This window comes from Humulus lupulus, chromosome 4 (assembly GCF_963169125.1).
Source record: "Humulus lupulus chromosome 4, drHumLupu1.1, whole genome shotgun sequence".
Lineage (NCBI taxonomy): Eukaryota > Viridiplantae > Streptophyta > Magnoliopsida > Rosales > Cannabaceae > Humulus > Humulus lupulus.
Window position 1 is genome coordinate 144,004,338 of NC_084796.1, and position 72,089 is coordinate 144,076,426.

Here is a 72,089-nt window from a genome sequence, read left to right on the forward strand (position 1 = left end):
TGTTTTTCTCTGGAAAAATACTTCTTTTGGTGGGCTTAGGCTCGGAGTCGGAGTCTGGTTCCTTGCTGCCCTTCGGGTGGCATGGTGCCAATCCCTCGGTAAGCTCGGTGGGAGCCTCTCCAAGCAGTTTTCGGGGAGGGTCTCCCCGACGCCTTTGATACCACTAGGGTATGACAAGGGTGCTGACTGCTTAGAGTGTTTTCTTCTTTCTTTCTTTTGTCCAGTGACGAACATCTCAAAGGAACAACTCCTTGCTGTGGGGGAGGCTGATTCTGCCCAGGAGAAGGGTTCCCCTGTCGCTGGTGCAAAGGGGAAAGGAAAGGCGAAAGTGGTCGCGGCTAGTCCACCGACTTCCAATAGTTCCATCTGGGAGATGGACCAAAAGCCGAACCTTTTCAGGAATTATGGCATGCTGGAGCTGTATTCCTCCGAGGCAGGCCTGAAGAACATCCCAGGTCTGATGTGGCATCGTCTGTCGGTGCTGGGCGAGTCGGCTAGCCAGAGTCACGAGGGATTCGGTGCCTGGAGCTGGGCACACATAGTGTGTGGGGCGCACTTGCCCCTAAGGAGTTACTTTGCCAATTTCTGTGTGAAGGCGGGGATTGCCCCCTTCCAGTTGATTCCTCCCAGCTACAAGCTCCTAGCAGGGTGGTTCATCTTTTGCAAGTCCCGGAAACTGGAAGCTCCTACCCCGGAGGAGGTGCTGTACTTCTACGGGTTGAAGTCTCAGCCTATGAGGGGTCATTCAGACAAGGTGGGGTTTTACAGGCTGGAAAGGCACCCGGACGTGATGTGCCCCACCTGTCATACCGCGAGGGTTCCAGACCTCCGGGAATACTGGTTCCTGACGACTGGCTTTCCGCTGAAGAGGGTGCCAGCCCTATCTTTGGACTTCAAAATCCCTGGTAAGTGTTCCTTCCTCTCCTTTTCAACTTTGTTTCTTTGCGTTTGATTTGCCTTTTGGTAGGATCTCTAACGCTCGTATTTGAATTTTGCAGAAGTCGTTCCGCGGACACCTCGCTGCGAGGAGATGATAAGGAGGTCCAAGTTCTACGAAGGGCTTTCTGAGGAAGAGTTGAAAGTGGAGGGACTTGTGACCTCCGAATCGTTGAGGGAGTATGGGCTACTCGCCTCTTTCCAAAACAGTGAGCCAGTGAGTGGCAGGGGGCAAAGTCAGGTGTCAGCTGACATCCGGGAGCAGATTGCCCTGGAGCTGTCCAAGGTGATCACCCAAGCAGCCCGGGACGAAAATACTTTATCTCCTAGTTGGGCGGAGAGGTTCTCCGACCCCCAGCCGGAGGAAGAGGAGATCGAGGCTCGCCACGCCGCGGCTTACCCTAACGAAGGGGCTCCGGGGGCTAGTACCTCCGGGAGAGGTAAGACTAGTTTTCGATTGATCCACACCCCCAGCCTGTCTGAGGTTTCCCGGACCTCTCAGATGGGGTTTGATCCCTGTTTCCTTAGGCTAGATCCGCGTAGGATACCCTTCGACAGATATTGCGATAGGGTAGATGAGCTCCTCGGGTGTCTGAGTGACGGTAGTCTGCCAGAAGGTGTCATCATGGTTGACCCTTTTTCCCTCAGCATGTCATTCCCGAACTTCAAGGAGTACGGGAGCTTCCTGGAGCAGGAAGCGGTGTTTTGTTTTGCTCGGGGAAGGCCATCCACGTTTCTCGTGCATGGTCGTCCCTTTCAAACTTTTCTTTCTCTTGTTTCTTGTTCCCTGCTGGCGGGCTTGCTTGTGCTTTTATGTTGTTGATTGTCTTGTCTTCCGCTTATCTTCTTTCTCATTGCTTGTCGGTTCGTTAACCTTACTTTGTACGTTTCTTGCAGAGTATCCAGAAGCCAAGATGTTGGGGAGGGTTGCTTTGCTCATTAAGAAGGCTGCCACCAGCCAAGACCCGTCCACGGGGAAAGGACGGAAGACCAAGGCTGGTAGGGGAGGTAAAGCTGCCTCCCCCAAGAAGACAAGTGGCGAGGTGCAAGCGTCTCCGAGGGTAGAGAAGTCTTCTGCTGACGGGCCTTCCGAGACTATGATGGTCTCGAGTAGCAGCAGCGACGGGGAAGGGCTTGTGTTCCCCGTGAAGACAACTGGGGTGAGCAAGCGTCCCGGAGAAGATGCTGAGGGCGCTAAGAAGAAACGCCTTAGACACTCTTCTCCTGGTCGAAGGCAACAACAACAGCAACGACAGCAACCACAACTACAACAACAGCAGCAACAAGAACAACAGAGACAATCACCAACGTCACAGCAGCAGCAACAACAACATCCAAACCAGCAGCAGCAACAAGGGCAATTACTTCTGCTGCCGCAGCAGCAAAAGCAACAGACCGGGGCCTTAATACCCCGTCTGCCTCCTCCCCTAGCCCAAAGGGGGTCCACCCTTCTGGGGTCTCCTTCTTCTCAGACAACCAATCTTCCTCTGCCTGGCCTGAAGTTCCACTTCCCGCGGAAGCTAACCAGTTTCCCCGCTGCCCTCCTGGAGGGTGTAAGACGGGCCGATAGTTTTTTGAAGAGGCGGTTAGAGGCGGAGAAGGCTGTTACTCAGGGAAGGGCAGATAACTTGTCTGCCGTGAAGAGAGCTGAGCTGGCCGAGGGGGTGAGATCCCTTCACCCGGCCGGAGCGGTTTTGGATGGTCCAGCCTTGGAGAAGAGGCTGGTGCCTAGGCTCGGACGTGCATTGGCGCCGTTCGGAGCTGAGATGATGGAGGACATGGCCCTGAGCTTGTGCGAGCTCAATTCTGAGAAATGGGCCATCAGTAGCAGTAAGGATCCGCTGTTGCTGACACACGCTGTGAAGCAGCAACTGTCCGGGGTAAGCCGTCAGTTGTTGTTTTTCGGGATCATCTGTCTTTTGGTCCGGCTTTAGCTCATTCTGTTGTCTTTCCTTGCAGGCCTCTATGATCGCGGAACACTCGTTCCGGGAGGTTGGTGCAGTTCTGGTTCAACTGGAGGAGAGCCAGCTGGCTCGCCAGGCCTTGGAGGCGGAGAAGCAGAAACTGACCCAACAGGCCTTGGAGGCTTCGGAGAAGATTGATCAGGCCCGGCGCACGGCTGAGGAAGAGGCGGACAAGAAATATCTTGCCAAATATCAAGAGTACCGGGCCAAGGCAGAGAATGAGTTTAGACAGCGGTCGGATGGGATGAAGGCCGAAAACTCCAAGCTCCGGGAAGAGCTGTCCCAAGCCAGGGTGGAGAAGGATACCCTGGAAGCTCGCTTGCAATCAAAAAATGATCTCCTCCTTAAGCAGCAAGAGGAATATTCCACTCTTCAGAGTAAGCTGCACGAGGAGGAGCAACAACATAAGAGGAGCAGGGATCTCGTGTCTATGCTGCAGTTGGGGCTCACCGAGAAGGATAAAGAGATCGGGGCCTTGCAATTCACTGCCAGGGGGCATGTGATCGAGAAGCAATCCGTGCTGAGCCAAAATAGGGAGCAGCGCAAGGAGATTGATTCTCTTAAGGGGGAGCATGATGCCTCCAAGGCCGAAATGGAAAAATTGAGGGCTCAACTAACTGTCGCGGAGGCACAGTTGGCAACCTCCAAGGCGGAGCGCTTGAAGGAGAAGGAGGATGCTGAGGTGATACTGAACAGGACGATTAATATATCGCATGTGGTCCTCATGCATCAACTCTGGAAAGTGAACCCGGAGGTATTAGGCTATCTGGGAGATGATGCCGAAGCCATGAGGGAGAAGCTACTCGTGTGGGATCAGGGCCCAGAGGTGTACGTCCAAACTTACAACATTGACGAACGTGCTGAAGCTCCTGAGGCGGGAGATCCCGGAGAGGCGGGGACCTCTGAACCTTCTCATGACCAAGTTCCTCCTTCCAATGAGCCGACTCCGCCAGCCTTAGTTGAAGCCGATGCCCCCGAAGCCGCGGTCGTTGAAGCTGCAGCTACCCCCAATGCTTGAAGGGGTTTTATCTTTAATTATTTTTCATTTTGAGTTTTTCATTGCGGACATATTTGCCATAATTATAGCATTCTCCTTTCTTTTCTGCCGAGTTCTTTATTTATCTTTGCGCTTAGGGTAGACTTTTATACGGTAGAAACTGTTGTAGGGGCGTATGAGGTTTTGGTTCTAACGGCCAAAACCTATGCACTTCCCACTTGAAGCTCTAACGGATGATGTCTTTTCCCACGTAGTTTCTAGGTTACGAAGGTTTCCTGGTTCCAACGGCCAGGCTCCTTTCACCGTATTTTAGCTTTCCTAAGGCAAATAGCTAATCCCGGGACTTGTAGTTATACTGTTTGCTGGGATTGCTAAGGTGAGCCGTTCCATGGTTTGGAACGGAAGTTCTTTTGGTGAGCGTCGCTAGACTTAAGGTTAGATCTTTGCGAAGCAAAACTAACGGTTGTTGCGAACCTCATGGTGGCTGACTTCAGGGACCTGGCATGGAGCCCTGCGAGGCAAGGCTCGCTGCTGTCGGGGAAATCGCCACGCCCACCAGGTGTGATCCCGGAGCAGGGGCTTTGCGAAGCAAGGCCTGCTGTGAGTGGGGGATCGACCATGTCTGCTCCTGGAGCTGAAACTTGCAATGGTCGAGGAGCTCGCCATGCATTATTTTGTGAGATCCGAAGCTGGAGCCTACGAAGAAAGGCTTACAACGGTCGCGGATCTTGGCATCTTTCGCCTTGCGGGACCCGGAGCTGGAGCTTGCGAAGCAGAGCTCTACAGTGATCACGGATCTTGCCATTTTTCGCCTTGCGGGACCCAGAGCTGGAGCTGGCGAAGCAAAGCTCTACAGTGATCACGGATCTTGCCATTTTTCGCCTTGCGGGACCCGGAGCTGGAGCTTGCGAAGCAAAGCTCCACAGTGATCACGGATCTTGCCATTTTTTGCCTTGCGGGACCCGGAGCTGGAGCTTGCGAAGCAAAGCTCTACAGCGATCGCGGATTATTCTGCAAAGGACTTGTCAGGGAGTTGGGGGTGTTTTGGCGTAGCTCTATGAACGTGCCTCAACCCCCAGTCCTGTCCATCGCTGGGCTACACAGGAGATAATTTTCATGATACATACTGGCAGGCATTTCCATGGCAATTTTCACATAAGCACATAATGCACATATGACACGTAATGCAAGCATGTTCATGGCAACAAATAAACCTAAGCTTAACAATTTAAACATTTCAAACAATTTAAAAATTTCAAACACAATGCTAGCACATAAGTGGTGTTCTGGGTACGTTTTGTTCAAGGGGCGTATGGCTATGCCTTAGCCATGTATACCCCCCCAAGTGAGCGTGGGGTCCGGACGTCTCCGGACCGCGTGGTCACTTGTTTAAACGCAGCTTTGAACATAGGGATAAAAAGTGCAGTAAAAGCGGAGTGAATCTCTCCGTGTTTCATTAAATTAGCCTGCTAGGCGTGAGTTTTACAACAGGGAGGATTATTTCCACATTTTTCACTTTTGCTAATTTCACCAAGGACTTCCGACTGGATGGTCCGGGGCCTACTGGTAGTAACGGCGGAGGTGCTCCGCGTTCCAGGCGCGCGGGACTTTAGATCCGTCGAGTCTCTTTAAGTGATATGTCCCATGGCCCACTTTTTCTTGGACTTCGTAGGGGCCTTCCCAGTTGGGTCCGAGGACTCCCACTCCCGGATCCTGCGTAGCAGGAAATACTCTCCGTAGGAGAAGATCCCCAACTTCGAATGTACGGCTCTTGACTCTCGTGTTAAAGTGTCGGGCTATCTTGCCTTGGTACATTTTTAGTTGGACCTGCGACTGCTCCCGGAGCTCTTCGATCATGTCCAAGGACTCCTGGAGAAGGGCATGGTTCCGGGTAGGGTCGTAGGTATCTTGCCTGTGAGAGGGGATCATAGTTTCTACTGGGATGACTGCCTCGCAACCGAAGGTCATGGAATAAGGCGTGTGCCCCGTCGAAGTTCTCTCTGTTGTGCGATAGGCCCAAAGTACTCGCGGAAGTTCTTCCGGCCAGTGAGCCTTGCAGGCTTGGAGTTTTTTCTTCAACGTGGTCTTTAATATTTTGTTTACAGCTTCCACTTGCCCATTAGCCTGGGGTCTGGCGACTGCGGAAAAGCTTTTGATAATTCCATGCGAAGCACAGAAGTTCGTGAAGTGTTCACTGTCAAATTGCTTTCCGTTGTCGGACACAATTTTTCGTGGAAGCCCAAAACGACACACTATATTCCTGATGACAAAGTCCAGTGCTTTTTTAGATGTGACCGTGTTCATAGGTTCAGCTTCAGCCCATTTGGTGAAGTAGTCTACCGCGACTATGGCATACTTCACTCCACCCTTTCCAGTTGGGAGGGAACCTACTAGGTCAATGCCCCAAACGGCGAACGGCCAGGGGCTGGTCATTAGGGTAATTTCTGTAGGCGGCGCTCGCGGAACCTTGGCGTACCTCTGGCACTGCTCACATTTCCTGACATAATCCACACAATCCTTCTTCATGGTGGGCCAGAAGTATCCTTGTCGAAGGATCTTTTTGGAGAGGCTCAGCCCGGAGGTATGATCGCCACAGAAGCCTCCGTGAACCTCATGGATGATGGTGCTGACTTCGGTTCCGGCAACACACCTAAGGAAGGGTATGGACAACCCCCTGCGGTAAAGCTTTCCATCCATAACCACGTATCGGGGAGCTTGATATTGGAGCTTCCTTGCGTCAGCTTTATCAGTGGGGAGCTCTCCGGTGGTGAGAAATCTGAGGATGGGTCCTATCCAGGAGTGGGAATGGTCGATGATGGCGTTTATCCTTCGTGTCTCAGTACTGGGGGCTTCTAAGTGCCCGATGGGGACTAAGCCATACTGTTCAATCTCCGGGTCCGTTGCAAGCTTGGCCAGCGTGTCCGCGAGTGAGTTCTGGTCCTGGGGGACCTGGCGGATTTGGTAGCCTTTGAAATGCTGCAGTAGGTCGCGGGAGAGAGACACGTAGGCAGCCATCCTTTCGCCTTTCGTCTGGTATTCCCCGGATATTTGGTTTACCACAAGTAGGGAGTCGCTGTATACTTCGATTTTTTGGGCTCCGACTTCTCTGGCCAGTCGTAATCCAGCTAACATGGCTTCGTGTTCTGCCTCGTTGTTGGATGCTGGGAACGCAAAACGGATGGCGCTCTGGAGCTGATGCCTTTGGGGAGATATTAGGATGACCCCTGCTCCAGCTCCTTTTTCATTTGAGGCTCCATCTACATAGACCTTCCATGTGGGAAGTTCCGGGACAGGATCTTCCGGGAGGTCATTCATTCCCGAGCATTCCACAATAAAGTCTGCGAGAGCTTGACCTTTTATGGAAACACGTGGTTGGTAGTGGACGTCGAACTGGCTCAGTTCCATGGCCCACTTAAGCAATCTGCCAGAAGACTCGGGCTTCTGCAAGACCTGTCGGAGAGGGTGATTGGTGAGTACTTTGATGGTGTGCTCCTGGAAATATGGCCTCAGCTTCCGTGAAGCAATTAGCAAGCAGAGGGAGAGTTTCTCGATCATTGAATATCTGGACTCGGCGTCCAATAACCTCTTGCTTACGTAATACACAGGGAGCTGGATACGGCCATCTTCTCGGACGAGAGCGGCACTCACTGCGTGCTCAGTCCCAGCTAAGTATAAGAACAACGCCTCTCCTTCGACAGGTTTGGACAGAATGGGAGCTCGGGTTAAATGTTCTTTGAGGTGTTGGAAGGCTGCTTCGCATTCGGGGGTCCACTCGAACTTCTTGTTTCCTCCCAACACATTGAAGAAGGGGATACACTTGTCAGTGGCCTTGGATACGAAGCGGCTGAGAGCAGCTATCCTTCCGGTAACGCTCTGGACATCCTTATGTTTCCGGGGGGAAGGCATGTCTATGAACGCCTTTATTTTCTCAGGGTTGGCTTCCACTCCGCGGGAGCTGACAATGAAACCGAGGAACTTCCCAGACGAGACCCCGAAAGTACATTTCTTTGGATTCAGTTTCATCCCGTACTTTCGGATCACGGCGAAAGCTTCCTCAAGGTCGTCACTGTGGTCCCCGGAGGTCTTGGACTTTACCAACATGTCGTCCACGTACACCTCCATGTTCCTCCCCAGTTGGTCCTTGAACATTCTGTTTACTAGACGCTGGTACGTCGCCCCAGCATTCTTCAAACCGAAAGGCATGACCACGTAACAGTAGACACCCTTGTCCGTGAGGAAGCTGGTGTGTTCCTGGTCCGCGACATGCATCTTGATCTGGTTGTATCCGGAGTACGCATCCATGAAGGATAAGAGTTCGTACCTGGAAGTAGCGTCTACCATCTGATCGATTCGCGGAAGAGGGAAACAATCTTTCGGGTAGGCCTTGTTTAGGTCCGTGAAGTCAATGCACATTCTCCAGGACCCATCGGGTTTCGGGACCAAAACTGGGTTGGCCAACCACACGGGATAGTGCGACTCCTGGAGAAAGCCTATGGACATCAACTTGTCCACTTCAGCTTTGACGGCCTCGGCCCTCACTGGGTCTAACGGCCTCCTCTTTTGGCGAATTGGAGTTGCAGATGGGTCTATGTTGAGTGCGTGGCACGCAACATTGGGATTAATCCCCGTCATATCAGCATGGCACCATGCCAGGATATCCTGATTATCCTTCACAGTGGCCACGATCTTATCTCGAATGGCCGACGGCAGGTTTTTCCCCACCTGAATGACTTTGGTGGGTTCTCCCGGGTTGAGGATCACCTCTTCGACTTCCTCCATCGGCTCTATTTCTTTCTCGATTCCCACTCTTGGGTCGAGTTCGTCAAAGTATGCCTCCTGAGCACCCCCAGTTTCTGGTAATTCTTCCGCCAAAGGAATGGCAGCAATCGTCTCCTGGACCGTGTAGACGGATCGGACGGAGACGTTATAACAGCTCCGTGCACTTCGTTGGTCTCCTCGGAGGGTGCCAATACGCCCATCGTCGCATGGAAACTTCAAACATAAGTGGCGTATCGAGGTTATGGCCCCACAATCGATTAGGACCGGTCGGCCTAAGATGGCATTATACGCCGTGGGGCAGTCGACCACCACGAATGTGCTATGCTTGAAGGCGCAAGCGTCGCTTTCTCCTCTGAGGGTGACTGGAAGTTGAATTTTGCCTAATGGCATGAGTGCGTCCCCATTGAACCCTTGAAGCTGGATGGGGCATGGGGCCAGGTCATTCTCGGTTAATCCGATCGCGTGGAAGGCCGCTTTGAAGAGGATGTTTACGGAGCTTCCGTTATCGACCAAGATCCGTGAGACCTTCTTATTGGCAATCTGGGCTTCCACCACGAGGGGATCGTTGTGGGGGAAGTGCACATGTCGAGCATCGTCCTCCGTGAAGGTGATGGGAAGATCCATCATTCGGGGACGTTGAGCAGGTGATTGAACCAAGGCGCACATCTCCCCGGTGTGTTCTAACTCCCTCAAGTACCTCTTCTGGGAGTTGCGGGTGCTTCCGGCAAGGTGCGGTCCTCCGGAAATTGTGGCTACGTGTCCGTCAACGGGTGGCGGAGCAAGGCCGGGCGGATATGGGTTGCCAGGCCCTGGAGCCAACAAGGCAATGGGTGCCGGAGCGGCTGGAGCAGGAAGCGCTGGGAACTGAGACCTGGGAGCTTGGGGGTGACCGGCTCCAGGAGCGCTAGCGGTCCCCCTCTGTCCCGGGGAATATGCAGCTCCGTGAACTACCCCCTGTCCAGGATAGATAATGGGTATCCTCACCCACTGACCGAGGTGTCCCGCTCTTGCCAGGGACTCGATCTCATCCTTCAGCTGAAGGCACTCGTTCGTGGTGTGCCCCACGTCTCCGTGGAACTCACACCTTTTACTGGAGTCTCACGGACGCCTTCCTCCGTGAGACACTTTCGGGGGCTTCCTGTAGTTGACCATATTACAGGTCGCCCGATAGACATTCTCTCGCGAGTCTATCAAACTGGTATATTCCGTGAACTTGGGCTCATAGTCCTTCCGGGGCTTCTTTGAATGGTCTCCCCTGTTGGAGTTTCTTCCGCTTCGTTTGCTCTGCGATTGGCTCAAATTTCGTTCTGGGGCTTCCGCTTGCGGCTGCGGCATGCCAGGAGCGATACTACATCCGGTTTGTACAGCTCCGTACCTAGAGAAATGGGTTTGACTCGGCGTCCGAGCAGACGCGGAAGGCCCATACACACTTGGAGTGAATTGGGCTCCTGGAAGCGTGAGGGCTGGTGCGGGAGCTTGCGAAGCAAAGCTCAGCGCAGTCACGGAAGGCGTTGGAGCCGGGGGAACTCCAAAGGCCTACTGGTAGGCATCCTCAAGGTTGATGATTCCCTGAGCGTTTGACATGAATTCGTACAGCGTTTCTGCCCGTCTCCTTTGCATTTCCCCCCATAGCAGGGAGCCGACAGTAAGGCCCGATTGAAGGGCGATCAGCTTCATGTCATCGCTGACCTTGGTCTTTGCAGCAGCTTCCATCATTCTCTGAATGAAAGCTTTGAGGCTCTCATTGGGCTGCTGTTTGATGTTGGTTAAGGAACCAACCTCCATGTCGTGGTCGCGGGCAGCAATGAACTGCCTCCTAAACGCGGACTGAGCTCCTTCCAACTGTGGATTGACCCGGGAGCTAATCTTTTCCACCAGTCCTCCGCGGACTTGGTAAGGGTGAGTGAGAAGCACATGCATTTGGCGTCCTCACTGACACATGCCACTTGCATCATTTTGTTGTATTTAGCTAGGTGGGTACGCGGGTCTGTCCTCCCATCATATAATTCTATGTGAGGCATTTTGAAGTTATCCGGGAGGGACGTTTCCGCGATCCTCCGAATACATGGTTCCGGGTCTTCCTCCTCAGAGTCTGACAGGGCCCCACTTTGCTTCCGGACCAGCTTGGTCAAGGCAGCAATCTGTTCCTCGAGCCTCTTCGTATCACTCTCCGGGAGGTCACGTCCCCGGAGCTTGTCATTAATATGATTTCGGAGGACATCTCCGCGAGGCCGGGCCTTTTCTCCTTTGTCCTTTTCATACTTGGCCTCCAACCTTCTTCTTAGGTCCATCGTGGACCAACTATCTTCGGAGTGCGAGTTCGCAGCCCGACCGTCCTGGTTGACGGAATCACTGGGGCGGTTGTTCCTTCCCCTAGGCCTGGGTGCCTTAGCACCGGGCCCTTTAGGCACGGAGTGCCCCCTTGGGGCTGAAGGACGTCTGGGCTTAGGAGCGCCAGAGACCTTCTGCGCGCGGGGGGGGGGGGGGGGGGGGCAGTCGGCCTGGTGATTCACGCCTTTAGGAGGTGCAGGGGCGTCAGCGCGTACAGGCTCTCCAACTTTTTCTTTGCCCTTGTTAAGGGCGGCTTTGGATGGTCCAGCAGCGGCTGGATCCGGCATAGCGGCATCAGCACCACCTAAAACAGAGGCGTCCTCATCCGAGTCGCCTAGGTCTCCGAACTTGCTTTGGAGGCGCTCCATCATGCGCTGCATTTTTTCGGAGAGGCGCTCCTGCTCAGCAAGCTTGGCTTTGGTGACCTCCAGTTCTTCGGCTACTTGGACCAGTTTTGGGTCCTTCTCATAGTAGCAGCCGTCCTTGTAATAACCGTCTTGGACATACTCTTCATTGTCTTCTAAGTATGTCGTATCTTCAGTACTGACCCGATCCTGGCGGGATGTCGGGCCTTCACCTTGGTAGTCCAAGGGTTCGTTTTGTACCGCATCTTCCATCACGGTATCGGGGTTGACCGTAGCACTTTTGTCAACAGCGGATTTTCTCGTAGTCACCATCTCTTTAGCACGAAGTGAATACAAAAAACGTACACAGAAAAAGAGCTGACTAACAACTTCCTACAGCTCTCAATGAAAGCACCAAAATATTTACCGAGTTTTTCGGAAACGAATACAAACAGAATAATAAAAAGATAAGAACTGTAGAAATGCTGAAATGTAACTAAACAAACAGTGTTTTTACGTGGTTCAGGCGTTAACAAGCCCTAGTCCACGAGTCGATGTTATTATACTTGGAAAAGGTTACAGTAAGATGGCTGGTGCACAAGAACTTCACACACTCACAGTGTTTCTCTCGGGTTCTCTTGAAGAAGATGAAGCTAGAGAGATTTTAGTAGAGTTTTTGCTATGTGATCTGTTGGCCGTCCCTCTTCTTGTAAAATGAAGGGGTCTTTATAGCTAGGGTTTTGGATTAGGGTTTTTCTCTACGTACATTAGTCTTAATTACTCCAGCCATAAATAGGGAATACAATTACTGTAGTAGCATGGCTACAAAACTCTATGTGGGTATATTTACATGAAAGTATGGGGAACACACAAAGTCAGCCGTCTTTTCCAAGTTGTCAGCGGAACAGTAGGCGAAAAGGTACCCTTAGGCGTGCTGGGATGTGTACGGCTTTGACCTGTTGGGCGTGTCAGGCGGGATCCTGTGTCAGGTGGATATCATTCCAAATATGCCTCCTCCATGACTCGACAGCTTGGCGTTGTTCCGTGCGAGGCACGGAACCGTTTCCGCGAAGAACACTCGAAGAGCTTCTCCTGGAAGGAGCTTCCCCGAAGGATACTCCTTCGGGAGTCCGAGAGGGTTGACGGGTTTCCGTGTCGTGTTTGCTTGGAAGAGTAATCCGGACACTAAACAGGAGAGGCGAAGCCTTTCTGTCCATCCGCGAGCTCTGGTCACCTACCGTGAAAGACATCGATAATTCTGCTTCCCCGAGGACATCAATCTAAACGCTATCCGGAAATCTGGATAACATTTACCCCCCAAGGTCACGGAGCTTTGAGAGATCCGGGAGCTTGTACAGTCCTCCGGGTATTTCGGTCTCTTAGATTAGGCGAGGGGCCACCTTCTGTGTTCCCGGAAGGGTTCCTTTATCCCGCCTGAGTGTTAGTATGAAAAAGAAAGGGAATTTCTTCTGTTTGAACTCAAGTACTCAAGTGCGGCAAGGACCACGTGTCATGCTGGGAATGGTTCTGCGACCAAGACGTGTGCGTGAGGCGACTGGTTGAGTATGCGTGCGTCAGTCATCTGAGTAATGATTTGACGGTTTTTAATGGTACTCCGGGCCCGAGGTGGCGTAATGATGGGAAATAAATACTTTATTCCCATCCGAGGAGTCATAAATAGGATCGTCGCTTCATCTCCAGCCGTTGGATCTGATGTACACGGAATGGGAAGATCGGGACCGTCCATTTGAGGAATTCGAAACGACTTCTTCCCTGCTATAAAAACGAGGGAAAGGACCTTTCTTCCTCTTTACGCTTTCAAATTCTCTATCTTTAGGATTTTCAGATTTCCAAACCTTCGAACTCTCAGGCTTCCCAGCTTCCGTTCCTCCGAACTTGCCATTTCTTTTGGTAAGTATCTGGAAACTTTTCTTTTGATTTGGCAGTGGGTTTATTCGCCGAAGTTCCTGGTTTGAATCGCCGTTCGTCTTTGCAGCTTTTACTTCTCGCGATCGTGCTGTGCAGTGATCCAGTTACTCCTTCAACCTCCAACTACCCGAATATCAGTAAGTATTTCTACTTTGCTCTTTCCTCCCAAACCTTAGGTTGTTGATAGTTGTTAGAGTAGAGGTTTCTGCCATTATCGCTTATGTGCATGCGTGAATAGGGCTTTGGTAGGCATGTGATTGATGTGAGTCGATAAGTAGCCTTTTTTGCATGCTTTGGCGATTTGCGTTTGGAAAGTCGTTCCTTGTTTTGTTGTTTTAGGGCATAAGCATGAACGCCTTTAGGGTGTTTTTCTCTGGAAAAATACTTCTTTTGGTGGGCTTAGGCTCGGAGTCGGAGTCTGGTTCCTTGCTGCCCTTCGGGTGGCATGGTGCCAATCCCTCGGTAAGCTCGGTGGGAGCCTCTCCAAGCAGTTTTCGGGGAGGGTCTCCCCGACGCCTTTGATACCACTAGGGTATGACAAGGGTGCTGACTGCTTAGAGTGTTTTCTTCTTTCTTTCTTTTGTCCAGTGACGAACATCTCAAAGGAACAACTCCTTGCTGTGGGGGAGGCTGATTCTGCCCAGGAGAAGGGTTCCCCTGTCGCTGGTGCAAAGGGGAAAGGAAAGGCGAAAGTGGTCGCGGCTAGTCCACCGACTTCCAATAGTTCCATCTGGGAGATGGACCAAAAGCCGAACCTTTTCAGGAATTATGGCATGCTGGAGCTGTATTCCTCCGAGGCAGGCTTGAAGAACATCCCAGGTCTGATGTGGCATCGTCTGTCGGTGCTGGGCGAGTCGGCTAGCCAGAGTCACGAGGGCTTCGGTGTATGAATTTATAAGTTTTCTAACATTCTCATTTTCTTTATTAGTTGAACCCGAACCTCACTGAGGAATGGAAGGAGTATCACTGGACAAAAAAGAATAAGAGTTTTGTCAACGAGGATGCTGAACGAGATTATGTAAGTTTAACTTTATTATCAATTCAAATAATTATATTTTTCTTCTGTCTTATAATATTTTTTAAAAACAGGTTAAGTTAAAGTCAACTCTTGAAGCTGAGACTCAACAGACAATTGAATCAGGTACCGATGATTCTTCCTCGGTCGATCAAATGAAGATACTAAGTCAAGTTCTTGGTGAAAGGCGAGGCCACCAGCGAGGAGTTGGCCGCACATTAAAGGGAAAATCGTTGACCCGTCCATCTCAAAGATCTCAATCTCAGGCACCACCTCAACAACCGACTGAGGAAATGCGTGAATTGGTTGACATTGTGAAGGTCATGAATGAACAACTTCAGTATGTGTGTCAGCAGCTTCCGCCTGAAAAACGTCCAACAACAAACGTGGATATACAGAATACATATCAACGGTTTTTTGAGAAGTATGTCGGCTCATCTTCTGAAACTCAGACACAGCACACGTCTCAAGCTTCAGCTTCTCGGCCTTCACCAGGCCATCCCGACACGTCTGCACCAAATTTGCCATCTCAACCTTCGGCTAATCCATATATGTATCAATGGTCGATGCCTCCGTACCCTCAGGCTTATCATTCTCATATGGGTGGACCTTCTTCCCAACCCCCGCCTCCTCATATGAGTGGATCGTTGTCTCAACCACTGCCATATCCTTATCCTTATCCATACATATATGGACCTGGAGGATCGTCATTACCTCCACAGTATCCATGGTCGATGCCTCCGCACACACCACAAGCACCGCAGCCACCGCCGCCACAACCTCAAGCGCCAGAAGAAGGGGACAATACAAATGACGTTGATGGTTGAGATGTATTAAATAATAACTTTCAATTAATATATTATTGCATGAATATTTAATTTGGATAATATTGTATTAGTTGTGTAATTTGAACAAATTATTAATTTTATGCATATTTAAATTTAATATTATTTTTTTTGCATATTTATTTTGATATTATAAATTAAAAAATATTATTTGAATTTTTTAATTTAATAATTTTTTTTATTATATCAAATTATTAGGGGCGACATCTGCCGCGGCTAATAATATATCAGTCGCCGCTAATAATATTCAAGTCACCGCTAATAATATCCAATTTTGCTGCTAATATTAAATTATTAGAGACGACTTTTTATTATCAGAGGCGAAATATGATCTGGAAATTACGATTATTAGGGGCAACTATCGATTTATTAGCCGCGAAAATGTCGCCGCTAATATTAATTATTAGGGACGACATTAAAGCCGCCGCTAATAACCTGCATTAGCGTCGAAATATTAGCGGCGACACGTCAGCGGCGACTTTGGGTAGTCACCCCTAAAGGCCATTTTTGTTGTAGTGAGGTAGACCAATAGTTTGGCTCATCAGTTAGCTAAAAAACATTGGGGCTAGATAGTGAGCTAGTATGAAATAGTTGTGTTCCATCTCTGCACTATATAACTTCCTGTACTTAACCGTTTTCAACAAAAACACTTAACTTCCTCTCTCTATATATATACTAGGTATAAGCAACGTACAATGCACGTTTGCTTAGTTTCAAAGTTGTAAACATTGTCTATAATTTTAATAAAAATTGATTCACTTTTAAAATATATATATATATAATAGAATAAATTATAGTTCTATAGTATATATAAATAGTTATATCAATAATTTCTACATATATGACATCTAAACACAACATTAATATAAATATATATTTACATGACTACATGATATATATATATAAAATACAATAATATTTAAAAGAAAATTAATAATAGAAATAAAATAAGAATAGAAAAAGTCATAGTGTAGACAGTAGTATATACTATACATGCGTCAATTATTTTTAGTCTCTAATGTATCTCACAATATCTTTTGGTAGATTTGATAAAGAAAAAGAACTCCAATCACTTGATAAAAAATAAATTATCACACAAATTTATAAGATAAAAAAATCATATATATGTCTTTATTATTTTTAAATAAATATGATTTAATTATTTAATTTATCATAAAATATCTTTAAAATATCGTATTTTAATTAATTAATTAATTAATTTTTGTTTAATTTTATGTTTGTTCTAGTTTTTGAATTTGACAGTGGCAACAAAAGATTATATATTATATGTTTAATATAATATTAAGTTTAAGTTTAATTAAATTTTATTTAAGTTATAAAATATAAGGTTTTATTATTTTTAAATAATTATCATTGTAAAATATCTAAAAAATATCTTATTTTAATTTGTTTAATTATTTATTTATTTAATTTTATTTAAGTTTAAGTCATGTTTACAATCTACCGTTCAATATAAGAATATTTTGTTAAAGTGTAACGCCCCGATTTCCCGAGACGTCACTTATGAAAGTCCATTTAAATCAATAAATTAAATAACCATTTAAAATACTATTTTATTGAAATAAACAAGGCATGAGATCTCACTATTTCTTCAAAATAAAACATTTTCAAGTCTTAAAACTTAATCCAACAAAAGAAAGAAAAAACATAGTCCAAAAGTGATAAAATTCCATAAGTCTTTAAAACATTAAAACGTTGTGAACCCTCCACTAACATATAACATCCACGCCTCGAGCCCGCTTCACTCACTGCGTTGGTTTGCCTTTACCTGCACACAGAGTACCCGTGAGCTAACGCCCAGTAAGAAATGCTATGTAGGACATAATCCCCCTCTAACCAGATAATACAACATAGCTTAATCAAAACCTTAAGCAATAACAATTCATATAATACTGTTATCCAGATTTCCGGATAGCGTTTAGATTGATGTCCTCGGGGAAGCAGAATTGTCGATGTCTTTCACGGTAGGTGACCAGAGCTCGCGGATGGACAGAAAGACTTCGCCTCTCCCGTTTAGTGTCCGGATTACTCTTCCAAGCAAACACAACACGGAAACTCGTCAACTCTCCCGGACTCCCAAAGGGGTATCCTTCGGGGAAGCCCCTTCCAGGAGAAGCTCTTCGAGTGGTCTCCGCGGAAACAGTTCCGTGCCTCGCACGGAACAAAACCAAACGGTCGAGTCCTGGAGGAGGCATATTTGGAATGATATCCGCCCGACACAGGATCCCGCCTGACACGCCCGTCAGGTCAAAGCCGCACACATCCCAGCACGCCTAAGGGTACCTTTTCGCCTACTGTTCCGCTGACAACTTGGAGAAGACGGCTGACTTTGTGTGTTCCCCATACTTTCACGTAAATATACCCGCATAGAGTCTTGTAGCCATGCTACTACAGTAATTGTATCCCCTATTTATGGCTGGTGTAATTAAGACTCATGTACGTAGAGAAAAACCCTAATCTGAAACCCTAGCTATAAAGACCCCTTCATTTTACAAGAAGGGGGACGACCAACAAATCACATAGCAAGAACTCTGCTAAAATCTCTCTAGCTTCTTCTTCTTCAAGAGAACCCGAGAGAAACATTGTGAGTGTGTGAAGTTCTTGTACACCAGCCATCTTACTGTAATCCTTTCCAAGTATAATAACATCGACTCGTGGACTAGGGCTCGTTAACGCCTGAACCACGTAAAAACACTATTTGTTTGGTTATATTTTAGTATTTCTACAGTTCTTATCTTTTTATTATTCTGTTTGTATTCGTTTCCGAAAAACTCGGTAAACATTTTGGTGCTTTCATTGAGAGCTGTAGGAAGTTGTTAGTCAGCTCTTTTTCTGTGTGCGTTTTTTGTATTCACTTCGTGCTAAAGAGATGGTGACTACGAGAAAATCCGCTGTTGACAAAAATGCTACGGTCAACCCCGATATTGCGATGGAAGATGTGGTGCAAAGCGAACCCTTGGACTACCAAGGTGAAGACCCGACATCCCGCCATGATCGGGTCAGTACCGAAGATACGACATACTTAGAAGACGAAGAAGAGTATGTCCAAGACGGTTATTACAAGGACGGCTGCTACTATGAGAAGGACCCAGAACTGGTCCAAGTAGCCGAAGAACTGGAGGTCACCAAAGCCAAGCTTGCTGAGCAGGAGCGCCTCTCCGAAAAAATGCAGCGCATGATGGAGCGCCTCCAAAGCAAGTTCGGAGACCTAGGCGACTCGGACGAGGACGCCTCTATTTTAGGTGGTGCTGATGCCGCTATGCCGGATCCAGCCACTGCTGGACCATCCAAAGCCGCCCCTAGCAAGGGCAAAGAAAAAGTTGGAGAGCCTGTACGCGTTGACGCCCCTGCACCTCCTAAAGGCGTGAATCACCAGGCTGACTGCCCCCCCCCCCCCCGCACGCAGAAGGTCTCTGGCGCTCCTAAGCCCAGACGTCCTTCAGCCCCAAGGGGGCACTCCGTGCCTAAAGGGCCCGGTGCTAAGGCACCCAGGCCTAGGGGAAGGAACAACCGCCCCAGTGATTCCGTCAACCAGGACGGTCGGGCTGCGAACTCGCACTCCGAAGATAGCTGTTCCACGGTGGACCTAAGAAGAAGGTTGGAGGCCAAGTATGAAAAGGCCAAAGGAGAAAAGGCCCGGCCTCGCGGAGATGACCTCCGAAATCATATTAATGACAAGCTCCGGGGACGTGACCTCCCGGAGAGTGATACGAAGAGGCTCGAGGAACAGATTGCTGCCTTGACCAAGCTGGTCCGGAAGCAAAGTGGGGCCCTGTCAGACTCTGAGGAGGAAGACCCGGAACCATGTATTCGGAGGATCGCGGAAACGTCCCTCCCGGATAACTTCAAAATGCCTCACATAGAATTATATGATGGGAGGACAGACCCGCGTACCCACCTAGCTAAATACAACAAAATGATGCAAGTGGCGCGTGTCAGTGAGGACGCCAAATGCATGTGCTTCTCACTCACCCTTACCAAGTCCGCGGAGGACTGGTGGAAAAGATTAGCTCCCGGATCAATCCACAGTTGGAAGGAGCTACAGTCCGCATTCAGGAGGCAGTTTATTGCTGCCCGCGACCACGACATGGAGGTTGGTTCCTTAACCAACATCAAGCAGCAACCCACTGAGAACCTCAAAGCTTTCATTCAGAGAATGATGGAAGCTGCTGCAAAAACCAAGGTCAGCGATGACATGAAGCTGGTCGCCCTTCAATCGGGCCTTACTGTCGGCTCCCTGCTATGGGGGGAAATGCAAAGGAGACGGGCAGAAACGCTGTCCGAATTCATGTCAAAAGCTCAGGGAATCATCAACCTTGAGGATGCCTACCAGTAGGCCTTTGGAGTTCCCCCGGCTCCAACGCCTTCCGTGACTGCGCCGAGCTTTGCTTCGCAAGCTCCCGCACCAGCCCTCACGCTTCCAGGAGCCCGATTCACTCCAAGTGTGTATGGACCTTCCGCGTCTGCTCAGACGCCGAGTCAAACCCATTTCTCTGGGTACGGAGCAGTACAAACTGGATGTAGTATCGCTCCTGGCATGCCGCAGCCGCAAGCGGAAGCCCCAGAACGAAATTTGAGCCAATCGCAGAGCAAACGAAGCGGGAGAAACTCCAACCGGGGAGACCATTCAAAGAAGCCCCGGAAGGACTATGAGCCCAAGTTCACGGAATATACCAGTTTGATAGACTCGCGAGAGAATGTCTATCGGGCGACCTGCAATATGGTCAACTACAGGAAGCCCCCGAAAGTGTCTCACGGAGGAAGGCGTCCGCGAGACTCCAATAAAAGGTGTGAGTTCCACGGAGACGTGGGGCACACCACGAACGAGTGCCTTCAGCTGAAGGATGAGATCGAGTCCCTGGCAAGAGCGGGACACCTCGGTCAGTGGGTGAGGATACCCATTATCTATCCCGGACAGGGGGTGGTTCACGGAACTGCATATTCCCCGGGACAGAGGGGGACCGCTAGCGCTCCTGGAGCCGGTCACCCCCAAGCTCCCGAGTCTCAGTTCCCAGCGCTTCCTGCTCCAGCCGCTCCGGCACCCATTGCCTTGTTGGCTCCAGGGCCTGGCAACCCATATCCGCCCGGCCTTGCTCCGCCGCCTGTTGACGGACACGTAGCCACCATTTCCGGAGGACCGCACCTTGCCGGAAGCACCCGCAACTCCCAGAAGAGGTACTTGAGGGAGTTAGAACACACCGGGGAGATGTGCGCCTTGGTTCAATCACCTGCTCAACGTCCCCGAATGATGGATCTTCCCATCACCTTCACGGAGGACGATGCTCGACATGTGCACTTCCCCCACAACGATCCCCTCGTGGTGGAAGCCCAGATTGCCAATAAGAAGGTCTCACGGATCTTGGTCGATAACGGAAGCTTAGTAAACATCCTCTTCAAAGCGGCCTTCCACGCGATCGGATTGACCGAGACACACCTGGCCCCATGCCCCATCCAGCTTCAAGGGTTCAATGGGGACGCACTCATGCCATTAGGCAAAATTCAACTTCCAGTCACCCTCAGAGGAGAAAGCGACGCTTGTGCCTTCAAGCATAGCACATTCGTGGTGGTCGACTGCCCCACGGTGTATAATGCCATCTTAGGCCGACCGGTCCTAATCGATTGTGGGGCCATAACCTCGATACGCCACTTATGTTTGAAGTTTCCATGCGACGATGGGCGTATTGGCACCCTCCGAGGAGACCAACGAAGTGCACGGAGCTGTTATAACGTCTCCGTCCGATCCGTCTACACGGTCCAAGAGACGTTTGCTGCCATTCCTTTGGCGGAAGAATTACCAGAAACTGGGGGTGCTCAGGAGGCATACTTTGACGAACTCGACCTAAGAGTGGGAGTCGAGAAAGCAATAGAGCCGATGGAGGAAGTCGAAGAGGTGATCCTCAACCCGGGAGAACCCACCAAAGTCATTCAGGTGGGGAAAAACCTGCCGTCGGCCATTCGAGATAAGATCGTGGCCACTATGAAGGATAATCAGGATATCCTAGCATGGTGCCACGCTGATATGACGGGGATTAATCCCAATGTTGCGTGCCACGCACTCAACATAGACCCATCTGCAACTCCAATTCGCCAAAAGAGGAGGCCGTTGGACCCAGTGAGGGCCGAAGCCGTCAAAGCTGAAGTGGAAAAGTTGATGTCCATAGGCTTTCTCCAGGAGTCGCACTATCCTGTGTGGTTGGCCAACCCAGTTCTGGTCCCGAAACCCGATGGGTCCTGGAGAATGTGCATTGACTTCACGGACCTAAACAAGGCCTGCCCGAAAGATTGTTTCCCTCTTCCGCGAATCGATTAGATGGTAGACGCTACTTCCGGGTACGAACTCTTATCCTTCATGGATGCGTACTCCGGATACAACCAGATCAAGATGCATGTCGCGGACCAGGAACACACCAGCTTCCTCACGGACAAGGGTGTCTACTGTTACGTGGTCATGCCTTTCGGTTTGAAGAATGCTGGGGCGACATACCAGCGTCTAGTAAACAGAATGTTCAAGGACCAACTGGGGAGGAACATGGAGGTGTACGTGGACGACATGTTGGTAAAGTCCAAGACCTCCGGGGACCACAGTGACGACCTTGAGGAAGCTTTCGCCGTGATCCGAAAGTACGGGATGAAACTGAATCCAAAGAAATGTACTTTCGGGGTCTCGTCTGGGAAGTTCCTCGGTTTCATTGTCAGCTCCCGCGGAGTGGAAGCCAACCCTGAGAAAATAAAGGCGTTCATAGAGATGCCTTCCCCCCGGAAACATAAGGATGTCCAGAGCGTTACCGGAAGGATAGCTGCTCTCAGCCGCTTCGTATCCAAGGCCACTGACAAGTGTATCCCCTTCTTCAATGTGTTGGGAGGAAACAAGAAGTTCGAGTGGACCCCCGAATGCGAAGCAGCCTTCCAACACCTCAAAGAACATTTAACCCGAGCTCCCATTCTGTCCAAACCTGTCGAAGAGAGGTGTTGTTCTTATACTTAGCTGTAACTGAGCACGCAGTGAGTGCCGCTCTCGTCCGGGAAGATGGCCGTATCCAGCTCCCTGTGTATTACATAAGCAAGAGGTTATTGGATGCCGAGTCCAGATATTCAATGATCGAGAAACTCTCCCTCTGCTTGCTAATTGCTTCACGGAAGCTGAGGCCATATTTCCAGGAGCACACCATCAAAGTACTCACCAATCACCCTCTCCGACAGGTCTTGCAGAAGCCCGAGTCTTCTGGCAGATTGCTTAAGTGGGCCATGGAACTGAGCCAGTTCGATGTCCACTACCAACCACGTGTTTCCATAAAAGGTCAAGCTCTCGCGGACTTTATTGTGGAATGCTCGGGAATGAATGACCTCCCGGAAGATCCTGTCCCGGAACTTCCCACATGGAAGGTCTATGTAGACGGAGCCTCAAATGAAAAAGGAGCTGGAGCGGGGGTCATCCTAATATCTCCCCAAGAGCATCAGCTCCAGAGCGCCATCCGTTTCGCGTTCCCAGCATCCAACAACGAGGCAGAACACGAAGCCATGTTGGCTGGATTACGACTGGCCAGAGAAGTCGGAGCCCAAAAAATCGAAGTATACAGCGACTCCCTACTTGTGGTAAACCAAATATCCGGGGAATACCAGACGAAAGGCGAAAGGATGGCTGCCTACGTGTCTCTCTCCCGCGACCTACTGCAGCATTTCGAAGGCTACCAAATCCGCCAGGTCCCCCGGGACCAGAACTCACTCGCGGACACGCTGGCCAAGCTTGCAACGGACCCGGAGATTGAACAGTATGGCTTAGTCCCCATCGGGCACTTAGAAGCCCCCAGTACTGAGACACGAAGGATAAACGCCATCATCGACCATTCCCACTCCTGGATAGGACCCATCCTCAGATTTCTCACCACCGGAGAGCTCCCCACTGATAAAGCTGACGCAAGGGAGCTCCAATATCAAGCTCCCCGATACGTGGTTATGGATGGAAAGCTTTACCGCAGGGGGTTGTCCATACCCTTCCTTAGGTGTGTTGCCGGAACCGAAGTCAGCACCATCATCCATGAGGTTCACGGAGGCTTCTGTGGCGATCATACCTCCGGGCTGAGCCTCTCCAAAAAGATCCTTCGACAAGGATACTTCTGGCCCACCATGAAGAAGGATTGTGTGGATTATGTCAGGAAATGTGAGCAGTGCCAGAGGTACGCCAAGGTTCCGCGAGCGCCGCCTACAGAAATTACCCTAATGACCAGCCCCTGGCCGTTCGCCGTTTGGGGCATTGACCTAGTAGGTTCCCTCCCAACTGGAAAGGGTGGAGTGAAGTATGCCATAGTCGCGGTAGACTACTTCACCAAATGGGCTGAAGCTGAACCTATGAACACGGTCACATCTAAAAAAGCACTGGACTTTGTCATCAGGAATATAGTGTGTCGTTTTGGGCTTCCACGAAAAATTGTGTCCGACAACGGAAAGCAATTTGACAATGAACACTTCACGAACTTCTGTGCTTCGCATGGAATTATCAAAAGCTTTTCCGCAGTCGCCAGACCCCAGGCTAATGGGCAAGTGGAAGCTGTAAACAAAATATTAAAGACCACGTTGAAGAAAAAACTCCAAGCCTGCAAGGCTCACTGGCCGGAAGAACTTCCGCGAGTACTTTGGGCCTATCGCACAACAGAGAGAACTTCGACGGGGCACACGCCTTATTCCATGACCTTCGGTTGCGAGGCCGTCATCCCAGTAGAAACTATGATCCCCTCTCACAGGCATGATACCTACGACCCTACCCGGAACCATGCCCTTCTCCAGGAGTCCTTGGACATGATCGAAGAGCTCCGGGAGCAGTCGCAGGTCCAACTAAAAATGTACCAAGGCAAAATAGCCCGACACTTTAACACGAGAGTCAAGAGCCGTACATTCGAAGTTGGGGATCTTGTCCTACGGAGAGTATTTCCTGCTACGCAGGATCCGGGAGTAGGAGTCCTCGGACCCAACTGGGAAGGCCCCTATGAAGTCAAAGAAAAAGTGGGCCATGGGACGTATCACTTAAAGAGACTCGACGGATCTAAAGTCCCGCGCGCCAGGAACGCGGAGCACCTCCGCCGTTACTACCAGTAGGCCCCGGACCATCCAGTCGGAAGTCCTTGGTGAAATTAGCAAAAGTGAAAAATGTGGAAATAATCCTCCCTGTTGTAAAACTCACGCCTAGCAGGCTAATTTAATGAAACACGGAGAGATTCACTCCGCTTTTACTGCACTTTTTATCCCTGTGTTCAAAGCTGCGTTTAAACAAGTGACCACGCGGTCCGGAGACGTCCGGACCCCACGCTCATTTGGGGGGGGTATACATGGCTAAGGCATAGCCATACGCCCCTTGAACAAAACGTACCCAGAACACCACTTATGTGCTAGCATTGTGTTTGAAATTTTTAAATTGTTTGAAATATTTAAATTGTTAAGCTTAGGTTTATTTGTTGCCATAAACATGCTTGCATTACGTGTCATATGTGCATTATGTGCTTATGTGAAAATTGCCATGGAAACGCCTGCCAGTATGTATCATGAAAATTATCTCCTGTGTAGCCCAGCGATGGACAGGACTGGGGGTTGAGGCACGTTCATAGAGCTACGCCAAAACACCCCCAACTCCCTGACAAGTCCTTTGCAGAATACTCCGCGATCGCTGTAGAGCTTTGCTTCGCAAACTCCAGCTCCGGGTCCCGCAAGGCGAAAGATGGCAAGATCCGCGATCGCTGTAGAGCTTTGCTTCGCAAGCTCCAGCTCCGGGTCCCGCAAGGCGAAAGATGGCAAGATCCGTGATCACTGTAGAGCTCTGCTTCGCAAGCTCCAGCTCCGGGTCCCGCAAGGCGAAAGATGACAGGATCCGCGACCGTTGTAAGCCTTGCTTCGCGGGCTCCAGCTCCGGATCTCACAAAATAATGCATGGCGAGCTCCTCGACCATTGCAAGTTTCAGCTCCAGGAGCAGACATGGTCGATCCCCCACTCACAGCAGGCCTTGCTTCGCAAAGCCCCTGCTCCGGGATCACACCTGGTGGGCGTGGCGATTTCCCCAACAGCAACGAGCCTTGCCTCGCAGGGCTCCATGCCAGGTCCCTGAAGTCAGCCACCATGAGGTTCGCAACAACAGTTAGTTTTGCTTCGCAAAGATCTAACCTTAAGTCTAGCGACGCTCACCAAAAGAACTCCCGTTCCAAACCATGGAACGGCTCACCTTAGCAATCCCAGCGAACAGTATAACTACAAGTCCCGGGATTGGCTATTTGCCTTAGGAAAGCTAAAATACGGTGAAAGGAGCCTGGCCGTTGGAACCAGGAAACCTTCGTAACCTAGAAACTACGTGGGAAAAGACATCATCCGTTAGAGCTTCAAGTGGGAAGTGCATAGGTTTTGGCCGTTGGAACCAAAACCTCATACGCCCCTACAACAGTTTCTACTGTATAAAAGTCTACCCTAAGCGCAAAGATAAATAAAGAACTCGGCAGAAAAGAAAGGAGAATGCTATAATTATGGCAAATATGTCCGCAATGAAAAACTCAAAATGAAAAATAATTAAAGATAAAACCCCTTCAAGCATTGGGGGTAACTGCAGCTTCCACGACCGCGGCTTCGGGGGCATCGGCTTCAACTGAGGCTGGCGGAGTCGGCTCATTGGAAGGCGGAACTTTGTCATGAGAAGGTTCAGAGGTCCCCGCCTCTCCGGGATCTCCCACTTCAGGAGCTCCAGCACGTTCGTCAATGTTGTAAGTTTGGACGTACGCCTCTGGGCCTTGATCCCACACGAGTAGCTTCTCCCTCATGGCTTCGGCATCATCTCCCAGATAGCCTAATACCTCCGGGTTCACTTTCCAGAGTTGATGCATGAGGACCACATGCGATATATTAATCGTCCTGTTCAGTATCACCTCAGCATCCTCCTTCTCCTTCAAGCACTCCGCCTCGGAGGTTGCCAGCTGTGCCTCCGCGACAGTTAGTTGAGCCCTCAATTTTTCCATTTCGGCCTTGGAGGCATCACGCTCCCCCTTAAGAGAATCAATCTCCTTGCGCTGCTCCCTATTTTGGCTCAGCACGGATTGCTTCTCGGTCACATGCCCCCTGGCAGTGAATTGCAAGGCCCCGATCTCTTTATCCTTCTCGGCGAGCCCCAACTGCAGCATAGACACGAGATCCCTGCTCCTCTTATGGAGTTGCTCCTCCTCGTGCAGCTTACTCTGAAGAGTGGAATATTCCTCTTGCTGCTTAAGGAGGAGATCATTTTTTGATTGCAAGCGAGCTTCCAAGGTATCCTTCTCCACCCTGGCTTGGGACAGCTCTTCCCGGAGCTTGGAGTTTTCGGCCTTCATCCCATCCGACCGCTGTCTAAACTCATTCTCTGCCTTGGCCCGATACTCTTGGTATTTGGCAAGATATTTCTTGTCCGCCTCTTCCTCAGCCGTGTGCCGGGCCTGATCAATCTTCTCCGAAGCCTCCAAGGCCTGTTGGGTCAGTTTCTGCTTCTCCGCCTCCAAGGCCTGGCGAGCCAGCTGGCTCTCCTCCAGTTGAACCAGAACTGCACCAACCTCCCGGAACGAGCGTTCCGCGATCATAGAGGCCTGCAAGGAAAGACAACAGAATGAGCTAAAGCCGGACCAAAAGACAGATGATCCCAAAAAACTACTGACGGCTTACCCCGGACAGTTGCTGCTTCACTGCGTGTGTCAGCAACAGCGGATCCTTACTGCTACTGATGGCCCATTTCTCAAAATTGAGCTCGCACAAGCTCAGGGCCATGTCCTCCATCATCTCAGCTCCGAACGGCGCCAATGCACGTCCGAGCCTAGGCACCAGCCTCTTCTCCAAGGCTGGACCATCCAAAACCGCTCCGCCCGGGTGAAGGGATCTCACCCCCTCGGCCAGCTCAGCTCTCTTCACGGCAGACAAGTTGTCTGCCCTTCCCTGAGTAACAGCCTTCTTCGCCTCTAACCGCCTCTTCAAAAAACTATCGGCCCGTCTTACACCCTCCAGGAGGGCAGCGGGGAAACTGGTTGGCTTCCGCGGGAAGTGGAACTTCAGGCCAGGCAGAGGAAGGTTGGTTGTCTGAGAAGAAGGAGACCCCGGAAGGGTGGACCCCCTTTGGGCTGGAGGAGGAGGCAGACGGGGTATTAAGGCCCCAGTCTGTTGCTTTTGCTGCTGCGGCAGCAGAAGTAATTGCCCTTGTTGCTGCTGCTGGTTTGGATGTTGTTGTTGCTGCTGCTGTGACGTTGGTGATTGTCTCTGTTGTTCTTGTTGCTGCTGTTGTTGTAGTTGTGGTTGCTGTCATTGCTGTTGTTGTTGCCTTCGACCAGGAGAAGAGTGTCTAAGGCGTTTCTTCTTAGCGCCCTCAGCATCTTCTCCGGGATGCTTGCTCACCCCAGTTGTCCTCACAGGGAACACAAGCCCTTCCCCGTCGCTGCTGCTACTCGAGACCATCATAGTCTCGGAAGGCCCGTCAGCAGGAGACTTCTCTACCCTCGGAGACGCTTGCGCCTCGCCACTTGTCTTCTTGGGGGAGGCAGCTTTACCTCCCCTACCAGCCTTGGTCTTCCGTCCTTTCCCCGTGGACGGGTCTTGGCTGGTGGCAGCCTTCTTAATGAGCAAAGTAACCCTCCCCAACATCTTGGCTTCTGGATACTCTGCAAGAAACGTACAAAGCAAGGTTAACGAACCAACAAGCACTGAGAAAGAAGATAAGCGGAAGACAAGACAATCAACAACATAAAAGCACAAGCAAGCCCGCCAGCAGGGAACAAGAAACAAGAAAAAGAAAAGTTTGAAAGGGACGACCATGCACGAGAAACGTGGATGGCCTTCCCCGAGCAAAACAAAACACCGCTTCCTGCTCCAGGAAGCTCCCGTACTCCTTGAAGTCCGGGAATGACATGCTGAGGGAAGAAGGGTCAACCATGATGACACCTTCTGGCAGACTACCGTCACTCAGACACCCGAGGAGCTCATCTACCCTATCGCAATATCTGTCGAAGGGTATCCTACGCGGATCTAGCCTAAGGAAACAGGGATCAAACCCCATCTGAGAGGTCCGGGAAACCTCAGACAGGCTGGGGGTGTGGATCAATCGAAAACTAGTCTTACCTCTCCCGGAGGTACTAGCCCCCGGAGCCCCTTCATTAGGGTAAGCCGCGGCGTGGCGAGCCTCGATCTCCTCTTCCTCCGGCTGGGGGTCGAGGAACCTCTCCTCCCAACTAGGAGATAAAGTATTTTCGTCCCGGGCTGCTTGGGTGATCACCTTGGACAGCTCCAGGGCAATCTGCTCTCGGATGTCAGCTGACACTTGACTTTGCCCCCTGCCACTCACTGGCTCGATGTTTTGGAAAGAGGCGAGTAGCCCATACTCCCTCAACGATTCGGAGGTCACAAGTCCCTCCACTTTCAACTCTTCCTCAGAAAGCCCTTCGTAGAACTTGGACCTCCTTATCATCTCCGCACAGCGAGGTGTCCGCGGAACGACTTCTGCAAAAATCAAATACAAGCGTTAGAGATCCTCCCAAAAGGCAAATCAAACGCAAAGAAACAAAGTTGAAAAGGAGAGGAAGGAGCACTTACCAGGGATTTTGAAGTCCAAAGATAGGGCTGGCACCCTCTTCAGCGGGAAGCCAGTCGTCAGGAACCAGTATTCCCGGAGGTCTGGAACCCTCGCGGTATGACAAGTGGGGCACATCACGTCCGGGTGCCTTTCCAGCCTGTAAAACCCCACCTTGTCTGAATGACCCCTCATAGGCTGAGACTTGAACCCGTAGAAGTACAGCACCTCCTCCGGGGTAGGAGCTTCCAGTTTCCGGGACTTACAAAAGATGAACCACCCCGCTAGGAGCTTGTAGCTGGGAGGAATCAACTGGAAGGGGGCAATCCCCGCCTTCACACAGAAATTGGCGAAGTAACTCCTTAGGGGCAAGTGCGCCCCACACACTATGTGTGCCCAGCTCCAGGCACCAAAGCCCTCGTGACTCTGGCTAGCCGACTCGCCCAGCACCGACAGACGGTGCCACATCAGACCTGGGATGTTCTTCAGGCCTGCCTCGGAGGAATACAGCTCCAGCATGCCATAATTCCTGAAAAGGTTCGGCTTTTGGTCCATCTCCCAGATGGAACTATTGGAGGTCGGTGGGCTAGCCGCGACCACTTTCGCCTTTCCTTTCCCCTTTGCACCAGCGACAGGAGAGCCCTTCTCCTGGGCAGAATCAGCCTCCCCCACAGCAAGGAGTTGTTCCTTTGAGATGTTCATCACTGGACAAAAGAAAGAAAGAAGAAAACACTCTAAGCAGTCAGCACCCTTGTCATACCCTAGTGGTATCAAAGGCGTCGGGGAGACCCTCCCCGAAAACTGCTTGGAGAGGCTCCCACCGAGCTTACCGAGGGATTGGCACCATGCCACCCGAAGGGCAGTAAGGAACCGGACTCAGACTCCGAGCCTAAGCCCACCAAAAGAAGTGTTTTTCCAGAGAAAGACACCCTAAAGGCGTTCATGCTTATGCCCTAAAACAGCAAAACAAGGAACGACTTTCCAAACGCAAATCGCCAAAGCATGCAAAGAAGGCTACTTATCGACTCACATCAATCACATGCCTACCAAAGCCCTATTCACGCATGCACATAAGCGATAATGGCAGAAACCTCTACTCTAACAACTACCAACAACCTAAGGTTTGGGAGGAAAGAGCAAAGTAGAAATACTTACTGATATTCGGGTAGTTGGAGGTTGAAGGAGTAACTGGATCACTGCACAGCACGATCGCGAGAAGTAAAAGCTGCAAAGACGAACGGCGATTCAAACCAGGAACTTCGGCGAATAAACCCACTGCCAAATCAAAAGAAAAGTTTCCAGATCCTTACCAAGAGAAATGGCAAGTTCGGAGGAACGGAAGCTGGGAAGCCTGAGAGTTCAAAGGTTTGGAAATCTGAAAATCCGAAAGATAGAGAATTTGAAAGCGTAAAGAGGAAGAAAGGTCCTTTCCCTCGTTTTTATAGTAGGGAGGAAGTCGTTTCGAATTCCTCAAATGGACGGTCCCGATCTTCCCATTTCGTGTGCATCAGATCCAACGGCTGGAGATGAAGCGACGATCCTATTTATGACTCCTCGGATGGGAATAAAGTATTTATTTCCCATCATTACACCACCTCGGGCCCGGAGTACCATTAAAAACCGTCAAATCATTACTCAGATGACTGGCGCACGCATACTCAACCAGTCGCCTCACGCACACGTCTTGGTCGCAGAACCATTCCCAGCATGACACGTGGTCCTTGCCGCACTTGAGTACTTGAGTTCAAACAGAAGAAAATTCCCTTTCTTTTTCATACTAACACTCAGGCGGGAAAAAGGAACCCTTCCGGGAACACAGAAGGTGGCCCCTCGCCTAATCTAAGAGACCGAAATACCCGGAAGACTGTACAAGCCCCCGGATCTCTCAAAGCTCCGTGACCTTGGGGGGTAAATGTTATCCAGATTTCCGGATAACGTTTAGATTGATGTCCTTGGGGAAGCAGAATTGTCGATGTCTTTCACGGTAGGTGACCAGAGCTCGCGGATGGACAGAAAGGCTTCGCCTCTCCCGTTTAGTGTCCGGATTACTCTTCCAAGCAAACACAGCACGGAAACTCGTCAACTCTCCCGGACTCCCGAAGGGGTATCCTTCGGGGAAGCCCCTTCCAGGAGAAGCTCTTCGAGTGGTCTCCGCGGAAACAGTTCCGTGCCTCGCACGGAACAAAACCAAACGGTCGAGTCCTGGAGGAGGCATATTTGGAATGATATCCGCCTGACACAGGATCCCGCCTGACACGCCCGTCAGGTCAAAGCCGCACACATCCCAGCACGCCTAAGGGTACCTTTTCGCCTACTGTTCCGCTGACAACTTGGAGAAGACGGCTGACTTTGTGTGTTCCCCATACTTTCACGTAAATATACCCGCATAGAGTCTTGTAGCCATGCTACTACAGTAATTGTATCCCCTATTTATGGCTGGTGTAATTAAGACTCATGTACGTAGAGAAAAACCCTAATCTGAAACCCTAGCTATAAAGACCCCTTCATTTTACAAGAAGGGGGACGGCCAACAAATCACATAGCAAGAACTCTGCTAAAATCTCTCTAGCTTCTTCTTCTTCAAGAGAACCCGAGAGAAACATTGTGAGTGTGTGAAGTTCTTGTACACCAGCCATCTTACTGTAATCCTTTCCAAGTATAATAACATCGACTCGTGGACTAGGGCTCATTAACGCCTGAACCACGTAAAAACACTGTTTGTTTGGTTATATTTTAGTATTTCTACAGTTCTTATCTTTTTATTATTCTGTTTGTATTCGTTTCCGAAAAACTCGGTAAACAAATACTGATACAATGCATGTTATACTCACACACATAACAAACAAGGTCTCATACCACACATTATGCTCACATACGATAATCAACCATACATTCATGTTGATGAGACATGAAATGTAATATGCCCTGCCTCGTGTTATTCTCACACTATTGGCATCCAACGGGGCACTCACTTACCACAAGTTGTACTCACCAATGATAAGCTCTTAGTGTACCTGCAAGTGTTATGCTCACACAAGCAGCGAAAACCCTAGCACTATTCTCATGCTAACAATACTAAGTGTATACAGTAATTAACCACAATACATAACATAAAATAAATACAAACCAAGGAACAAGGTTGTATGCTTAAACATACACCCCGTGCACAGATGTCCACTCTTCTTACCTCAATTGCAAAAATATTCATTTGTTCTACCTCGAACCCCTCGCTGAGTGTCCTTGTTGAGAACTAGATCCTAAACACCCAACAATACAATGACACACTCAAAACACAATTATGAACCACATCAAGGTTTCACCACAAAATTACAACCTATAATACTTTTTTTTTTGGTAATTCAGATCTGTATATTGTACAAAAACAAACATTTTACACCTATCTCAGCACCATATTAGGCCTGGCATTCTCTATTACAGCTGGTCAAACCACTCTTGATCTATATATTGTATTTTGTTCGGCATATAACTTCTAACTCTACTTTTTACATTGCTTTGAATTATGTTTATAACTATAATACTAATACTAATCATCACATTTCTTATCATCTTTATGCACAAAACAAATAGATCATAATCAAATAATCAAATAAATGACCACAACTTACTAAATCAGTTTCTAAGTTTATTTTTACGCCTATAAAGTCAGATTAAACTAATTATTTATTTTCAATAATTATCATTTTAATTACACATAATTCCCAAAATAATTGGATACTCAATAAAATTACCCAAACCAGAAACTAACATGCTTCCTAACCATTTATACAGATTATGAAACATGATTAAACAACTTAGAAACTTATACAAATTATTGTAATTATTTATGCATAAACTACCCCTTTTTTTACATGCATAAAATACCAAATAATTAACCAAAAATAACAAATCAACCTAACATAGTTCTAAATCAGTACCAGACACTAAAATACCATTTTAACTTCATAAGAACAGTGCCCAAACAGTAAACAATAATTTTAGCAACACCAAGTTATAATTCAAGATAAATAATAAAACAGTAAATAAGTATCCCAAATTTCACATAATAGCTTCTAACCCTTAAATATACTTACAATAATTATTCTGAGTCATTTATATTAGCCTAGGTATTTTCTATAATTATTTAAGAAATAACCAAATAAATTCATGAAAATTACAAAAACGTTTAAATCTTCAATCTAACATACAGAACAGTTTGGTATCAATCACAGATCATATAAAAATTATCTAAGAATTTTCTGAACAGTTTAAATATTTTTCATAATTATTTCCTAATATAATTTAAATAATTCATAATAAATCAAGGATTTACCAAACTTCACCAAACACTCTAAATTATCATGTAGAATCTAAAACAAGAAAATAAATTTTAAAAAAAACCTCTGGAAATGCTCAGATCGGGTTCGCAGGAAATATCGCCGGTTTTGTCTTCTTCTCCGGCGACGGCGACTCTAGGGCTGAGTTTTGCTGCGTTCCAACCCTTCTCTTGCTTGGAAAGGAAAATGATCACCTTGTGTCTAGAACTTCAAAACAATAGACCCCAGCCCAAAAAAATGTCTGTAACCCCTTGTTCCGAAGTCTTCTTCTCCAAGTCCGGTGTACCGCCAAAAATGGAGCAAAAAAATACACTTTGCGTTCTAAGCCTTTAAACTCTGATTCTTCACGTCCAAATCAATCATTGGAGCCCCCTAAGCTTGTATAGACGCCTCCATACACCCATAATTCATCTAAACACTCTCAAATCCGAAATTATGCAAAATCCCTAACTTTAATGGTGAAAAATGGTGGATTTCGGAAACAACACTTTTAGGTCCTTTTAACACATCAAAAATCTTCCTTAGATCATAAATAATGTATCTAAAATGATCAAAACAACCCAGATTTTCCCTAAGCTTCCCAAACCCGAAACTATACTTTCTCTCTAGAGGTATTGTAAAAAAAACGGTTCTTTCTCTCTCTAAGCTTGCTTCCCCCACGATTTCTCTCCCTCAGAACTCTCTTGATCGTGATATAACAATAAATGAATGAGTAAAACAGAACTTGTTGATAGTAGAACGATTCTTCCTCTAATTCCCACAAAACTAGAGATTTTTCATCTATTTTTAAAAATTTAAACAACTAAAATAACTAATATCTTGTTATATGATGAATTTTTCTTTTTTTTTTTTTTGAGATATTGTTTATCATAAAATGTCCTCAAAATATCCATCAACAAATCCAAAAAATGGGGACATTATATTCATTTCATAATTGCTTATGATTACTATTATTTAATCCATTTAAATAATAATAATATAATAACTCAAAAAAATAAAAATAAAATAACTCATACCATATTATTATTATTATTATTATTATTATAATAATAATAATATTCATAAAATAAATAATAATTTTAACCCGAGTCATTAATTATTTATTTGACATTATGCACATGCCGGGATTTTACAATCATTTCCGATATATTTAAACATAAGAAACCATGAATTTTATCGCCATTGGAAATCATGCATATCCAATATTCCATCAAAGGAAAAGAAAAAAAATGACAAGGATGCACATAGTGGAAAAAATTACGAAATTCTTTCCGGGAAAACGGATATTACATAAAGTTAACGGAAAAAAAACGTTAAAACCAAGAATTTCCGTTATCTAGACACATTTTATATAGAAGAGATATACTTAATGGAAGTTTTCTTTTAAAAAAAAAAACCAAAATCAAATATTATTGTAATTTATTATTATATGTAACATATTAATACAATGTAGCAATATAACACAAGTGTATGTATGCCTTAAATTATTCATACCATCAAATAGTATATATATTTTATAGAGTAATTAATAAAAATACATATTTTTTAATATCACTTTGTGAAATAACTTTATTTTCATAACTATTTGCAAAATGACTTTCTAAACAAGTAGTATGTCAAACACGGTGTTGAGTTTGGTTGGTCATTTTTGCAAATAATAATTATGAAAAAGAAATTATATTGTGCAAAGTGATATTAAAAAAAAAGAATATTTTGTCAATTACTCCTCTATGAACTGATTAAGACATCATGCCATCTAGTTAGCTTTAGCAACATCAAGGATCTTTTGGACGAATTCATCGAAACAGGAGTCGACTGATTGAAATGGTGTTTCTGGGTAGAGAGAGCAGACTTCAACATCTGAAGGCTTGTCCAAGGAGTAACTAATTTGACATCCTTTTATGAAAATGTCATGAGTAAAAGACGCAACAACGCTTGCTGGAATGGGCAAATCTACTCAATTACAGAACCACAAATATATATATTATTCATTTTAAGGTTGAATTTCATATATATATAACATATATAATCCTAAGTCCACAACTACTGTAGAGCTATCATAGCACAATAACAATAGAAATATTTAGGCCCTCAAACGTGTAATATATATAGAATGATCTCATGATATGTCAAATTATATATATGTAGTTTCATCATCATTTCTCCGAGAGTTACCATTACCCAATCGAGGTTTGTGTTCTAACTCAAGAAGATGTGGGGTCTTAATTTTCGTTGTAAGAGAAGAAAATAGTGATAGTTTCTATCATTATGTTATAGCTAGTACTAAAATCTAACAGTACAATTATACATATATATATATATTGTCAACTATATGTAGCAGGTGATATATAATTTTTTCTTTCTTCTTTGTGAATCGTCACAACGAAGCTAAACATAGTAACCAAACTAAATATTTTACTAGGCCAATTTTATAAGTTGTTGTGTACCAATTAACTGCGTAGCAAAAAAGTACATTGAATTATATATACCTTTAGCAGCGGTGAGAAGATCATCATCTGTCATAACGATTCTGGGAAGAATGCGTCCATACTTGCGTTCCCACATAGAAGCAAGCTCGTTCATATCAAACAAGTTGCCTTGTGGTCGAAAATGAACAGTTTTGTTCACTGTTCTATCATCATTCATTGCTTTTACAGTGAATTTTCCAATGTCACAACCCGCCACAAAGTAAGCTGTGGAAATCAATTAAGCAATTAATGTACCTAATTAATTGGTATGAAATGAGTTGAATTAGAGAGTTTTCTGGTGGGGTGGAGAGAAGTTTACCTTTGACAGTGCCATCACCGTAGATAAGGAAGTGATCCAAGGGTGGGAGAACATCAGCAGGGTGGGTGTTATCATGGTATGGCCAAGCAGCAATGGAATTGCAACAGATGTAGGTGTAGGGGATTCCAGCTCCCTCTACTGCCCTTCTCACTCTTCTTTTCTCATTATATACACTTAGTCCCGGCTCCACTGGATCAACTCTATCTATATCGTGTCCAAACTCCGATGGTAGGAACCTCTGCATCCATGCAGACACCGCACCTACTATCACTTTTATGTTTTACTGGAACATATATAGATGTAGGTCTACGAATGACACCATATTGTTTTAAATTTGGCCGGCCGGGGAGGAAGCTTTAAATTTGGGGCCTTCTATTTATTTATAAAATAAACTATCCAAATTTTTATTTATTTATTTATTTTAACAAAATATGTGAATCATTTTAATTATTATCTAAACTAAATATATAGGTAAATATTTTGGCTATTTTCTCATGAATTATACGAAGCATGCATGTCTATCTATGTATCTATATAAATGAGAACACAAGTGTAACACTCTAAAATTGTTCTAAATCACTTTATCTATTTTCTTAATTTTTCTCTTTTTTTTTTTAATTCAACATTTCTAAAAAAAAAAAAAAAATTATTCTACTTTTTTATTTTAGTTTCTAAACATCTATCTATATATTTACTCAAAACAAATATCTATCTATCTATGTATATTGATAGGCATATGTAAATATATATTTAAAATTACTTAAAAATAAAAGTACAACACAGTTATTCATCAAAAAAAAGTACAACACAGTTATATAAAAAAAAAATTATATTATGATCCATTCTATTTTAGTCAAATATTATTTATGAAAATTCAATACCTAACTCTTTGTTCCACAAAATTTTAATAATTTATTTTACTATTTTTAAAATAAAGGGTCTAATTCACCAAAATATATGTTATTCAAATAATATATCTATATATACCTATTTGAAATATTTTGACAAAACATGAGGTTCTAAAATTAAATTTGTAAAATAAATGGTCTAAACAGATAATCAAATACATAAAACACGAGGTCTAAATTTTAAAATAAAGAGTCTATACAGATAATCGAACACATGTAGTTCAAATAATTTATATATATAAATATATATATATACATACCAATTTTTAACGTTTTGACAAAAACATGAAGTCCAAAAGTTAATTTTTTAAAACAAATGAGTGATCGGCTAAAGTAGAATGTTCAAAATGGTGTGAACCCTTACACAAAACATATGTTATATATAATTTATTTTTTATAAAGAATTTAAACCTTTTAAATACATATACATGGTTCGAAAGTTAATTTTTATAAATAAAATGTCAAAATGAATAATTTGTTGAAATAGAGTGTTCAAATAATCGATCTATTTATTCTTATTTTTAACTTTTTAAAAAAATACGAGGCTTAAAAGTTAATTTTTATAAATAAAAAGTAATCAGCCAAAATAATCATTACAAAAGACTGTGCGGAGGAGTGTGGTTATATTTTCAAGTTCTGTAATAAAGGTGAGTAAAGAATAAGAGTACTCACGCCAGTGTTTCTCAACTCTAGTTATTCTTTAAAATACAACAATATAATTTTATTTTTTATATTTTACCTCAAATTCTTATATTACATCATTTATCAATTTATCTATTTTTTTCTACTTCATTTAAATATATTTTTTTAATATCTTTATTCTTTATAAATATATAATATTCATATACACACATGCACACATATATAGAAATAATAAAAATTAATAACATATTTTTGAAGCAATTAATTAATAATAGTGCCATTCCACACACATATGGAGAAGATACAATTTTTTTGAGAAAATTAAAATATAATAATATATATTTAATTAACAACGAATTATTTTCAATAGTACGTAATTTATTTCAATTTTAGGTTTGATTGAACATTTCATTTGCCTAATTAATTAAGGACATATCTTAATATTTTTATTTTCACCCATGGGTGGATTTTGTTTAGAAACTGAATTATCCAAAAAATTATTTTAAAAAAATCTATTAGTTGATGGGTTATTTTCTTATTTAATTTGACTATTATCTCATGAATTATATGATGTAATTTCTACTTTATTATAATAATAATAAAAAAGAAACTTTAATAAAAGTAACGATTAAGAAAAGGAGGATATAATTACGAAATCTTTTATAAAAAGTAAGAATACTTTTTTTTTTATAAAATCTTTGTGTTAGTCAAAATATAATAATTAATATGATTTAGTTGATAATGAGTATTTATTTTAATTCTAGATTTGACTTGTACGTTTTGCTTAATTAAGATCTTTGAGTGGATTTGTTTATAAAATGATCCATCCAAATTTCTAGGTGAATTATTTTCTATTTATGGAAATATAACAAGAGTTTTAATATTATCTCATGAATTATATGAAGTAACTTCTACTTTTTTATATTAAGAAAAATATTTTCTAAAAGTGAGTAAAATGGTTGAGGATAAGATGATAATTATTGGAAAGTTAACCTTATGTTGGAAAACCATTAAGCAGCAGAAAAATAGGTACCTAAACGAAGAAAACTAGCGGACATGATAATTTCTCTTATTCTCTACCGTAAGAGGAAAGAGAGAAGAATTGTAAAAAAAAAATGTTACAAATGTACCATTTAATTCATAGAATATAATACTGTATTATTTATTTATTAATTAGTGTGTCTTACCTTTACACTAATGCATTAATATAATTTCTGAAAATTTTAGTAGGACATATATTATGCATCCCTGGTAGCATGATAGTGTTTATCACATATACGTTACGTACTTTACTTCGTGAGATGATCAATAAACTTTATTTTTATATAGCAATGTAAAAGGTAAATGAAACTTATTTTAATTATTATTTTCTTTTTATCGTGGACATCTTTTGTATGTACGTTTTATGTAATATAAATATATAAAATCTGGTATATAATTAGTAATTTTGTTACATATATTAATTAGGGACTGTAAAGATTTTTTGTTTTACAATATTACGACAAAATCAATTCTAGCATTCTGATTTTAATAAGATTTAATGCAACATATAATTTTGTTTTAAAAGAAATAACATAAAAACAACTTTTCCAAATAACAATACTTATATATATATATATATATCAAAATATATGCATGCATGATGTCTTTTTTAGCGATCTCACTCACCCCTCTCATAATTTTAACTCTCTAGTTTTGATTTAGTAGTTATATATACGATTGTTTAGAAATTTGTACAAAATGATATATGACACATTAATTTAACAATTAAGATATAAAAAAATTGAATAATGTGCTTTTGTAGCTATTAATAGCTACGTCTACACCCATCCCGCCTTCGTACAATGTGGGATGAAATTCATTGTCTCAAAATAAAAACTTTGGACTTATCAAAATATCTGTAATGAACATGCATGATGCACTTTCTTTGAAGCCATCCCACCAATTTCTCTCAAAATTTTGGTCATTCAATTTTTATCTAGCTAATAGTTATAAGATTGTCTAAAAATGTAAACAAAATGGTCCCACACATTAATATAATAATAATACACAAAAAAATATTACAAAAGTAAAAGAAAATGTGTATTTGATGTATAAAAATGTACTTTAGTAGCCATCAATTAATAAATATCCATCAGGAAAGGGTGATATGGAAATCCATTGTGATATATTAAAAAAAAAGTGAAAACTCGTATATTTAATATATAAAAATGTACTTTTTTAGTCATCAATGGCTACCGGGACAAACTGTCCTTGGCAAAAGGGCGTTAATGAATCCATATTAATATTCATATATTACACAGTCAATTACCTTGATTGTGCCGACAGCTTTAATAGCTTGAACCAAAATGAGTTGGTCCAAAAGGCCCTGGCCACCAATAGCTGATATGACAACTTCAATCTTGTACTCTTTCAGAATTTTCTCCATCAATTGTTGGTCCTCAATGCAACCCTGTACAGATATAGCATACATACACATGTACACACTTACACTTAGTATAAAAGTAATCGTAAACAAGATTAATTAGCAGTAGTACTATATATATATATTGATATTACTATAGTACGTTGGTGATATATATACATACATATGTACTCTTAAAAATCACATTATATATCAGTTACTAGTTACTACTACAACGGTAGAGAGGCAGAGCTTATAAATATTGTACGTGAATAATAGCAGCTCCTTTACTTTGAAGGAAGTTGATGGTAGCAGCCTTATTTGAAGTTGAATTTTGGGTGGGCCGTACTAGAAGATAGGTGGGGAGACCAGAGTCCAGGCACGCTTCGGCCACAAAACGGCCAATGAATCCGGTACACCCAATGATCATGGCCCGACCGCCTTCTAAATTAGCTGGAACTGACTCACACATGATTACGGGAGGGGGTTTGTAATAATGCTCTCTTCCTTTCTCTAATTCTTTTTTTCTTTTTTGTTTTATCTAATTGTTATAATTCTTGTGTCCTTGCACTTATTTTTGTGCTCAACATACCAACATATATATATATATAGAGAGAGAGAGAGAGAGAGAGAAAGAAAATGCAAAGAGCTTCAAGGGGTTAGCGTGCTAAACTAGAAAAGGTTCGTGAGCTTAATCATGAAACATTATATGATGAGAGAGAGGCTCACGCAAGATATAGCTAGCCCTTGAATGGTAGATACAACAAACAATCCATGCACATGATGATGGCATATCGGTGTCGATGGAAATATGACACCATATTCTTATAGAAATATCAAAAATATGTTCGATATCTATAAAAAATTTAAGAAAATTTACGAAGATCACACATATTGTCTAAAGATATAAAAAATTCACAATAAAACTTGTACAAATACATTAATATTCAATAATAAATTAAACATCACCTATATATATTTGTATTATAATATTTGATATCCATATTTAATATAAAGTTCAAAATTATTAACCATACAATCTTAGTATGTACAATATTGATACAAAATGATATATAATAGTAGAAGAGTAAACTATAATGTTTTCTTGCACTATAGAGACACTACAAGAAACCAGTTCTTTGCCGGCGTAATTCGTAATTGCGCCGGCAAAAATCACTTTCACCGGCGCAATTCATGAATTGCGCCGGCAAAAATCAAACCCTATGCCGGCGCAATTTAACGCCGGAAAAGATGACTTTTGCCGGCGCAAGTCGGGGTTGCGCCGGCAAAAGTAATGCCAGATTTTTCAAAATAAGCGTACAAACTTTCGCCGGCGCATTTCACCTAACGCGCCAGCAAAAATCAACGTGTTTTTAAATTTTTACACGTTTGAAATAAAAAGTAGGTGGGCTTACTTTTGCCGGCGCGTTTAGTTGCGCCGGCAAAAGTGAACAAACGCGCCGGCAAAAGTCGAGATAATTAAAACGACATCGTTTTACTTTAGGGTTTACTTAAACACTTTTGCCGGCGCAGTTTTAGACTTTTGCCGGCGCAACGAAACGCGCCGGCAAAAGTCTTAACGATATATCTCAGCCGCAGCCTCCTTCTTCCCCATTTCTGTTCTGAGTTTGTGAAAGCAAAGCTCTCTCTCTCTCCTCTGTGATAGTTTCCGACCACCGGTGTCCCATAATCCCACGCCGTGGCTCAAGTTATATATTGAAGCATCTCTCAAGGTTAGTAAAATGAGAAATTTTTTAACATTTTTGGATTTTTTTCTCAATATTATGTTTTGTAATTGTATTTTTTTTTTGTTATTCTCTCCCTATGAACAGGTGTGTTGTAACTCTCTCGGTGAAACAAATGCAAAGGTTAGTTTATATATATATTTATATATGTTTATATATATTTCGGTTTATATATATATATTTATATATGATTATATATATATATATGTATATATTTATATATATTAGTTATATCCGAATATATATGTATATATTTATATATATGTATATATTTATATATATTAGTTATATCCGAATATATATATGTATATATTTATATATATGTATATATTTATATATATTAGTTATATCCGAATATATATATATATATTAGTTATATCTGAATATATATATATACTTAAATTTGGTTTTTTTTTTTTATATATCTGTATATATGTTTGTATATGGATATATGTTTATGTATTTCTGTAAATGGGTGTGTATATATGTTTATTTAATGTTAAATTTTTGTAGAAATTGATTAATATAAATGTATGTGTGTGATATTTGTTATTATAATTATATTTTTCTGTTTATAAAATAAATAAATGTGTAGTTTTAAAAAAATGATATTAATAATGAAAAAGAAAATATAATTTTAGTATTTATTAAAAAAAATTTGATTTGAGAATGTATATTTTTTTAATTTTAATGCTTAATATGTATATTAAAAAATAGATTAGATTATGTATATTAAAAAAATATATATTATATTTTTTATATTAAATATTATTTGTTTATAAATATTTACTAAATAAATTGTTTTGATGTTACTGATATAGAAAGATTTGATATATGTTATTAATCTTGGTTTATGTTGTGCATGTTATGAGAATGTTCTGTATATTGCTCTGGGACTATTCTGGTTATATATGTGTTTAATTTGTAGGTTTTTAAATTTTTGGGATAGTTTGAAATATAGTCGTTATGCTGCCCAATTTTTGTTGGAGTTAGTAAAATTAATAAAAGTTTAATAATTAATTAAATAAATATTTAAGTATAATTAAAAATTCATCAAAAAAATAATTTTTAACTATAATTTAAATAAAATAAAATTACCAATCATAATAATTAATAATTAATAATTAATAATTAATTTTAACATTAATATTAGATGTTTTGTAATTGAAAAAGTTAAAAATATAAATGATTTAATAAAATATAAATATAATAAAATTATTATTGATTAAGTAAATAATCCAATACAAATTAAAGAATTTAATAAAAAATTACAAAATGGAGATTAATGTATAATTAAATTAATTTTAAATTAAAAGTAATAAATAAGTAAATGTTAAAGTAGACTAGTCAACGGACACGTGGCAGTACATGATTGATAAAATTTGTTATTATTCTTAAAATATTTTTTAATTTAACAAAAAAATAAAATTTACATTTTTAAAAAAAAAATTCAAAATTTTTTTCAACTTAAGATTAAGTATGAAAAATACATTTTTTTTAAAATTTAATTTTATATTGTTAATATCCTCAAAATTTTTAATTTATTATTATTAAAATCTTCCTATTTATCATTTTGTCTACTTGTTTTCAATTAAAGATTAAGTAATTTTGTTTAAAATCTAAGCAATAATTTAAGATTAAATATTTTTTTTACTTAATCCTAAATAATTGATTAAAAGCAGCAAATTTGATTTTTTTTTTGTAAAAAATGAAAAAAAAAATTATTTTTTGTTACCTTTAAATTGGAAAACAATAAATTGGATTTTTTTTAAAAAATAAAAAATATAAAATGTTTTTTTTTATGAAAAATTATTTAAAATAATAATAATAATAATGTGTACCAATCATGTGGTGTCACGTGTCATTTAAGTGTTAGTAAGTTGTAAGTTTGAGTAATTTAGCCGGAAATATCTCTATAAATAATTATTTTTGCCAGAGATAGGATATTATTATCAGTTAGTGATAATTAGGGAGACAAACAGTCATGAAATACTTTGACTATCATTTCCCTTATTTTAAGACAATTATTAATATTTTTTTAATTATTTCGCTTAAAGATGGCAAGCGACAGAAGCTGGATGAGTGCGAGGAATCGTTGGTCTCTGGAGTATAGAAATGGTGTTAAGGAGTTCTTCGATATCGCCAAAAATCAGTTGAACGATCGGGGTTTGGTTCGCTGTCCGTGCAAGAAATGTGGGAATGTTAAGTTCCAGCCTATAAATGCAATTTCGATGCATTTATTCAACAATGGCATCGTACAGTCCTACAAAGTGTGGCATTACCATGGAGAGGCGCTGCCGTCGCCACCAGCTGTGGTACGAGATCATGATAGAGATGAGATAGCGGATATCCTGGAGGATGTTTACGCTGAAGATGACGTTCCCCATGGAAACTATAATGATCCTCCCCAAGATGATCCTCAACATCGCGACAAGTATGACAATTTATTTAAGGAGATGTCAAGTGAACTGTACCCGGGTTGCCGAAAGTATTCCGCGTTGAACTTCTTGGTGAAGCTGATGCATCTCAAAGTAATTAACAAGTGCAGCAATCATTACTTTGATGGTTTGCTGGAATTGTTAGTCGACGCTATGCCTAACGGAACAATTTTACCTAAGTCTAGCTATGAGGCGAAGGCAAAGTTGCGGAGTATTGGATTGGGATATGAGTCCATCGATGCTTGCAAGCATGACTGTGCACTGTTTTGGAAGGAGAATGCGAATTTGGAATTCTGTTCGGTTTGTGGTGAGTGTCGCTGGCAAGATAATTGTGGGAACGGGAAGAAAGTGGCCCATAAGGTCATGCGGTACTTTCCGTTGACGCCGAGATTGAAAAGGCTGTACAGTTCCAGATATACTGCAAAGGATATGAGATGGCACTATTCTAAAAGGCCAAGGGAAGATGGTGTGATGAGGCACCCCGCTGACAGTAAGGCGTGGAAGCACCTTGATGAGTTGTACCCATCTTTCGCAGCCGAACCTCGAAATGTTAGGCTTGGGTTGGCTACAGATGGTTTCAATCCTTTTGGGACCATGAGCAACTCTTACAGCATGTGGCCTGTAATACTTGTCCCATACAACTCGCCGCCGTGGAAGTGCATGAAACCACAGTCATTAATGTTGTCTATTCTTATTCCAGGTCCTTCTTCACCTGGAAAAGATATCGATGTCTATATGAGACCTTTGGTTGACGAGTTGAAGGAGTTATGGATGAATGGTGTCGAGACAAGAGATGCATACAATAGTACATTGTTCAATATGCGTGCAGCAGTCTTGTGGACCATTAACGACTACCCAGCTTATGCTATGATGTCTGGGTGGAGCACAAAAGGGTACAAGGCGTGTCCCACATGCAATGAAGAAACTCCCTCTGTAGGGATTAGAAGTAAAATTGCATACATTGGCCATAGGAGATTTCTTGATATGGATCATGAATGGAGGAGCAAACGAGCACTATTCGACGGTAACAGGGAACTCAGGCCACCACCGAAACATTACTCCGGTGATGATGTTTTGAAGCAATTAGAGAATTTGTTGATTAGACATCCTGGGAAACACAAAGAATTTGGTGGTGTGAAACGCAAAAGGGCTCCGATTGAACTTAATTGGTCGAAGAAGAGCATATTTTTCGAGCTTGATTATTGGAAGGAGTTATTGTTGAGGCATAATTTGGACGTAATGCACATTGAGAAGAATGTTTGCGACAGTGTCTTGGGAACTTTGTTGAACTTAGAGGGAAAATCTAAAGACACTGACAAGGCAAGACTTGATCTAGCAGACATGAAAATTAGGGAAAAACTCCACCTCCGCAAAGAGGGAAACAAGTGGAAGAAACCGCACGCCAGTTACACCCTCAGTGTCCCGGAGCGTCGAGTTTTCTGTGAATTTGTGAAGTCAGTTGAATTCCCGGACGGTTTTGCTGCAAACCTTTCGAAGAATGTCAATGTCAATGATGGCAAGATAACTGGGTTGAAATCACATGATTGCCACGTGTTGTTTCAGCAGTTGTTGCCCGCCGCACTTCGGTCGTTTTTGGTTCCGGAAGTTCGGAAGCCAATTATTGAGTTGTGCGGTTTTTTCAAAAAACTTTGTGCACGGACTTTGAATGTGAAAGACCTTGAGAAGATGGAGACAGACATTATCACCATTTTATGCAAGTTGGAAATGATATTTCCTCCAGCATTTTTCGATATTATGGTGCATTTGGTTTTGCACCTTCCGAAAGAGGCAATTCTTGGCGGTCCCGTGCACTTTAGGTGGATGTATCCCATTGAACGTTCGATGGGAGTTTATAAACAATATGTAAGAAATCGTGCACGTCCTGAAGGTTCAATCGCAGAAGCTTACGTGGTGAACGAGGCTTTAACCTTTTGCTCAATGTACCTGCGGGGGGTTGAGACTCGATTCAATCGACCTGAGAGGAATGACGATCGCGTTGAATCCCAACCAAATCGGGAATATTCTATTTATAAGGTTGTTGGTCGTCCATTTGGTAAGAAATCAAATATGCTCCTCAATCCGCAGTTAAAGCAAAAGGCTGAGTGGTATATCTTGAACAATTGTGCCGAAATTAAGGAGTACCTTAGGTGTGTTTTCTAGTATTTTTTCAATAATGATGTTTGGTTTATATACTGAGTAAATGCCAAAATCATAGTTTTTTTGTTCATTTGTAGTGAGCATATGGATGAATTAAGAAGACGGGGGGGCTTGAATCTTGAAGTTCAACAAAAAACTGATTTTCCTCAGTGGTTCAAAGAAAGAGTATGTATATTAGTCAATTCTTTTCTGAAACCCCAATTAGTCAATCCAAAACTAACTTTCAATGTTAATGTTGATAGGTGAACGGTTTGCATGAGTCAACACCTACTGAAGTGAATAATGAATTGTATGCTCTCGCAAACAAATCAAGCGGCACCGTGTATTCATATCCAGGGATGATAGTGAATGGTGTGAAATTTGTGACTCGTGGTCATGATATGAAGCTTAAAACACAAAATTGCGGTGTAATGGTGCCAAGTGAGGAAGGAGTGAACTACTATGGAGTTTTGGAAGAAGTAATTGAATTGTCCTACTTGATGGGTTACAGTGTTGTCCTATTCAAGTGTAGATGGTTCAATACAAGTAGAATTAAAGTGGAATCCAATTTTACGAGCGTATATGTGAAAGAAGAATGTTATAAAGATGATCCTTTCGTTCTCGCATCTCAAGCGAAGTTGGTGTATTATCTTCGAGATGTGAAAAATGGGGATGATTGGAGGCTCGTTAATGAATACATTCCAAGGAATGTATGGGATTTCACAAATTCCGATGTTGATGATACTGAGACCACAAATGATATACCAATATTGCAAGAAGTTAATTCTTCTTCATTTCAGTTGTGGGTAGAACTTCCAATTTTTGATAATCTTCAGTATGATCGGGTTGATGTCAATGCCACTGAAGTGCACAACGTTGATGATTTGGTTGGCAAAGGTTCAGATGAATTTGTTGTCGATGATGAAGTTGAATTTGAAGACGACACGTTGGTCGAGTATGAAGACGATGAGGATGACGATAATGTTCTAGTCGATAGTGATAGTGATAGTGATGTTCGTAATGATGTTGTAGTTAGTGATGACGAGGACAGTGATATGTAATTTAAACAAGTGTATGTAACTTTTTATTTAATTCAATGAAAAGTTTATTTATTATCATTAATTAATGATAGTATTAGATATAGGTACACATGCACCTATTGGATGCTTTGGGGATAGTCAATGTATTCATGTACTGGTACTCATTTTTTCAATATATTTGATGAAATATGTTGAAAAAATGGGTAGTCGCACATGTCTGCTTACTATCTCCAAGGGATCTATTAGGTCGGAATAGGGTAGGTTGGGAAAGACAATAAGTAATAAAATGTTAATTCAATAACAAAAAATAATAGTGATGCACCTAGTGGATGCCTTGGGGATAGACAATGTATTCATGTACTGGTACTCATTTTTTCAATATATTTGATGAAATATGTTGAAAAAATGGGTAGTCGCACATGTCTGCTTACTATCTCCAAGGGATCTACTAGGTCGGAATATGGTAGGTTGGGAAAGACAATAAGTAATAAAATGTTAATTCAATAACAAAAAATAATAGCGATGCACCTAGTGGATGCCTTGGGGATAGTCAATGTATTCATGTACTGGTATTCATTTTTTCAATATATTTGATGAAATATGTTGAAAAAATGGGTAGTCGCACATGTCTGCTTACTATCTCCAAGGAATCTATTAGGTCGGAATAGGGTAGGTTGGGAAAGACAATAAGTAATAAAATGTTAATTCAATAACAAAAAATAATAGTGATGCACCTAGTGGATGCCTTGGGGATAGACAATGTATTCATGTACTGCTACTCATTTTTTCAAAATGTTTGATGAAATATTTTGAAAAAGTGTGTAGTCACACATGTCTGCTTACTATCTCCAAGGGATCTACTAGGTCGGAATAGGGTAGGTTAGGAAAGACAATAAGTAATAAAATGTTAATTCAATAACAAAAAATAATAGTGATGCACCTAGTGGATGTCTTGGGGATAGACAATGTATTCATGTACTGCTCCTCATTTTTTTAAAATGTTTGATAAACATTTTAAAAAACTGAGGAGAAGTACATGACTTCTTACTATCTCCAAGGGATCCACTAGGTCGGAATAGGGTAGGTTTGGAAATACCATAATGAATAAATGTTAATTTTATAACAAAAAACAATAGACATACATAATTTGAATTAGTTAATTAATGAATATTTTAATGTAGAATGGCCGAAACAAGTAATGACACAGGTGGTGGCTCCAAGAGAGGCAGGGGAGCTTATTACGGTGCCAATATCGAGAAGGAGCTGGCCATCAAAAAAGTTACTCATTTGAAAGTAGAGTTTGATAAAGAAACTGGAAAAGCTATTCAAAAGTACGGCAAGTGGTTCAACAATTCTATGGCTCGTTATTTGCGTAGCACCGTACCCCCAACTACACTAGCTTGGGAACAAGTAAAACCAGCTGATATCGAAGTTATTCGAAAGAGACTATCTGTAAGCATTCTTTAAACCTTTAATAACTCATTATTAAATATTTTGTCTATCTTCAAAATATTTTAACAAATTCCAATTTTAATTGTGATTTTAGGAAAAATTCATTTATCCAGAAGACAATCCAGTAATCAACGATGCCATGGTAAGACAAATGCAAAAACATCTGACTGATTGGCGCCACACGATGAAGAAACACTGGGTAGATGTTGGAGGAGAGGTGGACAATGAGAGAGCGAAGTCAAAACCTTTTGTGTCGATCACTTCTTCTGATTGGGCAGTTCTGTGTGATTTTTGGGTTTCTGATTCTCACCAGGTATGCCGTACATTTTACATTAATTTTTAATTATAAAATTACAATTTAGATTAATGAGTACTGTTTTCTTTTTGAAGCGTATATCGAAGAAAAATAAAGAAGCTCGAGCTAAAATGACCATACCAGGAGGACACGGTTCCAAATCCATCGTTGCCCATGTTTATGATCACGTAAATTATAATAACTTATATCCTTACATTTACGAAAATATTATAAATGTCACAATGTTTAAATAATTTGCTTTTTTAGATGGACCCATCTACTGGCCAGCTCCCGAGCATGATCGACACATTCGAGCACCTGCACAAGAAGAAGGATAAGTGGATTAGTGATGCAGCGACGACAAAACATGTAAGTTGCATAACCTTAACTAATTTATGATCATTTAACTTTAAAAAAGTTTAGTAAATAATTAATAAATATTAATTATTAATTGTTGTTGTCAATTAGTAATTATTTATTAATTATTAATTAAATTTTTAACAATGAAATCTTTATAATCTATGTGCCAATATTTTTATGATTAATGATTGTGGACTAAGATAAAAAAAGAATGTAATTAATGTTGTCCCCGTATCAGGGAGCTTGTGGACTAAAGTAAATTTGGTCATGAAAATCCATATCTGAATCAAAAACATGTAAATATAGTTGATGTATATGTTTGGAGACGTAAATTCCTCATTAATGGAATTAACTGCACTTATCGTATATATCAACAACATCTTCATGATTTTGATTCAGATATGGATTTTCATGACCAAATTTACTTTAGCCCACTTGCTCCCTGATACGGGAACAAAATTAATTACATTCTTTTTCAGTCACTGGTCTGCAGTCATTAATGATAGGATGTTGGCAGATAGATAATAAAGTTATATTTTATATGTTGTTATATTAAAAATTTATAAGTTAGGTTTTCAAATAATGTTATATTGGAATTCGAAATACGTGCTTTTTATTGTGCAGAATGAGATGACCGAACGTCGAGCATCGCAGAGTACGGCCCCTGCATCATCTGCTGCTTCTTGTGTCGGCGATAATGTCGACGGTCATTTCCCGCCTGATATGGATATTGTCACGGATGTCCTTGGACCCCGCTCGCGTTATAAGAAAGGGTTTGGGGGGTTGCCTAGGTTGAAGGCAATTGGCGCAAAGAGGGCAGCATCTTCGTCAACTTCTCAAATGTCCGGGCAATTGCCACCTGAAGTGGACACCATTTTGCAGCAAAATCAGGACATTATGCTAGAAAATCAGAACCTAAAGAAGCATACGACTAAACTTGAGAGTCGTCAACGGCGTCAAGATCTCCTGCTCAGTGCTTTGTTGAAGCAGGTTGGTCAATTGGCTCCTGGTTTTACTGTTGACTTACCAGACCAGGATTCGGACGAGGACGATGATGCTGATGGGGGCGGGAATGATGAGGCGGCCAGTACTCATTTGTAGAACTTTTTTTCTATTTATTTAAAATTTAATTTATGAGACATTTATTTTACTAAATTACTTTTATATTTTAATGTTTGGTGGAGACAATAAATATTAATAGTTGTAATTTTTTGTTTATTTATTTATAAAATTTTAATTTTATTTTTATTTCTAATTAAATAATATTACTAAAAAATTAAATAATTATTAATATATTAAAATTGAAAATTATTAATTAATATTAATATATTGAAAATAATATTAATAATTTAATAAAAATTATTATTTTAAAAATACTTTTACCGGCGCAAAATTACGTCGGCAAAGAGTTTCAATCTTACCTTCACATATACACTTTTACCGGCGCAAAAATGCGCCACTAAAAAATTAAACTATTGCCGGCGCATTATTGCGCCGCTAAAAGTGTTTTCCACAATATTGTGACAGACTTTTTTACCGGCGCATTTATATTTTCACCGGCGTATTTTTTCGTCGCCAAAAAAGTCCATTGCCGGCGCATTATATTTGCGTCGGCAAAAGTGACATTAGCGACGGAGATACGACGCAATTCTTTGCCGGCGCAAAATTGCGTCGGCAAAAACTCCATAGTTTTTGCCGGCGCAAAACCATACTTTTGCCGGCGCAAATTTGCGCCGGCAAAAGTCTCCTTTTTTGTAGTGAGAATAAGAGAGCAAATAAATAGATAGATTTTTTATTTTATTTTATAATAGACCAATACTCATTGAAAAAAGTCAGTAATAAGTAAATTGGTTTGAATATAAGGTAGACTCCAATCAAACAAACTTTTAATACATTGTGCCCTCTTGTTATAATAACAATCGCAATACATGAACTAAATATGCTCCTGGAGTGATAGATGATGAATGCCCCTAACATAAGATAAAAGAAACCCCACTCCACTTAGAAGAAAATAAAAAGTTGAGAAAGGACATTGTTATTACAACAGCTTCAACATCACTTTCAAATATAGTAACATGGACACCAAGACCAGCTATCGAATGGAGGCTTACACTAAGTGCCAAGTAGTGTAGGAGAAAAGAAACCCTCCAACTTCTTAGTAAAAACAAGCCCAAGGGAAGCCATGATAAGCTCTCATTATAGAAGCAAGACCAACAAAACCAAGCTGGGAGTCCAAGGCATCGTCCACATTCATCTTGAACGAATTGGAAGGTAGAACAGTCAAAACTGCAAGTTTCTCTAATTGGGGTCTCATATGTTAGTGGTGGAAAGAAAATGATGCACACCTTTGACCACTCTAAAATGTAATGTGATGTGCTCATCCATTAATAAAATGTTGACTTCGAGCAAGAGATCCATGCTTATCACTACTACAAAAATCACTTTTCGCAACACCCACGAAAATACGCACTCTATGGCATCGGACTTTACTGGATGTTACATATATATTTATGATAACGGGAAAAACTCGATTCTTAAAAAAAAAAAACATTTAGAAACGGGCAATGTCCGTTACCATAGATCATTTGTGGAAATGGTGCCTGCTTTGTTAATTGTACATGGAGACGGGCATTGTTCGTGTCCTCAACTGTATATGGAAACAGACAATGCCCATTTCAGTAGCTTATTATTATTATATTTTTTTTTAAAAAATTAACCCTAAACCTAATTACATAGCCTAAGCCCTTTTCATTCTTCTCTCTGTCTCATCTCTTCTCTCTTACATAGTTTCTCTTGTTTCCCCTCTCCACTTGGTCTCCCTCTCTCTCTCTCTCTCTCTCATGTTCTCTCCATCATACTCCCTTTCTCAGTTTTCTAGTGATGGCGTGCGGCGGTACGCGGGGAAGACGGAGCATTGGTTCACGAGACGAGAACAATGTGCCAAGTAAGTTTTTGCTTTTTTTTTTCTTATTCTTCTTTTGATTTCTGATTTTTGAGATGTTGATAAGTGAACATATGATTGTGTATTTAAATATTGTTGTTTTCTTCAAATAAATATACTTGATTTTATTCTTAAGCTTTGTTTAGTTTGATTTCGATTCCTTAGGATTTTTGGGGACCAATCACGTATTTGGAGGCATTTGGAAGGATTTTAGAGGATTTATTTGAAGTTGGGTTTGATTTGAGAGCTTGGGAAGCAAAGAAGAGTGATAAATGGTGAAAAATGTTCAAACGTCGCAGCCCTAGTTTTTTAGCAATGTGGCTCTACAAGAATTGCAAAGAAAACAATGCCACTGAGCCGGACAACATTGTTGGAAATTCAAGTTTGTTGGGAGTCCAATAGGTCTTTTAGATAATTATACATTTTAAATACATTTTTAAGGCAATTTTAAAATAATTATAAATAGGTCTTTTAGAGTTCGACCTAGGGGACTTAGAGAAATTTTACATAGGCTATTAAGCAGAGAATCAAGAGGATCACAAGTCAAGTGAAGAAGATTGGATTGCACGATTAATCACTGAGTTTTCTCTCTTCTATCTTTCTCTTTAATTTGAATAATACTTTAATATGTTTTTCTCTTTAAAACTCTCCAAAACCCCTCCAAACCTCAACCACACACCAAATTGAGTCTACCATCATCTATATCTCACCCCACATAACCCAACAACCCAAAACTTAGCCACATGCACCATCGAACAAAGAAAACAAGATTTGAATCCAAGACTCAAGAACTCAACTAGAATACTAGAACAACCCAGAAACTCAAGTGTTCAAGCTTAGAATTTCTTACCTTAAGTGGGGAATTCGACACTAAGCTGCCCTTCTAGCCTTAATATGCTCATCAATTCCTCAAGCTTAATACCTTGAATTCCCATCCAAAGTTCAAGATCATAATCAACTTCATCAAGGTTAGAAAATTCAGACCAAACTCACCAAAACTCAGCAATCTCAACATAGCTTTAAACCTTACCTTAATTGAGTAATTAACTCCTGCTAAATCTCTTAGCTTCACCAAGGATCCTAGCCCCGAGCTCCAGCCCAAGCTTTCCTGAGTTAAAGCTTCAAAATTCCTCAAGAGATGGTGAAGAAAAAGGGAACCGAGTGAGAGAAAATAAGGTAAGCTTAGGTGTTTTGTTTTTCTTTCTTTCTTTCTTCCTTCTGCCTCTTTCCTTCAGCTTCTCACACTTTCTAACAATTTCACTAAGTCCATAAAAGCAGCATATCATTTATCCCTTTATTTAAACCAAATGACCATTTTCCCTCCCATTAATACTTAAGCTTTTAAACATTCTACGGGTATTTTGGTCATTTGTTTTCAATTCCCGCTAATTCCTTGAGTGGCCCTAAAAATTATTGTTTACTTCCCAACACCTAACTAATCACCAATTATTTTCCTCAATATCAAATAGCCTCCACTATATTTTCCAAATTCCCAAAATACCCCTAGGCTCACTCTGAACCAGGTATAAATCTCCACCGTGACCTTTCCGTTAAACCGCTCACTAGGATCGCCTCGAGTCACAAGCTGCGAATATATCCACATAATAATGTGGTATCAAAAATTTATCACAAATATTTACATTTATGCCCTCAATGAGCCAAAATTACGATTATGCCCTTATAACCTAATCAGGGCCTACATGCATACTAATACTCATAATCATGCATCTCATACATCCAAATAATCATATAAGCATGCTTATCACTTAATCATGCATTTAATCACTTAAATCACACATAATCCAGTTATGCCCTCCCGGCACACTAATCAAGGCCCTTAAGCCTTATTAGTAATTTTGGGTCGTTACACATCCTTTCTTGGAATTTGTTACAGAGTAATGACCAAGCACCTCACTACAGTAGGTCGCTTAAGCTAGAACCAAAATACAGTTTTTTATTGCCCCCTGATGTTCTGGATACCAAGAACACGACTTGCTACAACAAAATGTAGAATTTCGTTTCCAGCCAGTTCTTTATGTCTGATAATTTCTTGACATTGTTTCCAATGAGTAAGATATCATCTACATAAAGGATTAAGAACACTACAATGTCTTTTTCCCTATGTTGTTAAACACAAGGGTCAACTACATTTTGTTCAAAAGCTCAGGTCTTAATATTTCCATTTAACCTTAATTCCAAGAGCGCGAAGCTTGTTTAAGTCCATAGATTGACCTACTCAATTTGCCGACTTTCTTGTCCAACTACTTTAAATCTGTTTGATTGATCCGTGTTAATGGTCTCATCAAGATAGCCATTAAAAATGCTTCTTTGATGTCCATTTGCCTTATCTCTTAATCAAGAGTTGTGGCTATGGATAAGAGTATACTAAATAAAAATTTAACAGGGCTACCGGAGAAATAGTTTTCTCTAAATCAACTTTCTCTCTCTGCCACGAGTCGAGCCTTAAATGTCTCAACCTTTCCATCAGCTCCTCTCTTCTTCTTATAGATCCACTTGCACCCCATGGGCCTAAAGTCCAATGGCACATGTACAAGATCTCAGAAAAATTAAGAGTACTAAGACTCTATTTCCTGGTACTTGGCTTTGAGTCAATGATCCCTTTCAGACTTACCCATTGTCTATTTAAAGGCCAATTGATCATTGTTACTTGTGTCCCCAACAAACTTTTGGGTTTCACTATCCATATCATAGGTATCGGGTTCCGAGAAACCCTCCCACTATGACGAGGCACCGTAACTTTCTGACTTGGATTAGTGGTTTCTAAATCTAAATTGTTTTCATCGACTTGCGTCGGTGAAGATGGAACAATAGTTTATTATTTTTCTATCTAATGCTATTTTTCTACGGTACTTGAAATTCATTATGTAGTATCCAGAAAAGTAGCATTTGTAGAGCCAAACACTTTCTTGCCTACTGGACTATAAAATAGACCACCCTAAGTACCTTTAGAATAGCCAACGAACAAGCAAACCTTGGTTCATTGTTCTAGCTTTCCTACTTTTTTCCTCACGACATAAACAGAACACCCTCAAATTCCATAATGACGTAAACTAGGTTAACGACCATTCCATAATTCTAGTGGTGTCATGGAGACGACATTGAGACGACACACCATTTAAAAAATCTCACATGCGGTCTAGGTAGTATATCTCCATAAAGGATCTGGGGAAGAAGTTGGTAGAGTTAAATAATTTATCATAGAACTCACATATTCATAAACGCACGATTCAAACCGCTCAACAACACTATTCTATTGCGAAGTCCTTGGGGCAGTTGTTTTAGACAATTCTTCAAGTTCAATTAAAAGATCTTGGTTCTGATTATCCAAATATCCTCCACCCCTATCACGTCACAAGATCTTTAACGTTTTACCTAATTTGGTTTTAAAGCCATAGCAATGAATTCTTTGAACTTCTTAACAAATTCTCAGAATTCCTATGCTCTAGGTACTTACATGAGTCTTTAGAGCAATCGTCGATGAATGTGACAAAATACTCATAACCACCCCTCACTTGAAAATTCATTTGTCCCCAGACATTTGAACATACTAGCCCTAGTGGTTCTTTGGCCATTTTTCCTATCACAGGGAATGGACGCTTTGTCATTCTACCCTCGAGATTAGATTCACAAACAGGTAGGTCACCATAGGTGAGTTCCCTCAAAGGCCCAACCTTTGTTAGTCTTTGAATCCTATCATAGCAAATATGACCAAAGTGAAAATGTCAAAGGTGAAATTCCGTATTTTATAATTACCAACTTATTATTTTATTAATCAATTAATTAAATGTGGAATAATTAAGTTGGTACTAAAACATATATTTTGTAGCTACAGGCCAGGGTTCTGTAACTACATACTAGAAAACCAGAAAAGAACTAAAGTGTAGAAAATAAAAACACACAAGGTTTTTATACGCGGTATCAACAATCCTTAGAGATTGTTACTAGTCCACGGGGCCACGCCCAGAGATAAGATTCATTAGTAAGATCTCAAAAATACAAAGTTTTTGACTTATGCATAAATAGACTCCCTCTTATTATATGCCGCAAGCTTGATGTATTCCACCTTGACAAATGAACCTTGCTGAACCTTCAAGAATATGAACTCCCTTCGATTTGCTTGAAGTGTGCTTGCTTCCTCCCAAAGCAAGACTTGAACCACTTTCTCCTGAAGGATTAAAGAACCTTCTCCCGAAGGTTTTCACTGTGTTCTCCTCCTTTGTAGAACTGTATGAAGACTCAAAACAATTACAAGGACACTGAAAAACAGAGGTAGAGTTGAACTCACTCACCTCTACAAAACAAAGACTCTCTTTTACAATAAGAATGAAATACAGAAAGAGGTAACTAAAACCTAGCATCCACTATGAGTATTTATAGTCATTATACTCATATTGGGTAGCTAATACACGGTCTAAATTGACCTAAGCCCACAAGGAAACTTTCCTAAAAGAATTCTTCAATTTGACAGGATTTCATGATTATGTAGCTATAGAATCGTGAGCTATATATGGTAACAATCCATCATTTTATGTAGGAATCAAGGCTTCCCTTTCACTACAAGAAAATGGGGTCTTTACCTACCAATTATAAGTGTAGGTAAAACTAGCCTAATGGTAGGTAATATGGTTTACCTACCAATATTGAATTGGTAGAGATTGGTAGGTAAAAGTTAGTGGGGAAAGAGTCTTTACCTATGCTTATTAACACTGGTAGGTAAAAGAATCAGTGGACCCCACTAAGTTATAAATCAATTGATGAGTCATCAGATGACGTGTTTGATGACATGGCATCCTACGTGTATGCTGACATGGTTTTTGTAGTTTTACGTGTCTGATGATGTGGCATCATATGTGGCATCCTACGTGGCATCATATGTGACATCCTACATGGCATCCTATGTGGCATTTTGCGTGGCATCATATGTGGCATCCTACGTGGTGTCATTTTATTAGCCCACATAGCATTATTTTATTGGTTTGTTACACAATTTATATTTTGTTCAAATTTAATGGTTATGTGTAGGTAAAAGATAATAACAGTTATTTATAAATGTTATATATTAGAAATAAACTAGAAAAAAACCATTCAATAATAAAATGTTTAATGCTAAAATTCTTTATAATGTTTAATACTAAAATAAGTCATAAAGTTATCATTTTAAGGTTACCCCTACCAAAATAAAAAAAACTTCATAAAGTTCATTCCTTAGTAAATTAATGTAAATAAACTAAGAATCATCTTGTGACTCCCGAACTGAAATAGATGGCGACTCTCTTAAATTTGCATTTGAAGCTTGGTCTGTTGGAGGTGGTGGAGGCGGTGCCATCAAATTGTTATGACGAAGTATATCCACAACTACACTAAGTTGTTCGTTAGTAGCATTAAGGCGGGAAGTTGTATCATTAAGTCGTTCAACTAACTCTTCATAAGTTGGTTGATTACCCACAATATTTTCACGATGTGGGTAAACCAAACTTATGAAACAAAAGCATGTGGTGTTATAACATTCATTTCTACCAGTATATTTGTTATTCCATCTGAAAAAAAGAAAAGTAAATTACACAAATTAACACACTGTCACTTTATAAGTTTTACTTCACTTACCCAATTTGTACATAATTGAACATGGAAAATGAAAATATAGAAATGAAAAACAGATATCATATAAAATTCCAGCATGTAAAGTGTAGCAAGAGAAAGATGTCTACCAGTATAAGCAATCTATTATTGGATTCCAAATAGTGATCAACGGCTTCTTTCATAGGAAGTAGAGGTGGAACTTGCATAGTCCTTAGTTGAGCTTCCACAATAGTATCATTAAGTTCACTGAAATGGAGAAACAAAAAATAACACTAGATTAGAATAAAGCCTGAAAAAGAAACACTAGTTAGTATGAACAAATAAATATTTTTGCTTCTTAGAACAGAAGTGAAATTTGAAATCCTAGAATACATGTCAATCTCCACATTGAGAAGGTTTCATTATCTATAAATCATACATGCTGATGCTAATGCTATATATGAGCATACCTAACAAAGGTTGCAGCCCATTCTTGAGATGTATGAGTTGTTACATGCATGAAATTATGCTGGTGTCTCTTTTCTCTTTCATCAGCTGGCATATTCAAAGCATAAGCAATGGAAGCAGCAACTTCTGTGATATTCCATGGATTTACTAAAATGGCACCAGCATCGAGCGATTGTCCTGCACCTGCAAACTAAATTTAAATGGAATAAACAAGAAGATGCAAGCCCGAAGAACTATGAAGACAATGCGTTGAACAGAATTCACAACAAAGTATTCTTTTTTTCCTTTTTCTTTTTTTATTGATAATTTAAGCTTTTCTGATGAATTTAACAATGGAAAAAACCTACCATGCAAACTCAGAGAAAATATAAAGTTAAATTACCTCACTCAGAATGAGGACTCCTTTCTTGGATGCTTGGCAAGCAACAAACTCATAACTCACAAGATTCATTCCATCTCTAAGAGAAGTAACAAGTGCAACATCTAAACAAGGAAAAACAAACATATAAACAAAATTACATGCATATAAACAGAAATGAAAAATATCTATATTTATTTTTATATATGCATAGATATATAAAATTTGTACCGGAAAAAGAAATAGCAATTGAGTTACTCATGGTAAACAAAATTAATTAATTGAAGGCACAATTGCCTTCTGTTGTTTCACCATATTAATGTATTACATGATTGAGTTACCATAGGAATCACTACAAACTAGGCAGCCTAGGAACAATTTACTTATCTAAGACAAAATTGATTAACGGTTTTGTTACAAAACAAAAATGAGTACCAGTAACAGCATACAGAGCGCACAATGCGTGAAAGTCAAGAGATCGGTCTTGTACAAAGAAGAGAAAATGGTTTAGCAGTCTTGACATAATCATTGAACAAAATTGTAAGAAAATCAGGTTCAAAGAAAATGAGAGACAGAAACATAACATATATAATATTTGACTAAATTGTAGTCTCAAAACATATATTAATCAAATGTTGTTGCTTAAAAAGACCTGAACTCAGACCTTTTATTCTTCCTTTTGTTTGATTTTTCTTTCACTAAAATGTCTTTAGAAAGTAGGGAAAGTGATTAAAACAGAACAAAGAAGATCACTTGAAACACTGTCTCTAATTTACATTATATATAAAATTTTATAACCTAATCATGCAATAAAACTCAATTATATGGTTAGATACAATGAGACAATCGGCTGGAAAAAGACAGCTCAAAAAGATTCATTTTTATTATAATAAAGCCACACTATTTTTGGCAAACTTTCCTAGTATAGAAAAGTTTGTCATCAATTATACCTTTATTATTTAAAACATATATGAACAATATATATTTATATACAAACGAATATAATAATAAAATACAAAATATTTTTGTCAAATTAAATATGTCAAAAATGGAATTAACAATCTCTCCCTTTAGCACTTTGATTGACAAAATATTTTGAAGAAAACAAACAAGGATGAATCTACAAAACAAAGTGTTAGAACAAAAAATGAGAGTATAAAAATACTCCCCCTGCATGAAAGCTTACTAGCACATATAACAAAAAATATGATAACTTTTTAAACGGAAAAAGTTCAACGAAACCACAAACAAACAACTCACCCTGAAAATAGGGTCCAGCATTGTAATCCAAAATAATAAATACTACTCCCCCTTTTAGTCTATCAAAGGAGCCAAAAACCACAAAAAGATAATAAAAAATGACATTAAAGTTCAAGATAAACCTAAAAAAAAAAAAATCATAAGCATTAATTCAACCAACCATCCTAGTCACTTTGAAAGTACTTCATGATGTTGTCCATCCTCCTTACAAGTTGTCCTTGAACATTCTCCATCCTTTCCAAACGAGCATTGATTTATGTCAGTTTTGCAGGTGCAGAAGTTGAAGCTATGGTAGCAGGTGAAGCATCTGGTACTCCAGGAGAAGTAGAACGACCCGATTTCTTGGAAGACTTTCATTGAGAGGGTTTTTTTTTTTAGATTTTGAATGTCTGACCAATAGTGGGAGGCTCAATTGATTCATTGTCTAGAATCAATTCCCTTTGATCAGATAAGATCTCATAAATCAAATTGGGAAACAGAAGGTTAAGTTTGGGCTTTTTACCCTTTCTAAATGACATAATTTGTTCCCAAATAAGATCATCCAAATCAACTTGAGCACCAGTAGTGATTTGTATAATAGAAAGGCAAGGTCATTAGAAACATTTACCAAATTGAAGCAAGGAAACCAATTGGACAAAGCAAACCTCATAAGCATTGCATGTTGATAAGTGAGTTGAGAGATGTGCATAACATCGGTGAGCTCGACATCCTTGTCTCTAGTGAGTTCAGAAAATACTTCATGATGATCAAACATGACATCAGATGGCTCCACCTCGATTGGTAATTGAAGAGCTTCAGCCACATGGGGACGAAGCACCTCAGTTTGCTTCTGAGTGGAGGTCTGAGAACGTGTTCGAGAACTCACCATTGGCACAGGAACAATGGCCCTTCCAGAGTTTTTTCTTGAGGAACTACCCTTTTGAGAAGAAGAGGACTTGGACAAGGATTTTTCAGATGAAAGAATTTCATCATGACCACTGAGACCAGTGGTGGTCGAGGCGATTGGAGAAGCTATCACAGGTGGGGAATTCGGGGTGAATGTCTTTTTTCTCACCTAGGTTTTTGATTTCCTAGAATGTTTTGCAGGAGCAAGAACCTGCACTGGAGCTGCGGTCGCTAGAGTAGGAGGAGAAGTGGGAGGAGAAGCTAGGACAGACGGGGAACCACGAACAGGCCTCTTCGAACCACCTCGGGCATTCTTGGTTTTTTCCATTGAAAAGCTTGAAACTATGAAAACCGTAGAGAGGAACTCACACACGCAGAGAGAAAATTAAGAGAAAAAAAAATTTAAGAGATTGTGAGTGAGAGGATTAGATCTTGGGTTAGGGTAAATATAAAGAGAAGAAATAGAAAGGGAAAATGGGAAGTTACCTAAACCAATTTTCAATTAATGCAAGAACTCCCACAATATCATAAAATAAAATAAAATAACTTTTCCTTACCTTTGACTTACCCGAAAAGGAATAAAAGGGAAACAAACATTTTAATTTTGCAATTAAATCAATAGTTTCCAAAAAAAGATCAGTCCCATGAAAATAATTAAAAATAAATGACCAACCGAAAAATAATGCTCCCCATTTTTAATGATTTTTTCAATTTATGAATTTTTTTTATTAGAAAAAAATGTAAAATAAAAAAAAATAAAGACAAAACACCAATAAACACAAGACAAACAACCAACACTTTAGAGCAAAATTTTTTGTCTAATAATATAATTAAAACATGACAAAGAAACAAATATCAAGACATGGTATTTCATATTGTTGGCAAAAATATCGGTCACAAATTATTATTTTAAAAAAAAACAAAATAAATCAAATCTTGATATTTTTGCCAACAATATGAAATACCATGTCTGCTTTGCCTTTGTTTCTGATGAAAAAATCAAACTCGAAAGAATGCACATATATTATTTTACCAAGCTAATTTCTTATTGTAATATGACCATACAAGTTACGCAGGAAGGGAATTTACTTAGTCACTAAAAATATTTTAAGAAATTCAATCTGTATGTAATAGCTTTTTTAAAACCATTTTTTTTATTTTAATTCAATTGTTTTTTTTCCCGAAAAAATGTGTCAAGCATTTGTGTGTGAAAGTGTAAGCATGGAACATTGCCCAATTTGTCAAATAGACTTTTTCGGAGTATTTGTAACCAAAGGAGACGCTGTCACACTACCTCAATGGTAGCCCTTTTCAATGGTAGCATATCCTCTACATAACTCCCAATTACATAGTACCAACTTACTCAGTGACGGCTTTCACACATTGAGATAGGTAGCTCTATTCTTCCAATGGAGCTTGAACACACTTTTTTTTTTAAATGGTAGCACACATATAACACTGATTGAATGACCCAAATATTTCTAGGAGGAGTGAAAATCTTTTCTTGAACTAAACCTGTATGAAAACATTGCACCAAAAAATTAGCAATAAAAATAATAATCAGCAATTCTCTTGAGTTTGAAACTTTCTTCTGGAACAAAAACAAAAACAACAACATTATGTACATCAAGTCAAACAAAAATATCAAGAACCATAAAGAACACAAAATTAAATGGTACAAACCCCTAAGGATTTCCTTAGAGAAATAAAGCGGACCGAATCAAGAGCTTTAGTAAAAATACTTACTATTTGTTTACTTGTTTCAACATATTCTAAGACAATAATTTTATTTTCTACAAGCTCTTTAATAAGTGATGACGAATGTCTATGTGCTTAGTGCGAGGGTGTTGAACAGGATTTTTTGAAATATTTATAGCACTAGTGTTATCACAAAAAATGGTTAAATTTTTCAAATCAAACCCATAATCTTCCATCATTTGTTTCATCCATAACAATTGGGTACAACAGCTACCCGCAGCAATGTACTCAGCCTCTACAGTTGACATAGAGATACATTTTTGCTTCTTACTGTGCCATGAAACAAGAATGTTTCCAAGATAGAAACATCCACCACTAGTACTTTTGCTATCATCTGCAATTCCTGCTCAATCAGCATCGCTAAAGCACACCAAATTAGAGTTAGTGTCTTTTGAAAACCAAATCCCAAAATCAACAGTGTTATTGACATATCGAATGATTCTTTTCACAACAAAAATATGAGATTCCATGGGATTTACCTGATAACGAGAATAAACACCAACACTATAATAGATATCAGGACGACTAGCAGTAAGATAAAGTAAACTACCAATCATGCTTCGGTACAAAGTAGGATCTACCTTCACTCCTTGTTCATAATTTCAATGTTGTGCTCGTAGGAGTATAAGTATGTTTGGCATTTTCAAGCCCAAACTTCTTCACCAAGTTCTTTGCATACTTACTTTGTGAAACAAATGTGCCATCATCAGATTGTTTCACCTGAAGACCCAAAAAATAGGTGAGTTCACCTACCATGCTCATTTCAAATTCTTGTTACATTTGTTGGACAAATACCTACACTTTAGAGTTAGAAGTAGATCCAAACACAATATCATCAACATATATTTGAGCAACAATAACATCATATTTAATGTTTTTGATAAACAGTGTTTTATCTACATTTCCTCTTCTATAACCATGAGAGATTAAAAACTCAGTTAGACGTTCATACCAAGCACGAGGGGTGTAATGCCTTACTACCTTAGAGTAGTTACTAAGTGAGTTTAAAATGTGCAATTAACTCGCTAAATGAGGTTTTTAGAACAAAAGTGTGACTAAGCAAAAGTTAAGGCTGTAATCTTTGAAAATACTCTATTTCATTGAAAATTTCAAGTGTCTTACATTTGGGATCCCAAAATAAGGTTTACAAAATATTTACAACTCAAAATAGGTTTACAGTTAATTAACTATCAAAATCACAGTGTAATACAGCCATTCCTCAAAACGCCCCCAACCAAAGCAGTCGGGCAGGCCAAACATGTACGCGCCGCTCCATGCTCTCCATACTCATGGCTGGTTGACTTTTTCTTTGCCCTTACCTGTAACACAGAGCACTCGTGAGCCGAAGCCCAGCAAGAAAACTCACACAGCACATTTCAATATGCATATTAAATCAACATATCAGATAATCCACAGATAAACAGATAGTCCATCAGACTAAACAAATACGGCCATGCCGTCCCAGAGGCGTTACCAAAGCCTGGGGTCTCGGTTCTCACCGTAAGGATATCCCATGTATCCATTGGGGTCTCATCCTAACAATAAGCACTCCATGTCCTAAGTGTTATTCCCGGCCCCACTGCCGTTCTCAGCCTTCGCCGTTCTCGGCCCTTCGCCGTTCTCGGCTCCTTGCCGTTCCCGGCTCACATATAGCATAACTCAAACAACAATCAAGCATATAATAATTCAATCAAGGCTACACCCTAACATGTAATACAATCTAGGGCCGTACCCTGCAACAACACTTTGGGCCCATGCCCTGCTCTATGGGTACTACAGTTTTCTTACCCGTATCCCGAGCTTCACAATGCACCAAAGTCACGAGCACGGTCCTCTAACCTGAGCCTCTCCGAAAACCTAGTCACAACACATATAAAACACTCTTTAATACTAACCAATCCAAAACCACTTCCCAGGACCAATCCCGTACTCTTGGGACCTCCAATTTCCCAAAACAATGTAACGGAAACATCCCCCGAGCCCCCAGGGCAAAAGCCCTAAAATGCAAAATTTCCCTGCCCAGAAAATAGCCTAGCGCCGCGGCACTACCCTTTAAGGGCCGCGGCGCCCAGAAAGTCCCCCAGCTCCTAATGCAGCCTTGCGCTGCGGCGCCAAAGAACAGGGCCGCAGCGCCCCTTCGCGAACCCAAATTTCTGGGTTTTCCCCTGCATTTTCCCCGAGCCAAAACACTTCCAATTCAACCCAAACACATACCTAAACCCCAAAACCAATTTAAAACCCCAAATGAACCATCTAACAACCTATAAACACCAACAACAAGCTCAATCACACAATTACACCCAAAATCCACACTTTGGTTTCAAATTTCAGAAACTTAAACCATAGCTTTTAAAACTTGAACCAAGGCTTGAAAAATGTAAACCATGCCTCAATATTTTTAAACCACACCAGAAACGAAAATTCAAAGATGCTTAGAACCCTTACCTCAATCAAGAATTCGACTTTGGACACTCTCCAATCCCAGCTTCAAGCCAATTCCTCTTGATTACCAAGCTGAATTCACATGCAAACCAGCCACAACTATCTTTAAATTTTCATGCTCACTTTCTAAAATCAAGCTTGAAACTTAGCAAAACAGGGGATAAATTCTTACCCCTGAATAATCTTTGGCCTGAGTTTGATTTTACACCCTTAAGCTCTTCACTAGCCTCAAAGAACTCAGCTCACTTCCTCTTCCACTTTGCTTTCTAGGTTTTTAAGTTTCTTTTTCCTTCTTAATTCCTCTAGCCATCCAAAGATTAACTTCAGTCACACTTAGCATAAAGTATCATGAATGTTCATTTCCCTCAGCTGAAGGTTTCTATATCCTGCTAAAAGACCATTTTACCTCTCCATGTAATTCATTTCCTAACTAAACCTCAAGGGCATTTTTGTCACTTCACCTTCCTTGCAAATCTACCATTTTCTCATCTAAAATTGTTACTCTCAATAGTTACCAATGGTCACTCAAGTTACTCAATTACCATTAACCATTAACTCACAAACTCAAATTATAAAATTCCCAAAATACCCCCAGGCTCCTCCCGAGCCGGGTATTTAATCTCGTTGTGACTTTTAAACTAATTAGCTCCCTAGGACCGTCTCGGCACGTGCATCACAATAATATCACCACTCACACGTGGTATTAACCATATAATACAATTATCACATTTATGCCCTCAGCGGGCTAAAATTACCAATTTACCCCCTAACAAACGAATGGGGCCCACATGCATATTTATTCCACCTAAACATGCATTCTAAACACATATTCATTTAAATTCATATATTTACATGTTAATTCATTTATTGCCCTCTAGGCACGCTAATCAAGGTCCTAAACCTTATTAGCAAATTGGGGATGTTACAACTATCCCCTCCTTACAGAAATTTCGTCCTCGAAATTACCTGAATAACTCGGGATACCGCTCCCGCGTATCAGACTCAAGTTCCCACGTCGCCTCCCCAACCTTGTTGTTCCTCCACAGCACTTTAACCAAGGCGATGGTCTTGCTCCGCAAGACTTTGTCCTTTCTATCAAGGATCTGAACAGGCTTCTCCTCGTATGATAAATCCTGATCCAATTCCAAATTCTCATAGCTCAACACATGAGTAGTATCTGATACATATTTCCGGAGCATGGATACGTGAAACACATCATGAACCCCTGATAGAGCTGGAGGCATCGCTAATCTGTAAGCCACCTCTCCAACTCGTTCTAGAACCTCGAAGAGGCCAACAAACCTGGGGCTTAGCTTGCCCTGAGCACCAAATCATTTCACTCCTCTCAGAGGCGAAACCTTAAGGAACACATGATCACCGACCTAAAATTCTACGCTCCTGCATCTCAGGTCTGAATAACTCTTCTGGCGACTCTGGGAGGCGAGCATACGAGCTCTAATCTTTTCAATTGCCTCATTGGTCCTCTGAACCATCTCTGGACCTAAATATCTTCTCTCACCTGTCTCATCTCAGTGAATTGGTGATCTACACTTTCTCCCAAACAGCATCTCATACGGAGCCACTCCGATAGTCGCCTAATAACTATTATTGTACGAGAACTCAATCAAAGGAAGATACTTACTCCATGATCCCCTAAAATCCAACACACAGGCTCGTAACATATCCTCCAGTATCTAAATCGTCCTCTCAGATTGCCCATCTTTCTGAGGATGATAAGCGGTACTAAATCGTAACCGTGTGCCCATTGCCTTCTGTAGGCTCTCCTAAAACTTGGAGATGAAGGTGGGGGGTCCCTGTCGGATTCTATCGACTTCGGAGCCCCATGAAGTCGAACAATTTCCTTCACATATAGCTCAGCATACTGCTCCATAGTATAAGTAGTCCTCACAGGTAAAAAGTGGGCGGACTTAGTATACCTGTCCACAATCACCCACACTGAATCATGCTGACCCACGGTCTTCGGCAATCCAACCACAAAGTCCATGGTAATATCCTCCCATTTCCACTCAGGAATCCCTAGAGGCTGCAATAACCCTGCTGGCCTCTGATGTTCAGCCTTGATCTGCTGACAAGTTAAGCACCTAGCCACATAGTCCACCACATCCCTCTTCATGCCTGTCCACCAATACAAAACTCTCAAATCTTGGTACATCTTCGTAGTACTTGGGTGTAAAGAGTAAGGAGTGGTATGAGACTCATCCAGAATCTCTCGCCGAATATCTGAATCGATCGGAACACAAATCTGTCCCTTGTACTTCAATAAGCCCATATCTGAGATAAAGAAGTCCTTAGTCGTTCCAGTTAGGACATTCTCTCTACGTTCAACTGACTGGGGATCCCTTCCCTGTGCTTCCTTAATCCTCTCAAGGAGCGTTGACTGAAGAGTAATGTTGGCTAACCTACCAACCACTAACTCTATACCTGCTCTGGTCATCTCCTCAGCTAATCTATCTGATTCCTGCTCGAACTGAACAATTGTCATGGGCCCTTCCAGCTCAATGCATCAGCCACTACATTAGCTTTCCCAGGATGGTATAGGATATCACAATCATAATCCTTTACCAATTGTAGCCACCGTCTTTGGCGCATGTTTAAATCTTTCTGAGTCAAGAAATACTTTAAACTCTTGTAATCAGTGTATATCTTGCACCTTTCACCATACAGGTAATGTCTCCAAACCTTAAGTGCGAATACCACTGCAGCCAACTCCAGATCATGCGTGGGATATCTCTGCTCGTACTCCTTTAATTGCCTTGATGCATAAGCTATTACTTTCCCAGCTTGCATCAACACACATCCCAAACCCTATCTGGAAGCGTCACAGTAAACCACGAACTTCTCATTGTCTGTCGGCAGGCTCAACACTGGTGCAGTAATCAATCGCCGCTTCAATTCCTTGAAGTTGTTCTCACATCGATCTGTCCACACATACTTGGTCTTCTTTCTTGTCAACTCTGTCAATGGAGTAGCGATTCTAGAGAACCCCTCTACAAATCGCCGGTAGTATCCTGCCAACCCAAGGAAACTTCTGACCTCAGGAACACTACTCGGTCTAGGCCAATCTCTCACTGCCTCTATCTTACTTGGGTCAACCAGTATCCCCTTCTTACTGACAATATGGCCCAGAAATGTAACTTGCGGTAACCAGAACTCGCACTTGCTGAACTTAGCATATAACTTATGCTCTCTCAATCGCTGCAATACCAGGCGCAGATGATACTCATGCTCTGTCTCTGACTGGGAGTACACTAGTATATCATCGATAAATACAATCACAAACTTATCCAGATAATCTTTGAAAATGCTATTCATCATATCCATAAAAGATGCTGGGGCATTAGTTAATCCAAAGGACATAACCAAAAATTCATAGTGCCCATACCTTGTCCGAAAAGTAGTCTTTGGTATGTCCTCCTCCTTAATCCTCAACTAATGATAGCCTGACCAGAGATCAATCTTTGAAAACACTATACTCCCCTGTAACTGATCAAATAAATCATCGATCTTAGGCAGTGGATACTTATTCTTAATAGTCAACTTGTTCAACTCCCTGTAGTCAATGCACATCCTAAGCGATCCATCCTTCTTCTTAACAAATAACACTGGAGCACCCCACAACGAGAAACTTGGTCTGATGAACCCCAAATCCAGTAGCTCCTGTAACTGAATCTTCAACTCCTTTAACTCCGCCGGAGCCATTCTATAGGGTGCCCTCGACACCGGCTCTGCTCCCGGTGCCAACTCTATGACGAACTCGATCTCCCACTGTGGCGGCAATCCTGGCAAATCTGCTGGAAATAAGTCTGGGAACTCACACACCAATCTGGTTTCATTCGGTCCCACCAATACAACTCTAGAGGTATCTACAACACTTGCTAGGATTCCTATGCAACCTTCCTGCATCAGGTCTCTAGCCTTCAATGCTGAGATCATAGGCATTCGCGGTCCATTCACCGTCCCCACAAATACAAAAGGTACCTCGCCTTCTGGTTCAAAAGTCACCATTCGTCGCTTGCAATCAATCGTGGCTCCATACCTTGTTAACCAATCCATCCCTAGTATTATATCAAAGTCATCCATGTCTAGTTCAACCAGATCAACAAAAAATTCCCTACCATCTATCTCTACTGGTAACGCTCTAATCCATCTCCTAGAGACTACCAGTTCTCCTGTTGGTAACAAAGTCTGAAAACCCATAGCATACACAATACTAGGTCTACAAAGTTGATCTATCACTCTAGCAGATACAAATGAGTGGGTAGCCCCTGAATCAATCAATGCAGTATACAAAGAACTAGCGCTAGAGATTTGACCTGTCACAACTGAGGGACTAACCTCCGCCTCAGTCTGAGTCAAAGCGAATACCCTGGCAGGAGCGAGACCATCTCCCTGCTGCTTTGGCTCCTCTTTCTTGGCTTGTGGGCAGTCTTTCTTCAGATGGTTGGCACTCCCACAAATAAAACATGCCCTGATCCGGCACTCGCCCTGATGTCGTCATCTGCATCGAGGACACACTGGAAAACTCCTCCAGTTGTCACTTCCGCCCTGACGGCCACCAATAGAACCTCGTACCCTCCTATCAGAATTAGGGGGAACAAATGAATCTAGAACTCTTATTTTTTGCTCACTGGGGCCACTGCCCCGACTAGGCTCAGTAAAAGGAGGCACCGTCCTCCTAGCATCGAGCCTAACAGCGCTGTCCTTCCATATCTGGTCCTCGGCCTTCTCTGCAGTAAGGGCCTTATCCACTACTTGAGCATAGGTAGTAGTCTCTAAATTTAAGGTGATATTCATGTCACGGGCAATCATCACATTCAACCCCCGTATGAATCTATCTCTCCTCGCCGCATCTGTCGGCACCAAGTCTGGCGCAAACTTCGCCAGTCTATCAAATCTCAGAGCATACTTAGTAACTGATAACCTGTTCTGGGTCAGGTTAATAAACTCTTCAACCTTCGCAGCTCGAACTGCTACACTATAGTATTTCTCATTAAAGATACTCTTAAATTCTTCCCAAGTCATAGTTGTAATATTCCTCCGCTGACTCACTACATCCCACCAGATGCGGGCATCCTCTCTAAGCATGTAGCTAGAACAAGCTACCCTTTCATTTCCTTCGACCCTCATGAAATCTAAGATTAAGGAAATCATATTCATCCACTGCTCGGCCCGCAGTGGGTCTGATCCACCCTCAAAGGTGGGAGGTTGCTGCTTTCTAAATCTTTCGTACAGAGGTTCCCACCTGTTCTCAACCACAGGCTGAACTGGCACTGGCGCTACATTCTGCTGAATTGGCAACCCTATGACCTGTGAAGGGGCCTGCTGCCTCATCTGACGAAGTTCTTCCTCTGTTTTCTGCAATCTAGCCTCCATTTCGGCTAATATCTGTTGCCAGTTCTGTGGGGCAGGTGGAGGGTCCTGACCCTGGCTGTCATCCTCGGCCCTACTGCCGCGGAGTCTAGATAATTGCTGAGGCATTACAACTATATGCCTGCAATCAATGACGCCGCTCATCAAGCATGATAACAAAGTCCATTTCCACCTCCCATTCACAACAACCAACCATAATCAACAATCCAGATAATATACAGATAGCATATAGCACACAACGGGCCTTGCCCTGACATCACGCATATGTTAACTCATTCATCATGCTCTTTATAAACTAAGCAGGAAAACAGGGCATTCATACACATATTCAAGCATAATAATCAACCATACCAATCAATCCTGAGTCGAGCTTTTCAATGACAGCGAGCGTACATGTTCAGTCAATCTCCAGAACCAATAAACCTTGGTTCGCTCTAATACCGAATTGTAACGCCCTACTACCTTAGAGTCGTTACTAAGTGAGTTTAAAATGTGTAATTAACTCGCTAAACGAGGTTTTTAGAACAAAAGTGTGACTAAGCAAAAGTTAAGGTTGTAATCTTTGAAAATACTCTATTTCATTGAAAATTTCAAGTGTCTTACATTTGGGATCCCAAAATAAGGTTTACAAAATATTTACAACTCAAAATAGGTTTACAGTTAATTAACTATCAAAATCACAGTGTAATACAGCCATTCCTCAAAACGCCCCCAACCAAAGTAGTCAGGCAGGCCAAACATGTACGTGCCGCTTCATGCTCTCCATACTCATGGTCGGTTGACTTTTTCTTTGCCCTTACCTGCAACACAGAGCACCCGTGAGCCGAAGCCCAGCAAGAAAACTCACACAGCACATGACATATGCATATTATATAATCAACATATCAGATAATCCACAGATAAACAGATAGTCCATCAGACTAAACAAATACGGCCATGCCGTCCCAGAGGCGTTACCAAAGCCTGGGGTCCCGGTTCTCACCGTAAGGATATCCCATGTATCCATTGGGGTCTCACCCTAACAATAAGCACTCTGTAACGCCCTACTTCCTTAGAGCCGTTACCAAGTGAGTTTTAAGACAAAACAACGTGCAATGAACTTGCTAACCGAGGTTTTTAAAACAAAAGTGTGACTAAGCAAAAGTTAAGGCTGTAATCTTTAAAAATGCGTTGCTTAATTGAAAACTTCTAGTATTTAACATTTGGGATCCCAAAATAAGGTTTGAAAACCATTTACAACTTAAAATAAGTTTACAGTTGGTCCGTTATTAAAATCACAGGTTATTACAGCCATTTCTCGAAAATACCCCCAACCAAAGCAGTCGGGCAGGCCAAATATGCACGCGTCGCTTCACGCTCTCCGTACTCATGGCTGGTTGACTCAATCTATGCCCTTACCTGCAACTCAGAGCACCCATGAGCCGAAGCCCAGCAAGAAAACTCAAGCAGTTCATAACATATGCAATTTATACAGTTAATCATATCAGATAGTCCACAGATAAACAGGTCATCCAATAGACTTAAGCGACCCGACCATGCCGCCCCAGAAGCCTTACCAAAGCCTGGGGTCTCGGTCCTTACCGTAAGGATATCCCATGTATCCCTGGGGTTCCACCCTGACTACAAGCACTTCACGTGCTATGAGGTACTTCCGGCCCCACTGCCGTTCTCGGCCTTTCGTTGTTCTCGGCTCCATTGCCGTTCTCGGCTCTTTGCCGTATCATTCAACTATAATCACAGATAGTCTAACTCAAATA

The 72,089-nt window shown here is 41.6% G+C and overlaps 1 protein-coding gene and 1 long non-coding RNA gene across 4 annotated transcripts; both read right to left on the bottom strand.

The window, feature by feature from the left end:
- Window positions 1-34,440: 34,440 nt before the first annotated feature.
- Window positions 34,441-40,368, bottom strand: LOC133830861 (leucoanthocyanidin reductase-like). 3 transcript variants are annotated; one of them, XM_062260945.1, is made up of 5 exons: window positions 40,052-40,368; window positions 39,691-39,831; window positions 35,830-36,067; window positions 35,532-35,735; window positions 34,441-34,938 (listed from the first exon to the last, which is right to left on the bottom strand). In XM_062260945.1, exons 1-5 carry the CDS (start codon window positions 40,253-40,255, stop codon window positions 34,799-34,801), a joined length of 927 nt encoding a protein of 308 aa, XP_062116929.1. In that variant the 5' UTR covers window positions 40,256-40,368; the 3' UTR covers window positions 34,441-34,798. The 3 variants fall into 3 exon arrangements, with proteins under 3 accessions (XP_062116929.1, XP_062116928.1, XP_062116926.1); XM_062260944.1 differs by having other exon boundaries at window positions 34,441-34,980; XM_062260942.1 differs by having other exon boundaries at window positions 34,441-34,995; window positions 40,052-40,366.
- Window positions 40,369-57,235: 16,867 nt separating this feature from the next.
- LOC133829207 (uncharacterized) lies at window positions 57,236-58,422 on the bottom strand. The gene is made up of 3 exons (XR_009891618.1): window positions 58,241-58,422; window positions 57,920-58,037; window positions 57,236-57,748 (listed from the first exon to the last, which is right to left on the bottom strand). It is a non-coding gene; the product is annotated as an uncharacterized LOC133829207 (long non-coding RNA).
- Between the last annotated feature and the right edge of the window lie 13,667 nt (window positions 58,423-72,089).

Excerpts from the sequence above, each read along its gene's own strand:
- LOC133830861 (XM_062260942.1), bottom strand. The coding sequence starts at position 40,255 with ATGTGTGAGTCAGTTCCAGCTAATTTAGAAGGCGGTCGGGCCATGATC. Across the intron at positions 35,736-35,829 it reads CGGTGATGGCACTGTCAAAG|CTTACTTTGTGGCGGGTTGT; the intron begins GTAAACTTCTCT and ends TGATTTCCACAG. Across the intron at positions 34,996-35,531 it reads TCTTCTCACCGCTGCTAAAG|ATTTGCCCATTCCAGCAAGC; the intron begins GTATATATAATT and ends GTAATTGAGTAG.